The sequence below is a fragment of the Diplotaxodon limnothrissa genome, linkage group LG14 (genome assembly GCF_057381915.1).
Source record: "Diplotaxodon limnothrissa isolate DT_005_m linkage group LG14, D_limnothrissa_male_GT1.1, whole genome shotgun sequence".
In the NCBI taxonomy this organism is placed as follows: Eukaryota; Metazoa; Chordata; class Actinopteri; order Cichliformes; family Cichlidae; genus Diplotaxodon; species Diplotaxodon limnothrissa.
Genome location: NC_140609.1, coordinates 28,012,300 through 28,082,425, shown reverse-complemented (window position 1 = coordinate 28,082,425; position 70,126 = coordinate 28,012,300). Strand labels below are relative to the sequence as shown.

Here is a 70,126-nt window from a genome sequence, read left to right as displayed (position 1 = left end):
ACCTAATAGCATACATACACCTACACCATCTATGAAGTGATATTGTAACTACAACTTCTTTAGTGACATTATCATGCAATTGAAGTCATTATTCATCTTCAACTGAATGATTGGTTTTCTGTACTCATTCAAATAGGATGTAATACATGTTTCACACAATATACTTTTGTGATTCAGACCTATGAAACTAGTAATAATTAAAGATTTGTAAAGCCAAACCTCTTCCATAAGATTTATCACGCGACTGTAATGTTCAAAGACAATGACAACCCGAGCTGTGGATTTTTTCATCACATCAACAATCCTCCTGAGTTCATCTGTGTCTTTGCTCCAGGGCAAAACCTCGGTGTAGGCCAGGCAAGATTCACCCGAAAGACTCAGCTCAGACTGAAAGGATCTGGCTGCATGAAGTCCATAATCGTCATCAGTGACAAGCAGACCTACCCAAGTCCAGCCAAAGTGTTTTAGAATCTGAATCATAGCACGTACCTAAGAGTAAATGAAGAAACAAGAACAATTTTCCACATGATTATTTTTGCATCAGTTTCCAATGCACACCACAGCTTTATGGTCACAATTTAGCTTTTTCTCATACAAAAAAACTGTAACTGAAAAGTATATTGTTGCAAAGCAGGTAATTTCTTTAACCAGAATTCATTAGCTTTTCCATTTTAACTTTGTTGACAGATTTTCACCTGGAAAGCATCACTTGGGATCGTTCTAAAGAAGGATGGATACTTTTGATGGTCACTCAGGCAGGAACATGTGGCAAAATAACTCACCTGTTAAAAATAGAGACTATATGCAGTGATATCCAACATTTTTTTTAACTTTGTCATGCATTGCTTTGTACAAGTGGTTCTACATTTGCTATTAAATGAAAACAATCAAAGAAAACTGTTACATGGTCAAGCAGAAAACTTACCATAGGTACTCTGTACAAACCTAAGACGCTGGAGATGGCAATAGAAGGTGTAGAGGACGGATCACCCACAATCCCTATGACTGGAGGATTTCCAGAACATGTATCATTTAATATAATTTTCTCTTCTTGACTATTGGCTAATGATAATGCTGCACGGAATCCAATTCCAAGTTCTTGGCAGCTATCATAGAGAGTATATCCCACAGTCACATTAGGTAGCAGGTTTGAGTTTCTGTTGATTTCATCAATAGCAAAGGCCATGGTTTGTGCGAGCTTAAATCCTAGGGCATAAACACTAAGACAAGAAAAGGTTAATTATTGAAAAAATACATTTTCCTCAACATAGATATTTATCTAAGATACTTAACATGTGGCAAAATTACTTATTTTCATAGGCAAATAAAGAAACTGAATAACAATTAACAGGATATTTTGATGAACAAATATAAATTTATAATTCAAGATACATGCATTTATCCTGAACGATTTTAAACTGAAAAGTACAGTTACCTTAGGCATGAATTAAAAACCCATATTTCCATAACAATAGTTTTCATTTCTTTTTTTTCTTTTTCTATGCTGTTTTCCTGTCATACTTACCCACTGCAAGTAGGCTGTTGTGGTTGTGAAGTAAAAGACTGAATAGCAACACTTGAAAAGAAGTGGATTTGAAACAGTCCCCCTAGAACCACATCTCCAGTCTTGTACATCCCATTTAGATCAAACTGTCCCTGTAACTGACATGAGAGAGAAAACTGAGAAAAAGATATGACCGAGGTAAAGTAGCAAGACAGCAAAACAAGCAAGAGCAAATTGGTTCTCATGACAGCTTTCTGAATCACTGATCCCAGTCATTAGGTTTTATTTCTATGTCATTCTCTTTTATTGACATTTTGTGTTGTTTAATCTTGCACACCAACCATTAAGGAAGAAGGGTGAGTATGGGTGGGGCCTAAATGACTTGCCATTTGAGACATTTTGTTTTTCTATCCAGTAACTTAATTATTTACTACTGTGAGTTAATTAGTTATCAGCAAAAAAATCGCTGAAGAGTAACATTTTTGTGTTCTGTTTATTTATTTTTGTGTTTATAAGTGTCATAAAGGAAGAATGAAGCCCAAGTCACATAAAATCGTATTCAATTTATACCAAGGTTTATAACAACACTTATTGTGTTATAGCACCACTGGGGGGGGGGGGGGGGGGGGGGGTTGTCCTGCTATTGTAGTAGCTGGGGGAGTCTCTTACTGGGTGTGTGAGTATTCTGTGGCAGCCATTACATGCTGCCATTTTAACAGGCCGGCACAGGCGCCTACCCATCCTACCAAATGTATGTACAGCTGGAGTAGAGCCATGGAGCCCTGGCTTGTATGTCCTTATGTTGCTGACATCAAACAAAGATCTGTTGTTCGATTTAACTGACTGGCCTCGAGTTATCCGGCTAACCTCTGCACCACATGCCCACTGGACCTGCTAGCCGCTTCTTCCTCAGAAGACTGCTGTTACAAACTGGTGGCTGAAAAGGGACTGTTACAGGTTCATGTTCAAAAAGGCCATATTAAAATTATTCTTATTATTAAAATTGAGTTGAAACAGAAAATAAAACAATTGAGGTGTCAAAAAATCCAGTGTATGGGTAGGTAGCTGATTGCAAAGGGCAAGGGGAGACGCTAGTGGGGAAGAGTGTCCTGAGGGCAAAGCAGAATTGAGGGACAGTCCAAGGGATGGCCTAGTTCAGGGGTAGAACAGGGCAAACTTCCAAACTTTTATGGAAGTCGAGCAGTTGTTCACAATGTTCCCTCTAGTTTTTCATTTATCTGAGCGAACACACAAACTCCCTGAGCGGTCCCTTGAACCACTGTGAGCAACATTAGGCGTATGCACTGTGGTCACGCCAGCATCGAATCCATCCAAGTTACATGGTTTATTAAAATAATCAAATTACTGCATTTACATTTATGTTAGACTACTTTTAATGAACTTCTTTAGCCCACTTACAATGAAAATTTAAAAAAATCTTGTTCATAACCTGTGTAGTATGTTAACACTATTGGAAGTTAAAAATAACTTGAACTTAGCAATTAATTATATGGTTACTTCTTTAAAAAAGTAACTGAGTAATGCAAACAACAAAGTTTTTTGCAGCTGTTTACCTAAAAATGCAGCCAAGGCGTTTTTAGGTATTTCAAACTATTGACAGAACAATCAGCTGTTCTGCATCAAATTTGATGCCACACAAATTATTTATGCCACTCCAAAAATTATTTCTGTCCACTATGAGATAAAGGAGAACATCACAAGCCTGATACCTGCAGGCCTGACAACAGGAGATCTATCACTCCTGTAACACCTGTAACATTCAGCAGTGGCCTCATTGTTCTGACGCACACAAGAAAACTATTAACTACACTACACACTAACTACGGTACACAAGATTTGCACTAAACATTGCAAATCTCTCACATCTCAGAACACCGCCGTCACTCCTAAAACTTCCCCCTTTCCTAAACAACTAAATGCCATTTTGCCATATCATTTTTTGATTTTTTGGTTTTGTTTTTGCTCACAGGCATAACGCCGTTTTTACCGTTTCTTCCCACAGTAAATATAAACAACGATAGTTCTCAGAAAGAAAACCAAACATTGCATATATTTTTATCATAACTCTGGTTTTACGTGGCCTATCAACACAATTTAAAAACTGGTATAAAGTCCACACTTTTTCCATCAATTGTTCCGTCTGTCATGCTCATATCTCCAGTAGTTGTACACGTTGTCATTAACTTCACTCCATATCAGTCACACCGCTTTGCTAGCTAAAACACCGGTGTTGGCACATAAGGACGCTGTCATAGCCTGTCAACGACATTGATTAGCTGTGTATATACGAATATGAATCACATTATTGGCTGGACTATGGGATAAGGTGGCATTGTTCTAATCCCATACGGGAGCAGCCAGTCACTTACTGACTAACACAGCAAAACAAAATTGTTAAAGTATTAATTTTAATTTCAATTCAAGTTAGATTTTTTTTTTCTGTGCACAACGCAGATTTTATGTGCGCAGAGACCAAATGCTTGCAATGCACAATTGCGCACGTAAAGGGATTGAGCCGGGGGGGCAGACCAGAGCCCAGCATTGACACGCTCCATTATCTCCTCATTGAATTTCAGGTGTGGGGAGGAGGGAGAAAGGGAGGGGGAGGAGGGTGATGACCTGTCACGGGTTTGGGCGACTGGGGAAGGTCGTGGTTCCTGGTCTAAATCAGCGGTCGCCAACCGTGACAATATTTTCACGGACTGGCCTTTAAGGTGTCGCGGATGAATACAACAAAATAAAATGACAAGGCAAAAACTGTGGTATGTTGTAAATATAATAATAAATCCGAATATGCTGTGTAATTGTGTAACTTTATTGGCAGCGAAATGTGGCAACAACATTGAGAGTAACATCCTCCTCTCTGCCCCTTAATGCTCTCTGGTCACTATGGTCAATATTTCTTGTGGCAGGCTGCCAGTATTTAACCTTCTCCCTCCACAAATACTCATTGTCTTATAAAATCTAAAAGAAAATACAAATTAAAACATCCTAAAATGAAGCTCTCTGTCCCTTAAATCCTAAACAGCACTATCATAAAGCAGCTGTCTCTGCTCGCCTTTCTGTAAAAGTCCCTGCACACCACTTCTACACAACAATGTAACGTTGACAATATAAGAGAACAGTAAAGTATATGAAGTGATTTATGATTTAAATAATTTAACAAATGCTTCTTGACCATTTTGATTGTACATATTTTATTTGACGTTTCCAGTTGATTTTATAGTCTACAAAAAAATCTGGTATACTCTCTATCTCTGTTTATCATCACATTTACATCCATGCCTGTCCTAGAATTTCCAATTATCATAAATTTTGTTTTGCTTAAAATCAGTGATAATTTCTTTTATCTAACAATCATTCTAGTTGAGTCAAATTTTGTGAGGATCTCCAAAAAGTGCTGTTTATGCTCTCCATGACATAAAACGTGTCATCCAAAAATAAATTGAACTGTAATATATCTAATGCTCTACATCATTTTATACAACATCGTGAGTTTTGGGCCCAATATTTACCCATGTGCACCTTCCCAACCAATGCCTTGAGGCAACCTTTTTGTGATTTGGCGCTATATAAATAAAATTGAATTGAATCAAATTGAATTGAAGTTGATAAAAGCTCTGGCTGTGTACTTTCTTTGATCAATACAATGTTTTGTGTTTACGTGTGTAGCCAGTCTCTATTATGTGAACGACGATGTCCACTGTATGCAGGATGGTGAAGGTGGAACATCCCCCTCTGATGTATTTTTAATAAATTAAGTCAAAGCTTATGAGAATATAGAAATTTCTTGGAAGATGCAATAAACACAAGTCAGTATATGTTTATAGGAGCAATATTTAATTTCATTTTCTTCTATTTTTCAACTGTATCATGAAAAACAAAGTAGAATAAATCAAGATATCTGCACATTTGCAGTCATTTAACACCAGCACAGACATTTAAAAGGAATATTAACTTCATTTAAATATAGGATTTTTATTATTTTTTTCTGTCTGTACTACAAAGAGATAATGTGCTTTTCTTTCTTTTGAAATTAGCTGACTTTTTATGATCCAATGCCACGGGCCATAACAGCTTTCTTTGTGTTCATCTCTGGTCTCAACAGGATTAAGTAACATTTGGGTCCAAACAGTGTGATCAAAAGACCAAAACTTGAGGCAAGAATGGCAAACACCTCCACTGCATCTGCAAGTTTTCCTGGTGAGCTGATATAAGCAGGAACAAAGGCCACCCACACAGCACAGAAGATCAGCATGCTGAATGTGATGAGCTTGGCCTCATTAAAACTATCAGGGAGATTCCTCACCAGGAATGCAATTAGACAACTGAGGAAAGCCAGCATGCCAATATAGCCCAATAACACTGCAAAACCAACAGTGGACCCAACTGCACACTCATACACTATCTTGTCATTGTGGTATTGGGTGTTTTTATGTGGAGTTGGAGAGGAAGAGACAAGCCAGGTAGTGCAGATGGCTGCCTGAATAGATGTCAGAAATAGAACTGTTCCTCTCTGCTGCATAGCACCAAACCACTTCAAACTGGTTCCCCCTCCTGGCTTGGAGGCTTTGAACACAGCCAGAACAACCATGGTTTTTACTAAGATGCATGAGACACACAGCACAAAGCTGATCCCAAATGCTGCGTGTCTGAGTTGGCATGTCCACAGCCTAGGTCGCCCGATAAACAGCAATGAACACAGGAAACACAACTTAAGTGACACTAATAGCTGGAAACTAAGTTCTGAATTGTTGGCACGTACTATAGGTGTTCTGCGATAATAAATGAAGATCCCCAGAACAACAGCACATATAAATACTCCCAGCAGTGATGTTGTTGTCAAACAAATACCCAGAGGGTCAAGATAGGAGAGGAACTCTGTCTTCTTAGGAATACAGTGGTCACGCTGGGGGTTTGACCAAAAATCCTCTGGACAACTGGTGCACTCCAAGGAGTCTGATACAAAAGGGAACATTGGTGAAATGCATATTATTATTATTATTATTATTATTATTATTATTATTATTTTTCATAATAATGAAATTAAATATGTCATGCAAAAAGAAAAATACGTACTGCTCTTATTAGTAATTTTTCCTTCAGAACAAGGAACACAGTCAAAACAGCACTGGGGTTTCCCCTTCTCTCTCACCATGTGGGTACCAGGAGGACAGCTCTCACTACATACTGATTGAGGTGGCTATAGGATGAAATTAAATATTAGGCTTTACACTGATATATACTAGACATGTGGCAAAGTTAAATCTAAAAAAAACAAAACATCTAACCTTTTTGGATTCAAAGTTCCAGAAGATTTTGTCTTCAACAAGTATGAGTTCTTCACCTTTGAAAGTTGACCTTTTAACCTCACCCACATTCTGAACTTTAGTGCTTCCATCAGGGAGCCACAACCAGTTCATCACATCATAAATTGGCAATGCATCACCATTCTCATCAAATGACACTTGATCGCCAAATGGAGTGGTGAAGTTCACTCTTTCCAAGTAATAAACAAGCTTTAAAAAAAGGATGCATAACAAGTAAATTACTTTTCACAGTGCAAACAGTGGCACCCTGTAAATTATGCATGGCAGACATATTGTCACTTATTTAAACACTTTTATTTCCAGTAGCTGTTTTTCAAACCTCAGCTCTAGCTTTCCATCTGCCAGCCACACATACACAACAACGATAACAACTTCAGTCAAGACCCAGTACAGACTTAAATGCAATGGAGGCGTGATGAGCTGCTGCAGCTCTGTTGTGTCAGCCTCCCTGCAGCGGCGCCACAAATCATGCCCCGCCACATACCCCCATGTCCACCGGGTCGGGTTGAGCAGGTAAGTGAGCAGGTGGTAAAAGTGGAATGGGTAAAGACATCTGCTGGGCACTAGCTGCTCCCACCAAAGGAGTGGGTACAGGTGCGGAGTTAGGGTGTGTCTTGCCGGGTCTCACCCTGAGGACCAGTATGGTGCCAGAACAGATTGGACACCAGCCACTCACATGCGGCGAGGGACGTCAGTAAGGGCAGCGGCAGCAGTGGTAAGGACCCGATCTGAGCTGCCAGACTCTCTATCAACTGCATCCGGCAGTGGGATCTGTCCTACAGCTGTTTCAACTGCCGGTGAAACATCGCTACCTGCTCCCTCTGCGTAGACGGGAGCTTGGCCACCACAACCTGGCTGGCCCGGTCGCGGTTCCACCATGCCCCAATACTGGGTTTTGATACCACTGTAAACGATGCATAGCTGACCCGACCACATTGTCACACTTTTATTTCTAGTTTCTGTTTTTATAATACTCAGCTGCAGCTTTTCCAGCTGCCGGCTGCCACAACGACAATAACTTCAGTCAGGACCCAGTACAGACTTAAATGCAGAGGAGGCGTGATGAGCTGATGCAGCTTCGGTATGTCAGCCTTCTGGCAGCAGCACCACATACCATGCCCCGTCCCCATCCCCACCTAACCCTATATTACATCGCTAGTAATGCTTTATAAATACAAGCTTCTGATCTAAATATATTAACTGCTAATTTTTTGTGGGTGTCAGCATACCAAACTAACTCAATTGACTCAGACCCGAAGTTCTTCAAATGAAAAGTCCATCCATCCATCCATCCATCTTCATCCGCTTTATCCGAGGCCGGGTCGCGGGGGCAGCAGCCTAAGCAAAGAGGCCCAGACCTCCCTCTCCCCAGCCACCTCCTCCAGCTTATCCGGGGGAACACCAAGGTGTTCCCAGGCCAGCCGAGAGATATAATCTCTCCAGCGTGTCCTGGGTCTGCCCCGGGGCCTCCTCCCGGTGGGACATGCCTGGAACACCTCACCCAGGAGGCGCCCAGGGGGCATCCTTGTCAGATGCCCGAACCACCTCAGCTGGCTCCTTTCGATGTGGAGCAGCAGCGGCTCTACTCCGAGCCCCTCCCGGATGGCCGAACTTCTCACCCTATCTCTAAGGGAGAGGCCAGCCACCCTTCGGAGGAAGCTCATTTCTGCCGCTTGTATCCGCGATCTCATTCTTTCGGTCACTACCCACAGCTCGTGGCCATAGGTAGTGACTGAAAGAACAAATGAAAAATTTATTTACAATCACCATGTAAGATATATATCCAAAGTGTGGGGGTTGGGATATCCAGGGATCCATGGATAGGAGGGGGAAAAGGTCCATACAGAGCGTCTTAATCACACACGCCATGCACTTTTCCAGTGTCACTAGATTAAATGTCACTCCACAACTCCACAACTCCAAAACTGGGAGTATGTAAAATCCATTTAGCTCACACCAGCTTTTTAATAGTCAATATTATCACATTGTATTTAGTTCTATGTGGTAAATTCTATCCTGAAAGTAATTATAAAGGAAAGAATTTATAAACAGAATGTAAAATGATATCACACCTGCCAAGGCTCCAGTGACTGCAAAGTGGCACAGCTGTTCCCACTGAAAGGCCCTCTTCCTGGCTTGCACCGCAGCATGTCATCAAGGGAATATGCCAGTGCATAAACAGCTTTGTACACATTATACTCAGGCCGCAGGTCGGAAACGTCCAAGAATTCATTGTCCACATTTTCTAGATCTTCCTGTCCGGTACATATTGCACCTTCACCTTCCAGCAAGCTTGCTGGAGCTGGTGCAAATCTACACTGAAATGTGAATTCCCAAAACTGGTTCACCTGAAATAATTTTTTATTGTTTTTTACAAGCGATGGAAATTGTTGCAACTAGTACATTAAAAGCTTAAACTCTCACCATACTATTTCCATAGCTGTTATTGTGATGTAAGTCAGGACGTATTTGTAACAGGAATTCCCTGAGTCCTGGTATCTCGCCTCGACGAATAGCGATACCCAGTGTACCACGCAGGTATGGCATAAGCTGAGGTGTTTGGAGCACAACAGCTGCTGTCCAGGCTTCACTGGCCATCCATTGTAGGCCAGTTACATTTTGCCTCACTACCTGTGAATTAGATTACACCATATTCTATGAAAAGATATTGTAACTATAACTTGATTAGTGACATTATCATGCTATTTAAGCTATTATTCACCTTTAAATGAATTCTGCATGAACAATTTTCTGTAATCATTCAAATAATGATGTATCAAATGTTTTACACAAAACAATGATGCAGACCTTTGCAATTAATAATAATTGGATTGTTTTAAAGCCAAACCTCTTCCATAAGGTTTATCATGCGACTGTAATGTTCAAAGACAATAACAACTCGAGCTGTGGATTTTTTCATCACATCAACAATCCTCCTGAGTTCATCTGTGTCTTTGTCCCAGGGCAAAACCTCAGTGTAGGCCAGGCAACTTTCACTTAACAGACTCAGCTCAGATTGAAATGATCTTGCTGCGTGAAGTCCATAATCATCGTCACTGACAAGCAGACCTACCCAAGTCCAACTGAAATGCTTCAGAATCTGAATCATAGCACGTACCTAAGTGTAAGTGCATAGACAAGAACAATTTTCCACATGATTATTACACCTTTATGGTGGCAAATTAGCTTTGTTCATAACAAAGTAAAACTGGAACTGAAAAAACATTTTAGTATCATTGTATGCATATTGTTGCAAAGTAGGCAATTTCTTTAACCAAAACATCTTTGTCGACAACAAAAACAATTGTTGACAGATTTTCACCTGGAAAGCATCACTTGGGATCGTCCTAAAGAATGATGGGTATTTTTGACGGTTACTCAGGCAGGAACATGTGGAAAAATAACTCACCTAAAAGATACAGACTACAGATTGTACCGATATTGATGTAGAGATGTCTTAACTTTGTCATGTTACTTCAAGTGTCTTTAAATTTGCAATTAAATTAAAATAATCCAAGAAAACTGTTATATGGTTGAGCAGAAAACTTACCATAGGTACTCTGTACAAACCTAAGACGTTGGAAATGGCGATAGAATTTGTAGAAGATGAATCACCCACAATCCCTATGACAGGAGGATTTCCAACACATGTACTATTTAATATAATTTTCTCTTCTTGACCACTGGCCAGTGACAATGCTGCACGAAATCCAATTCCAAGTTCAAGACAGCTATCATACAGAGTGTACCCCAGAGTCACATTTGGTAGCAGGTTTGAGTTTCTATTGATCTCATCAATAGCAAAGGCCATGGTTTGTGCGAGCTTAAATCCTAGGGCATAAACACTAAGAGAAGAAAAATTTAACTGAAAAATATATTTTCATCAAGATACTTTACTGCAACATGTGGCAAAATTACTTATTATTAAAAAACATTATAAACAATTAAGGAAACTGAATAACAACGATTAACAAGATATTTTCATGACAAACAATATAGATGCACCAAGATGCATGCATTTATCCTGAATGATAATAAATCAGAAAGTACAGTTACTACTATTACAATCTCATATTTCCTTTGCACTAATTTTCATTTCCCTTTTCCCCCCCAGCCTTACTTACCCATTGCAAGTAGGTTGTTGTGGTTTTGAAGTAAAAGACTGAATAGCAACACTTGAAAAGAAGTGGATTTGAAACAGTCCCCCTAGAACCACATCACCAGCCTTGTACATCCCATTTAGATCAAACTGTCCCTGTAACTGACATGAGAGAGAAAACTGAGAAGAGGATATAACCAAAGAAAAGTAAGAAGATAGCAAAACAAGCAAGAGCAAACTGGTTTGTAAAGAAGAGGCCATAACAGCTTTCTGATTTCCTGAGCTCAGTCATTAGGTTTTATTTCAATGCCTTTCCTTTGTCTTTTATTGATATTTTGTGTTGTTTAATCTTGCACACCACCCATTAAGGAAGAAGGATAAGTGTGGGCGGGGCCTAAAAGACTTGAAATTGTTTTTGTATTTTTGTATCCATATGCAGTTAAGTACTACTAGAAGTCAATTAGCTATCACCCCCCCCCCCCCCAAAAAAAAAACCACACACACACACACACACACACACACACACACACACACACACACTTAAGGATTGACATCATAAAATTTTTCTTTGTGTTTTATTATTTACTTATTTTTATTCATTATTTCATTTATCGAGTGACATAAAGTAAGAATGAAGACCAAAACATTTACAGTCTTACAGCCTCTTTCTGAACATGCCTTTAACACCTCACCAAGGAGGCATCCTATTCAGATTCCTAAACCAATCAAACTGGCTTATTTCGATGTGGGTGAGAAGTAGCTCTAGGCTGAGTCCCTCTTGAATGACTATAATCCTCACCCAATCTCTAAAGGACAGCACAGCCCCCCTTTGGAGAAGACTTATTTTCACCATTTGTATCTGCAGTCTCATTCTTTTGGTCAGGTAAGGGTCACAGCATAGATTGACTTGCAAAATCAACAGGTTTGCTGTCTTTCTCCACTCTCTTCATCACCAATGGAGTGTCACCATAGCTGCAGACATGACCCCAATCTGTCTATCACTAGTGAGAGACAGGGTGAGTCCACACTCTTGAACAAGACCCCAAGATATTAAACTCCTCCACTTTTGGCAGCAACTTGTCCCTTACTTATATTGGGCACTTCAGGGTTTGTCAGCTGAAAACCATTGCCTCTAACTTGGAGTAGTTGATTCTCATTCTTTCCACTTCAAATTTTGCTGCAATGCTGACAACCATCCCAGTATGAGCTGAGACCACAACCTAATGAGGCCAACAGAACCACACCATCTGCAGAAAGTAGAAACAAAAGCCTGAAATAACCAAAGCAAGAACCTTCTTCCTGGTCCATACAAATCTGTGTCCCTGGCAAAGTCCAAACCCTATTAAGAATGAGTCTGACTTGCTGACAATATCAAACAAGCTCTCAAAGCCCTTCACCTTTTTTTTCCACTCTCCACTATCGATGGATAGTGGACAGTTAGTTGGTACCTACCAACTAACTTGGAGCTACAGCTTAGTGAAGCAACTGCAATAATGGAGGCATGGAAGATTGTTGATCAAGATCAAGATTGTTGAAATTTTGCTGGAGGTAGGGATTAAAGATCTTGTAAAGTGCCATTACTGCCAGATGCTCCCAGCAGACCCTAACTATATGCTTGGGACAGGCTTGGGAGAAAACACAGCGACAAGACTGGACACAGAAGGGAGTTGGAAGTGTACAAATTTGTCTTTTATATGCACGGAATAGTTTTCTATAGGAGATTGCTGCAAAAAGTGCAGCCTTACCTAATGTCCACCCTACTGTTACTCATTTTATATTAAGATTTAAAAATCTAGTTGGTAAAGTAAGCCAAAGTATTCAGAATGCGTTACTCTCATTGAATAACGTAACGGAATACGTTACAAAATACATTTTGGGGCATGTATTCTGTAATCTGTAGTAGAATACATTTTAAAAGTAACCTTCCCAACACTGTCTTTGACAAATGACCCAGCACACACAGCATTACAAGTTAAATGATGCAAATGTTTATTCACAGTTGATTTTTAATTCAATTTTCAATTCAATTCTGTTCAACTCAGTTAAAATCTGTTTTATTTATACAGCACCAACAAACAGTCAACTCAAGGCACTTTATATTGCAAGGTTGTCATGGTTCTGGGACATTGTAACCCAGCTTTTTGAACTTCTGATGTTTGGTTGTCTTTTTGTATTCTGGTTTATTATTTAAGATTCATTTAGTAGTTTATTCTATTTTATTGTACATTTAGACTCTCCTTGTGTCTTTATCGTGTGTCCCTTGCTGTGTGTCTGTGTTTCAGTGTGTTTGTGTCAGCCCTTGTGTCTTGTTTCCCTCTGCTGTTCCCATGTTTCCCTCCCTATGTGTCATGCCATGTTTCCCCTGAGTGTCATGTCTTCTGTGTCGCGTCGTTGTTGTGTTGTGCTTTCATGTGTACTCTCTTGTGTCCCCTTGGCTCCTGTGTCATGCAGTATATGAAGTGCTTTATGATTTAAATGATTTAACAAATACTTCTAGATACATCTGATTGCACATATTTTATTTTAAGTTTCCAGTTGATTTTGTAGTCTACAAAATAATAAAAAAATGTAATCCGGTATAGTCTCCATTTTGACGTTATTTATCATCACATTTACAAAAGATCATGAGATTTGGGCCCAATATTCACGCAGATGGAACTCTGTGGGAAAACCATTGCTCAAAAATTTTGATAATTGAACATTGGTTTGATTCAGAAGTTGTCACTTGTTTATTAAATAACTCTTTACCCAGTCAAATGCCACCTCTCTAAGCGCATACCTTTCCAGTTTATCAAAAAATATCTGTTCAAATGTGTCAAAAAAAAATTGTGTTTATGTGTGTGCCCACTCTCTCTTTATTTACATAAAATGCAATTAGGTGAAACACGATATCCACTTTATTCAAGCTGGTGAAGGGGGAAGATCCACCTCCTATGTATTTTTAATGGATTGATTCAAAGTTCATGAGGATGCAGAAATTGTTTGGATGATGTAATTGAACACTACTCAATGTAGATTCATGGGAACAATTCTTTTTTAAATTAAATAAACAAAAAAAATCAACAATCTGTATGTTTCAATTGGGGTTAAATTTCACGAGTAAGCATCAACGAGTAGGTAATTACATATTAGGAGTAAGATTAGTGTGTACTTTAGCTGCATCTAAAAAAAATAAATGAAAGTAGAATGAATCACAGTATTTGTGCATTTGCAATCATGTGACACCAGCGCCAAGATTTAAAAGAAATATAAAATTGATTTAAATACACATTTTTTTTCTGTCTGGAGAAAAACTGGAGAGAGAATTTTTTCTCTTTTCTTTCTTTTGAAATTAGTGAACTGTTTATGACTCAACGCCACGACCCATAACAGCTTTCTTTGTGTTCATCTCTGGTCTCAACAGGATTATGTAACATTTGGGTCCAAACAGTGTGATCAAGAGTCCAAAACTTGAAGCCAAGATGGCAAATACCTCCACTGCATCTGCAAGTTTTCCTGGTGAGCTGATATAAGCAGGAACAAAGGCCACCCACACAGCACAGAAGATCAGCATGCTGAATGTGATGAGCTTGGCCTCATTAAAACTGTCGGGGAGATTCCTTACCAGGAATGCAATTAGAAAACTGAGGAAGGCCAGCATGCCAATATAACCCAATAACACTGCAAAACCAACAGTGGACCCAACTGCACACTCATACACTATCTTATCATTGTGGTATTGGGTATTTTTATGTGGAGCTGGAGAGGAAGAGACAAGCCAGGTAGTGCAAATGGCTGCCTGAATAGATGTAAGAAACAGAACTGTTCCTCTCTGCTGCATAGCACCAAACCACTTCAGACTGGTTCCCCCTCCTGGCTTGGAGGCTTTGAACACAGCCAGAACAACCATGGTTTTCACCAGGATGCATGAGACACACAGCACAAAGCTGATCCCAAATGCTGCATGTCTAAGTTGGCATGTCCAAAGCCTGGGTCGTCCAATGAACAGCAGTGAACACAGGAAACACATTTTAAGTGACAGCAATAGCTGGAAACTAAGTTCTGAATTGTTGGCACGCACTATGGGTGTTCTGCGATGGTAGATGAAGATCCCTAGAACAACAGCACATACAAATGTGCCCAGTAATGAGGTTGCTGTCAAGCAAATACCCAGAGGCTCATGGTAGGAGAGAAATTCTGTCTGCTTTGGAATACAGTGGTCACGGTTGGGGTTTGACCAAAAATCCTCTGGACAACTGGTACACTCCAAGGAGTCTGATACAAAAGGGAACATTGATGAAATGCATATTATTTTTCATAATAATGAAATTAAATATATCATGCAGAAAGAATAAAACGTACCGCTCGTGTTAGTGATTTTTCCCTCAGAACAAGGGATGCAGTCAAAGCAGCATTCGGGTTCCCCCTTCCTTCTCACCATGTGGGCACCAGGAGGACAGTTCTCACTACATACTGATCGAGGTGGCTACATGAAAAAAATTACATCTTACATCTTACAATGTTATTTTACTTTTGTCACATGTACAGTATAAGTCTACAAAAACTATATATAACCTTTTTGGATTCAAAATTCCAGAATATTTTGTCTTCATCAAGTATGAGTTCTTCACCTTTGAAAGTTGACCTCTTAACCTCACCCACATTCTGAACTTCAGTGCTTCCATCAGGGAGCCACAACCAGTTCATCACATCGTAAATTGGTAATGCATCGCCATTCTCATCAAATGACACTTGATCACCAAATGAAGTGGTGAAGTTCACCCTTTCCAAGTGATAAACAAGCTGTTACAAAGGAATGTATATTAAATTCATTAATTTTGTGTGGAACTGCTACTTAATAATCAAATAAGATCTATTATACTTGTATATATGAACTCATTACATTCTGACTCGAAATCAAACAAGTCACTTCACTAAAAATTTTGTATATTTATATATGTTAATTATTATTATTAATTAATTAAAGACATTAAACATTACTTTCAGTCCTGAGTACAGAAAATTCATTTAGCTATTTTCATGCAGAGTTTTTCTCATGGCATTGTACTGAATCCTGCAGTGTAAAATTCTGTTCTGAAAGTAATTATAGAGTAAAAGAATTAGGTCATCGGTGGAGTGTAAACTGATATCACACCTGCCAAGGCTCCAGTGACTGCAGAGTGGCACAGCTGTCCCCACTGAAAGACCCTCTTCCTGGCTTGCACTGTAGCATATCATCAAGGGAATACGCCAGAGCATAAACAGCTTTGTACACATTGTACTCAGGCCGGAGGTTCGAAATTTCCAAGAATTCAGTGTCTGCATTTTCTAGATCTTCTTTTCCAGTGCATATTGCTCCACCACCTTCCAGCCAACCTGTTGGAGGTGGTGCAAATCTGCACTGAAATGTAAATTCCCAAAACTGAGTAACCTGAAATATATTTAAAACAGTTTGTCACAAATAATTAAAATATATTATGAAAATATATAATTCTTGCAAGTACACACAGTAAAGGGTTCCCTCACCATACTTCTTCCGTAGCTAGTGCTGTGGGGTAGATTGGGACGTACTTGTAACAGGAATTCCCTGAGCCCTTGTATTTCTCCTCGACGAATTGCAATACCCAGTGTACCACCCAGGTATGGCATAAGTTGAGGTATTTGTAGAACAGCAGCTGCTGTCCAGGCTTCACTGGCAATCCACTGCAACCCTATTAAATTGTGTGCCACTACCTGTGATTTGTATTACAAGAAATTTATAAAGTGAAATTGTAAGTTGTAGATTTATTAATGTCATTACAATGACAGTAAAGTAATTGCTTATCTCCTAGACTAGCGTTAGAGGATTATTTATCTGTACTTGTTCAAAGATATTATACATGATTTTTGTAACTTGTAAAAACAAAATTGTTTTAAAATCAGAACCTCTTCCATAAGATTGATCATATGACTCTCATGCGCAAAGACAATGACCACATGAGCTGTGGATTTTTTAATCACATCCACTATCCTCCTTATTTCATCTGTGTCTTTGTCCCAGGGCAAAACTTCAACATAGGCCAGGCAACCTTCACCTGACAGACTCAGCTCAGATTGAAAGGCTCTGGCTGCGTGAAGTCCATAATCATCATCACTGATCAGCAGACCTGCCCAAGTCCAGCCAAAGTGTTTTAGGATCTGAATAATAGCACGTACCTAAGTGAAAATATATTAAATTCATTTACTTATATCAGTATTTGGTCATCACCACTGACAGCAATTTAGCTATGTTCTCTATACAAGAACAAAACAGAATATAGCTGTATATACACAAAATATGATTTTAATATGTTTATGTTGTTATGTATTATGTTGTTAAATGGGAATTTTCTTCTTGAAAATCACTTTAGTCTTTCTATTTTAATTTTTCTGATATATTTTCACCTGGAAAGCATCACTTGGGATCGTCCTAAAGAAGGATGGATACTTTTGACGGTCACTCAGGCAGGAACATGTGGCAAAATAACTCACCTGTGAAAGATACAGACTGAATATTTTAGAACTACTAAAAGCCTTTGTTTTCTTTAGCTTTGTCAGTTGTTATTGCAGTGTGTTTTTAAAAGTGACATTAAATTTGCAATAAAATCTAAATAATAGAAGAACTATTACATAGATGAGTAGAAAACTTACCATTGGCACTCTGTACAAACCTAAGACAGTGGAGATAGCAATAGAACGTGTAGAGGAAGAATCACCAACAATCCCTATGACTGGAGGATTTCCAGCACATTTATTATTTAATATAATTTTCTCCTCTTGACCACTGACTAATGACAGTGCTGCACGGAATCCTATTCCAAGTTCAAGGCAGTTGTCATAAAGAGTGTATCCCAGAGTCACATTAGGTAGCAGGTTGGAGTTTCTGTTGATCTCATCAATAGCAAAGGCCATGGTTTGTGCCTGCCTAAATCCTAAGACATCAAAACTAAGAAACAAGAAAGATTACTATTAAAAATATAGCAAACTTGGAAAACATATTACAAAAATATAGATTCTGTAAATACTGACTAAATAACTTAATAGAAGTAATTATAGTAATATTTAATGAAAAAAATAAATAAAGAATATGATATGTGCATCTTTTAACATTAGTATTTTTTTAGTGTAATTTAGAGATATAAATTACATTATTCATATTTCCCTTCCATTGATTTCACTGTTTGTTTGTTTTTTGTTCTTCTTTTTTTTGTTCCCCAGATATACATCCCAGACTTACCCATGGCAAACAGACTGCTGTGACTGTGAGGTAAAAGACAGGTCCTGAATGCTTGAAAAAAAGTGGACTTGAAATAGTCCTCCTAAAATCACATCTCCAGTCTTGTGCATCCCATTCAAATGAAACTTTCCAAGTAACTGACAGGAGGAGGGAAACAGAGAAGAACATGAAGCAGAAGAAAAGGAATACACCAAAATAAGTAAGAAAAAAATAGTTAGCAAATATGACCACATGACAGCTTCCTGATTCCTGAGCCTAGTGATTAGGTTTTATTGCTTTGCTATTCCTTTTTATTTGCATGCAGTGTCGGTAATTCTTTCACACCACCCATTAGGGAAATTGAAAGAGTAGGGGCAGGGCCTAAAATACTTTTCAGTTGAGGTTGCTTTTGTATGGCAGACTTAGGCAATACTGTGAAAAAATTAGGTCTCAAAAGAACTGAGTTTACTTTTGTATGTTGTTACTATCAAGTTTTACATTTATCATCTGCTATAAAGGCACAATGAATATTCTTGTAGTTCCACCACCATGCAATATGTACATTGAGAAAGCATATATAATTCATGTACAACAATTTTCATTGTGAAAGTCTCATTGAGGTCTTATTAATTCAATTATATTCAATTATATTCAATTCAGTTCAATTTAATTCAGTTTTATTTATGTACCACCAAATCATAACAGTGATCTCAAGGTGCTTTATATTGTAAGGTAAAGACCTTATAATAATACAAAGGAAACAGTAAAAACTCCAACAATCATATGACCCCATATAACCAAGTGCTTTGGTGACATTGGGAAGGAAAAACTACCTTTTAACATGAAAAAGCCTCCAGCAGAACCAGGCTCGGGAAAGGGCAGCCATCTGTTATGACTGATTGTGGCTGGGAGACGAAGATTGGACAAAGACACACTGTGGAAGAGAGCTAGGGAGTTAATAGCAACTAATAATTAAAAGCGGAGAGCTGTATAAACACATAGCAAATAAAAAAGATGACTGAAGAAGAAGTACTCAGTGCATCCTGGGAATCCCCCAGCAGCCTACACTTATTGCAGCATAACCAACGGAGCATTCAGGGTCTTCTGGTCCAGCTCTAACTATATGCTTTATCAAAAGCATAGGCTCATTTCATAGGCTCGGGGTACAGCTGAACCTGTCTAGCCTTCAGATTTGAGACGTAACAAAGTACAAATACTTTGTTACTGTACTTAGTTTTCAGGTATCTGTATGTGGCGGAGGTGTGGTCTCTGGCTCAGCTGAAAGGACGGGTCAGTGCAGTGAGCTCAAGGGGCGGTGCCAGGGAGGCTGGAGGGACAGGTGGAGATGATTGAATGAGGTTTTTCCTTCTTATAGTGAGGTGTGTGCAGCCAGCTGAAAAGTTGGTTGTTGTGGATGCTGAACCTTGAAAGTTATGTGTGCAAAATCAATAAAAACTTGAAGAATGGTGTGTTGGGTCCTGGTACTTTACACTGTACTTTACTTGAGTAGTTTTTCTGACTACTTTTACTCCTTACATTTTTAAACAAATGTCTGTACTTTCTAATCCTTACATTTTTAAAAAAGGCTCATTACTTTTAATTTGACGCATTTCAGTCGAGTTATTTTGTCTTGATACATCAAACTGTTCTGAGCCTAAACAGTAAAACATGAATGGCACTCCCATTGTTTATCACCATAGGATGTTGCATAAAAAGAGATAATGTGCACCAAAGTCAGTTGTGAAAAGTGGGACTGTGTTCTTCTGTTTGTTTGTTTGTTTTTGCCACAATACTGGAATGACTGCAGGTGTCCATAAGTTGCAAGTTCAGCATCTAGCTAGCCCTACTGAAGAGGAGTGAGCATAAAGAGGGTTACTTTTTTAAGTGGGAGGTTATTTCAAATGCAGCATTTCTATCAGCACAACAAACATCAGCAAACACACAAACTGTGTGCAGTCTGTCTCACAGTGTGTTGCTAAAATTCCAGCTGCTGTATTTCACAGGGAAAGAAAGAGAGCTAACTTCACTCAGAGAGAGAGAAAGGATAAGAAAGAAAAAGAGAAGTTAGATTTAAAAATAAGAACTGCTCAGTGGTATTTGATAAACTGGAAATTTGAAGCATCCATGCAAGTTCTCATGTTTTTAAATCAGTTATTTGGTCTGTGTCACGGCCAGGTGGCCAGATTGCAGTGTGGACCCAAGTGCAAGACACAATAATGGAGGCAAAATAGGATTTTACACATTTTTTTCTTTACAATGACATGAATCAGTGAGCATAGGAACTGCCATGGGGAGTGTCTGTGCGTAATGGCAAGCCTCAGAGGACAAAGGCACTGAAACAGAGGAGAGGGATATTACTGACCTGAGCAATTTGGAACAAGGGAGAGCACTACTGGTGTGGACTGTGGCTTACTTGGGTTTGCACACGATTGAGTTAAGAGAAAGGGATTCTTTCCAAATGAATGTCCGGGCAAAGGCAATATCCAACCTAAGTTCCATTTTGTTAGCGGAGCCATTGGATAGGAGGACAGGCAGGCAAAGTTGGTGAGTAGTTGCAAATCCTGAGAAGTGTGGTGCAAGACTGGAAGAAAACCTTAGTTAGAGATCACCGTCCAGAGGTGAACAAGGAAGGTAAGTGTGGTATGGAAATATGGCATGACTGCATGAAACGAGAGGAGAACAAGGTAAATATAACCCAAAAACAAGGAATTACTGTGAGGCCTGCTACCACCATAAGGTACCTGACAAAATGGCAAAGAACTGGTGGGGATGCTGATCTTAAATACACCTGCTGATTATCGGTGACGAGGAACAGATGGTCGAGGCAAGTGTGGTCTCCAAAGCTCCACCCCAGAGGTGCGAACACCGTAGGTCCAGGCCAGAGTGGAAATTCTTAAACACGCACTCAGATCTGTATATGTGACATTATGTTTTTTCATATTGTGCAAACTTCTTGTAACTCAAACTGAGGTAGACTGACTGCTATTTAAAGGCTGGATGAAAATACTAAATAAAAGGATAAACTGGTTAGTTTGTTGTACCTTGATGGGTTTAAAGTAAAGAACAGTGTGTGACTGGCACACAGTGGCTGTGGTTTCATGGTGGGAGTTAGGTTACATCAAGTGTAGCAAAGATTCTAATGATTTTTAGCTGAAGATGCTTAGATTCCACCTTCATACCAGCTTTGTACCATCTAGACAAAAGACAGCATAAACCAGAGGTGTCCAACACCGGCCTCAAGGGCTGGTGTCCTGCAGGTTTTAGATGTGTCCGTGATCCAACACAGCTGATTTAAATGGCTAAATGACCTCCTCAACATGTCTTGAAAAGTCTAAAGTTTGTATCCCCATCACTGATATAATTTATCATTATGTTAATATAGCACAAGGTTCACTTATCTTTGCACAGAAATAGAAACCTACTCCAAAAAGCTAATTTTTACTTTCTTACTTTCAGTACATTTAACTGCCTGTGGTTTTTTACTTTTACTTAAGAAGTTGAATCAGTACTTCAGCTTTTACTGGAGTATTTTTAATAGAACTATTTGTACTCAGAATGGGAGCACACACCGCCTCCACCTTCATTCTGAATGTAGGTATCCCACAGGGGTGTGTCCTCAGTCCCCTCTTATACTCACTTTTCACCCATGACTGTTCTCCAATCCACACCAGTATCATCATTATAAAATTTGCTGTTGACATCACCATCATATGACTGATCGACAACAACAATGAATCAGCCTAAAGAGAAGAGGTTCAGCATCTGAAGCAATGGTCTAAAAACAACAACCTGTATCTGGACACAGCCAAGACCAAGGAGATGGTAATCAACTTCAGAAGAACAAAGCAATCTGAGCACTCTACCCTCTACATTGGTGGGGAGGAGGTAGAAAGCTTTAAGTTCCTCGGAGTCCACATCTCGGCCGACCTTACCTGGTCCACAAACATTTCCCACCAGGTAGGGAAAGCACAACAAAGGCTGTACTTTCTCAGGAAACTGCCTCAGGCCCAGTTACCCCAGAGACTGCTAGTAAACTTCTACTGCTCCACCATCGAGAGCCTTCTGACCTACTGCTGCACACTCTGGTTCAACCGCTGCACCGCGGAGGACAAGAGCAAACTGCAGCGGGTGGTGAGGGCAGCAGAGCGGGCAATTGGCACCTCACTAATCAGGGTTCATATGCCTTTTCAAGCTTTTCCAGCACCCCCCCCGCCTAAAAAAAAAAGAATGCATGTTTCAATTCGCATCACCTCAGTAAGAATGTGAAAATTAAATCATCCTAGGTAAACTTAAACACATTTGTTCCCCTTTTGTTAAGACATAGAAAAACGCACCACATAAAAATACTGCAAAAGGAAACGATCGCCTTATATACATAGTGTATTAACTCGAAATACACACAATAAATCAACTTGTCAGAGATATTCTTCTCCTGTTGAAAAAAAACCAAAAAAGAAATAAATAAGTCTTCTCATCAGATATTGATGCTTCTTTCCTGTGTGACAAGAAATTGGAGACAGATGTTTGTTTGTTTGTTTTTTAAGTTAATTCCCAATAAAACTGTTTTATTGCTAACTACATTGCTGTCTGTATTATTGCCGAAGTCCTAAATGATCACCTTTAAAGTGTTTGTGCTAATAACATCATGTACAATCAGCCAGGCATGGAGAACAGCACTGACTGGGAGAGGCTTTGAACCGATTGATTGATTGATTGATTGAATCTTTATTTTGAACATCTTGAAAAAGTACAACAAAATAGAATTAAAAGAGACAAATGAACAAAGCAAAACAAAAGGAAAACTAGCAACCACAACTCCAAATAACGTTCATGTTCAAAAAGGAGCAGGAAGAAGCATAAGCTTATTTAATCCCACCCCTTTTCCACTATCTAGTATCAATAGACTACAGAAATACCTCCTTGCAATTACATTATATGTTATGTGTAATTTTTTTTAATTTTTATATTTAATATACATATATGTTTCTATCTATCCATACATACGTATATACACACATACGCAAATATACACATTTTCAATAACCCCATTAACACCTCAAGGATACACAACCTACAAATATATATATATATACCCATACCAATATACCCGTGCACGCACACACACATGAAAATATTAGACAAGAACACCCTCACATAGTTCAATTCAACAGACTTTAAGAATGCAAAAGCATCTACTTAAAATCTATTGAATTTATCACCTGTGATACCATTATGTACAATTCTAATGTATTTTATTCATCTCCCTTAAATAAACAGGCAGCCTTAAAGTATGAAATATTCATATACAAATACACATATAAATGTGTCTACTGTCTCAGTGGCTGATAGTGCCCCACAGGCCTCAGTGTGAGCTTGAAGCCATTTATAATTGTGGCGGGGCGTGGCTTGTGGTGCCGTGCAGGGAGGGCAGACGCACCTGCATGGCATCCGCAATCATGCCCCGCCTACTTAAATACTGTAGTGGGTCCTGCGTGTGGTACATTGAGCTGGCAGCGGGAGAGCTGCAGCGCTGTGTGTATTGTGGACAGCAACCGTCAAGTATTAATAAAGAATGATTAAAATGCCACTGGGTCTGCGTGGTCATTTACAGTGGTGCCGAAACCCGGGAAGGGAGGCACGGCAGACCCAGGACTGGGCCAGCAGAGGGAGGAGCTGGTGCAAATGGTGGCCAAGCTGGCGGCCCCCAGGTTGCGACCAGCCAGGGACCAGCCTGCCGCTGCACCCATCCCCACTCCACGGGTGGGAGTGGCTTGTGCCCGGGAGGGGCCTGCACCCATTCCTGCTCCCCGGAGGAGGGATGTGGAGCAACTGCTGGGCCCACCACCAGCTCACCCACCTGCCCAGCCCGAGGTCAGCGCGGGGAGAGTGCGCGTGCCGGTGTTCGAGGAGGCGCGCGAAGGTCTGCGCGTGCCGGTGGTCGAGGAGGTGCGCGAGGGTCCGCACCTGCCCGGTGAGGAGGAGGATGAGAAGGTGGAAGAGCTGCTCGAGCCGGGAGTGGCGGCGGAGGAGGTGCCGCGTGAGGGGCTGCTTCAGCCGGGAGCGGCGGCGGCGGAGCAGTCCGAGGTCCCCGTGCCAAGGGAGCCTGCTCGGCTGGAGGGCTAGCTGTGTGACGGCCCCGCCAAGTCTGAGGGCAGCGTGCTCGCCAGACCGGCCTCATCTCCACCAGAGGCCAGCGCACCAATTGATCTTAGGTCGGCCCAGTCACCTGTGAGCCGTGACCACCTGCCACGCGACTGACCTCCGGACCAGCTTTGCCAGCGCCGCTGGAGCGGGCGACCACCTGAACTCATACCCCCCTGTCGCTGGACCTGGAGCTGGGGATGCCAACGGTCTCTCTCCCGCTCGCGGGGGGAGGGGAGTAGGTTTGGCCGGATGGCTCCCCGGCCTCAGTCGGGCGATGGGGGTATGTGGCGGGGCGTGGCTTGCGGTGCCGTGCAGTGACGGCAGACGCACCTGCATGGCATCCGCAATCATGCCCCGCCTACTTAAATACTGTAGTGGGTCCTGTGTGTGGTTGTTGTGGTTGGTACATTGAGTTGGCAGCGGGAGAGCTGCAGCTCTGTGTGTATTGTGGACAGCAACCGTCAAGTATTAATAAAGAATGATTAAAATGCCACTGGGTCTGCCGTGGTCGTTTACAATAATGTTTAAGTAGTTTAATGTGTAGGTGCTGAGGATAAACACATTTTGAATGAAAGCCGGGGAACTTTGGTAGCACAGAAACAAGTGGCTATTCTTTGTGACCATATGGATCGGTCCCTCATATTACCACTATTTCACCCAAAGGCACCAAGTTAACACTTTAAAAAAGTGCAGCAATACACACAAATATAAACAGTATTTGGTGACAACTTTGCTTTCAGCCTCTAACCCTCTGGGGTCCAGGGTATAATTGGCCGTTTTTGACTACTTTTGATTTGGCCTCTATATTTCACCTTTAAAAACTGTTTATCTTGCCAATCTCTTATTTTCTCATTTGGACATACTTTACATACATACACAATTTATCTAAATTCAGACAAAATTCCGAGTAGAAAAGTGATATTTTTGACTGTAAAAACCACAAACATGTTTACCGAATCATTTTCATAACTTGAAATGCAAATAGAAATTGTACATTTTAAAAAAATATGCACAAGTTTTGCAACAACAAAGTTATATGGTACTATTTACCTAAAAATGCAGCCAAGGCTCAGACGTTTTTTATATAACCATTTCAAACTATTTACAGAACAATCAGGTGTGCTGCATCAAATAAGAAGGCACACAAATTATTTATGCAACTCCAAAAAATAGTTTGTGTCCACTATAACACAGATGAGAACAGCGCAGGGATAAATCCTGCAGGTCTGACAGCAGGTGTGTCACTCCTGTTTTCCATGTGAGGACAGCGTTTACACTGCAATTTGCCTTTGGTGGCTTTTTTGCAGCAACTGTGACATTCACTAGTAGAACTGACACACAAAACAAAACGACTACACTACACACTAACTACACTAGAAAACACACTAACTTGAGACTCCAAACACGGTAAACTTCACAAATCTCTCACGTACCAAAACTCTCTCTCTTTCGCTCACTCACTTTCTATCGCTGGTCACTCCTAAAACTTCCCCCTCTTCCCAAACAACCAAATGCCACATGTTGCCATATCATTTTTTGATTGGTCGACATGGTACATTTTTCAACCAATAGGGAAGGAGTGTTTTTTCTTTTTCGTTTTTCACTCACAAGCAAAGCGTGTTTGCTAGCGCTCTCCCTAGAAAACGCAGTTTTTACCGTTTCTTCCCAGAGTAAATGCCACTGTTTTATTAAAAAAAAAACATCAGTTTTACGTGGCCTATCAACACAATTTAAAACCTGGTATATAGTTTGAAGTCCGCACGTTCCACCCAAGTTGAAATGGAGACTCTGGGTCCATCGACCCCAGAGGGTTAATCAGAAAGCCTTAAGTTGGCTAGTTATGTATCGGGCTAATGTTTAAAGCTTTCACTTGAGTAAATTAACTCATATTACTGCTAAGGAATGTTAGCTAAGTTCACAGCATATTCCATAATAGCGCTGCCATACTGCATCACACTCAGTGGATTTCAATCATTTCTCCAGCGAGTTTAATAGCTAGCAAAATAATAATCATAATTTTGAAAAAATAGCATGTGTAACGTACACGTACTGGAAAATTATTTATTAGGACTCACCTAGCATATGACTAGAGAGCGCAAACTCCGCCATTGTCGTTTTCCATCAAACACTCATTAAAACGGCAACCTACAGGTATGTTAGTGCACTCATCACCGACTGTCCAAGGGAGGGGCGGGGTCACATGTTGAAACAGACAGAGGCGCAAGGCACCCCAGGCGGGGAAATTTTGCTTGTACATTTTGGGACTCATTTTATTTCTCTATCTGATAAGAAAACTATTCAATCAGATAGTTATTTGTGTTGAATGAAATACAGTTACACTTTCAAGCAGTTTTAAGCACCACATCTGAAATTCAAGCACTTCAAACCTTGAAAAGACAACATTAAAATTCAAGCATTTTTAAGGATTTCAAGCACCCGTACGAACCCTGACTAATCCCCCTCAGAGACATTTAAACTGACAGACCCGTACCCCCCCCGGTAAACGCTACAGGTCTATCGAGATGAAGACAAACAGACTCAATAGAAGTCTGTCAAACATGCCCTACCTCCACCCTGATTGGAGGTGTGCCATGGGCATTACACCTTATTTATAAACTGTATATCTGTGTATACTTTAATGAAACCAACATTCCTACCTCTTTAAACTGTATTTACTGTAACACTATTTAACCCCCCTCCCCCCCTCACACACACACACACTCACACACACTCAATGTGTATGTGTGTGTATGTGTGTATGTGCGTGTGTGTATGCATGGGTGTATCCGTATGTATGCAGGTGTATGTATAAGTTGTACATACATTTCTTGTGTAAATGTAAATTTGTCTGTGTTATAGTGTAAATACTTATGCTATTGTGTACTTCACACACATGGAGAGATGCTAAACTGTAACAATGACAATAAAGAGCTACTCAATTCTATTCTATTCTATTCTTCTACTTAAGTATAGAATGTCTGTAGTTTTGCAAACTCTGCCAGCCTCCTGCGGACTTCATGCTGCCACCACTATGGCGTTATTTTTGTGCCACTATTCTGAGCGCACGTAAAAAAAAATTGAGCGCACGTAAAAAAAAATTGCAGGTGCAAGTGTTGCATTTTGAGGAGAAATTTATTTTGAGCGTACAAAAGCTGAATTTGAGTGAACAAAATTCATTGCTGCGCGCAAAAAACGTATTTCAGTGTTTGCGCTTATCCATATACACACACAATAGCACCCCCTCTCGCTCAGTTTTTTCATTTGCGCTTGCTCGCAATGTGTTGCTTGCGCTCACAACATTCTCTGCTTTGTATGCTCAACTCTCTGTACACTGTTATAAGTGTGCCACAAAACCAACCAATCACAGACTTGGTTTCAAAAATTCTGATTGGCTCTTACGGTCTCCAATCAGCTCGCTAGCTACTGCATTCCGGAAACACTGTCCGAAATGTAGCTAAATCCAGCTAAACTCCAATTTGCGGATAATATTTTTAATTATTTTATTTTAAAATATATTATTTTTTAAGACTATTGTTGGTGTAGTATAATGTAGTTGCATCATACAACCATGCCATCTGACTCATTTTTCCAAATTATATTTGAGTAGCTCTCTTTTATGTCGTCGAATACTGAACAGCAGCACGAAAACAGCATGTCCCGGCCACATGTAAGTAATATAAAATCATTTTGTACATTATTATTCGCTTGATAACTGACGTTAGCTAATTTGAAAACTATGCAAACTTGAAAAATGATGTACCTCATGTAGTTTGTTTTATGGGTTGTTTATTTTTGTCTGAGATACATCATTTCATTGTATTTTTCTAATTACTTGTCCATGTTCTTTGCTGCTTTTAACTAATTCACTGCCAGGGTTTTTGAGCATTTTTACTCATTTTTGAAGAGCCACAGAAAACTGTGTGTTATGATCATATAAACGCTGAACCTACCAAAATGAAGAACAGACTCTCTTCTTCCATCCAAAAAAAAAAAGCTTGTTTCTACCATTTTCCATTCTTTAGTAATCAGCTGTAGAAGAGAGGTGGGTTCCACCAAAAATGCCTGTTTTGACCACAAAAAGGGAGAAAACGAGCTTTTTGTGAAAAATACATTTCAAGCAGTCTGATGTTCACTGACAAGCTGCCCGAGGTTGTATTCTAGCCCCTCCCATTGGAAACGTAATTGACGTCTATAGACGTCAATGGCAGTCAACGTAAGTTTTTCAATTGACGTCTATAGACGTCAATGGCAGTGAATGAGTTAACAGGACATACTGAGACAGCAAATGATGCATAGACTCCTCTCTAAACTGGAAGCTGCTTTAAACCAACAACCACTAAATCTGGATTATTTGGAGTTCTTGACTCGTCATGAGCTTCTGTTTGAATCTTTCTCTCAGCAAATAGGCGGTCTGTCAGAGATTACCAGTGTTGGGGAGTAACGGAATACATGTACCGCCGTTACGTATTTAAAATACAAAATATGAGTAACTGTATTCTGTTACAGTTACCGTTTAAAAAGGTGGTATTCAGAATACAGTTACTTTGTTGAAATAAATGGATTACACTGCGGTACTTTCCTGTTTCATTTTGTCGCGGGTCAGGCCTGTTTGGGTTTTGTTTGACAGCTACGTTCTGTTGTTCCAGGCGGCAGCGTTACGGTTGCCATGGTTACAGGGCGACGCTCTCTCTCTCTCTCTGCGACTGTGTGTTTCCTGGGTGAGAGAGCGCCTTTTCGTTGTTGTTGTTGTTGTGCTAAGCTAACAGGCAGAATGCTACAAGCATAGCTCTAAAGAATGTAGCATCATGGGCAGTGTAGTCCGTGTTGCAGGGAGAATGGACTGCCATACACGTTATGGGTCTGTAAGCGCGAGGAGGGAGAAAAAGGGGAGTGGAAAGGTACGAGTTGTCATCGAGGAAAAACGGGAGCTGGAAGCATGTAAATATTATAATAACCACTGCAGCCAAACAGAGAGCCTGACGAGTCCAGTTGTAAGTAAGCTATTAAGACTCGACTGTGCACCGTGTTCGTGTTTTCCTCCGAAAACAATAAGTTCCGTTGGAGCAGTCTTTCAACGCCTCTCTCTGTCAAGAAAAGTTGACCCACACAACAAAGTAAAGCTATTTTTCGGCTACGAGCCGACAGGGACCCCGCCGTATTAGTCAGAGGTCCCTTTACTACAGTTCGGAGTCGCGGACGTTCAGTAATAGTAATAAATCACACAGCAATAGTACATTCACGTTGTTGTAAAAAGTATGATAATATATTAAGTAATCCAAAGTATTCAGAATACGTTACTGTCATTGAGTAACGTAACGGAATACGTTACAGAATACATTTTGGGGCATGTATTCTGTATTCTGTAATGGAATACATTTTAAAAGTAACTAGGGTTGCCAACCGTCCCTTAAAAAACGGAATCGTCCCGTATTTAGAAACAAAAGTACACGTCCCGTATTGAGCTAATAAGGGACGCACTTTGTCCCGTAATACAGTGAGAATCAAAAGTAGTCTATAAATGTTTATGGAATTAACGCTTTGTTTGAAAACATAATTCCCAGCCCCTCTCCTGCTTTGTGACCAATGAGCTGACAGCACACTTGTGACAATTCGAGTATGACAATTCAGATTACCGCTCATCTCATTGGTCGAGGAAAGGTCGCTTACGGAGAAAATACTGGAAGACAACAGATGACCACAACAAGAAGCATGGCCAACAGGGAAACAAACGCCGACACTGCGGTGCAAGTCTCGGACGACAGTACACCTAAAGCTGGGCAGACACTGTGCGATTTTTTCAGTCACGTTATTCAGCTCCTGCTCAAACTGCACGATTGACTCGCAGGGGTTAGAAGTTGGTAGGTCACGATGCAGGTCTCACACTATACCGCCCGATGCTTTGATGCGACCTGAGTGCTCACACTGTGCCTCCATAAAATGAAGGTTATAACAGAAATCGCTCTCCCTCTCTGTCTTTCACTCACACAGACACACCACCACCATCAACTTTGCTAAATTGCTAATGAAAAACATTAATCAGGCAGCTGTGATTGAGCATTTTCACGGTTGTTGTGGTCGTGATAATTTTGTGATGCCACATCGAAAAGACTCGGATGAGCTTTCCAAAGTTCTACAAGTTGTGCCTCCATCGCTTGTGTCCAGATCAGACGCCGCACAGCCGTGCTGCTCCGTCTTTTTCACCGACGTTTACGTGTTTGCACGTGAGCAGCGTGAGCGGCTGTGGTGACACCCTCACGAGCGATTGATGATCGGGAGCTGGTCGTGAGGTATTAATCGCTTCTCGTTACCCCACGTATACTACACGATGCACGATGAAGGCCAAAATCGGGCCGATCACCAAATCGGTCGCACGACTCAAAAATCGTCTCAAAATGGGCCAAAAGTCGCACAGTGTAAGCCCAGCATTAGAGCAGCAATGTTTGTTCCCCTCAGAGAAAGAAAAAAAGGCTGCAAAAGTACAGGGAGGAATGGGAAAAGGAAAACACCTGGCTGGGAAAATGCACGATAACACCTATAAAGCGCACTGCACTGTGTGCCGGCGCACTTTTTCCATAGGCATGCTCCTAAGGATGGGCACATGAAGAACATGAGGGGCGTGAAAGCTCGGGGAACCCTTAACCAATTTCTTGTCCACCAGGCCACGGCAGAAGCAGATATGGTATGTAAACACTGGTTTGTGTTTTTTTTAAACCCTCTGGTTAAGGTTAATATGGGCATGTGCAGTGAATATCAGCGCTATGTGGCCAGAAGTGTGATAATATAACTTATTTTGTGTAATAAACAACTGCAAGGATAGATGATTACAACAAATAGATGACTAATACATAAAAGTAATACATAGATGAATGATGATGATGAGTTATGTGTAATCATGGGAACAAGTGGGTTTACAAACAGGAGCAGCTGATTAGCATTAGAAAAGCTGAAATAATACCTCAACTGAAGCCAATTGTACTAAATGCACTATATGTGCACAGTTACAAGAATATTTTTCGTTCTATTGCTTTCTATTAATTTATATAATTTTAAGTTAAGCAGGACAGAGTTCTTTTAAAGAAAGATTTACTTATATTCTCAAAAGTTAAGCATGACAGGCTTCTGTTTAAGAAAGAGACCTGTTTTACTGTGTTAATGTTGTCATTTTGAGCTAAAAAATAAATGGCTAAATGATCATTTGTTTCCCATATGGTCATATCACAAAGAATATGCATCTGCTCAAATCAAATTCAAGTCAAATGGTTAAAAAATAATTTCACACACAAAAAAAAAAAGAGCTACCACACTGGGAAGGGTGAACTGGGTTGCCACGAGGTGTCCCTTATTTATTTTTCAGGGAGTTGGCAACCCTAAAAGTAACCTTCCCAACACTGGAGATTACAGAGGCTCTACAAAACGTTCATCATCTGGTTCAGTGTTAAATTAATCAGCTCTGTGGCCATTATTGAACTGGAAACAGAAGTTGATCTGGGACCTGGCCACCCCAAAATTGTACTAGAGAGAGAAAAACTCAAGAATTTGTTGGACATTCAGCTGCCAGTCAGCTGCATTGCTAAATGTCTTGGTGTTTCAAGAAGAACAATCTACAGGAGGATGCAAGAATTTGACTTGTCTGTGAGAGGAACATACAGCACAATGAATGACCAAGACCTGGACAACATCATATCGGCTATCAAAAATCAGATGCCAAATGGTTCAAGGACATTTGGTTTCTATGGGTCTCCGTGTTCAGTGGTGGAGAATGATGGCCTCCATGCATCGAGTTGATGCTGTAGGGATCTTCAAACGGATCACAGAACTAGGCTGTGTTGTGCGAAGAAGCTACTCGGTGCGAGGCCCTCTCTCCCTGGTCCACATAGACACAAATCACAAGCTAATAAGGTAAAATACCCACTTATATAGCTCTAACACAAGTTGGGCAGAAAGATGCACGTTATACTTTAAATCTGCTTTAATCAACCTTATCTGATAGGTCTTTCAGTGTATTTATAATATTTTAAAAAGCACTTGATAGAGTAATATTAAGTAAAAGGATTACAGGATGTGTAACAAAACCAGTAATATTGTTAATTGTAAATTTTCTTGAGCAATTATTTACACTTTGTATATCGATATTTTCCATGATAACAAGCCTATCAACACATAATATGTTAAGTGCTCCAGAAAACTTAAAAAAAAAATCATGACAAGAGAACTAAAGTATTTAGTCTCATTGAACTTATAAACATATAAAAATGTTGGTATTATTTTCAGCACACCTGACAAGTGTCCAGTTTAAGTCAGTGGCAAGTGTGCATACTGAAAAATGTATTTTCAATGTCTTACATGTTCTGCAAATCAAGCCTTAGTGAGATTGTTTTCCCTCTGAAACAGGTACAATGTTGTGATCTTTGGTGGAGTGGATGGCTACTCAAGGAAGGTAAAATTTTAACTGTTATGTAGAATATCCTGTCTTCCTTCTCTCACCCCAACCGGTCGCAGCAGATGGCCGCCCCTCCCTGAGCCTGGTTCTGCCGGAGGTTTCTTCCTGTTAAAAGGGAGTTTTTCCTTCCCACTGTCGCCAAAGTGCTTGCTCATAGGGGTCATATGATTGTTGGGTTTTTCTCTGTATCTATGAAGCGCCTTGAGGCGACTTTTGTTGTGATTTGGCGCTATATAAATAAAATTGAATTGAATTGAATATTTGGTAGTTTTGAAATGAGAGCTTTATTAGGTTATTTTTTATGAACATCAATTATTCAGCAAGCCAACATAGTGGACGATTAGCAATTTATTTTTCAAATTTATAATCAGTTCTTTACAAAAAAAGGTGATAAGTACTACCAATATTGATGTATAGACTACTCAAGCTTTGAATTATGGTTATGAACATAGAACCGTACCATATTCCTTGAACACTTATTATGAAACTGCATTATTAACTGAAAAACTATACATCATCTGAAACCAGATCTTTAATTTTCCATTTGTTTTTACTGCAGGTCCTGTACTTGGATGCAGCAACTAACAACAGGGCAAAAACTGCATTCTCATTTTTCCTGAGATCAGCCCAGCTTCACGGCTTGCCATCAAGGTTTTATGCCCTGATTTAATTTATATGCTAGCAACAAGTTTCATTAAAGAAAACTTTAAAAATTCCTTAAAAATGTATTTTTATCATAGGGTTAGGGCAGATCAAGGAGTAGAAAACCTGGACATTGCACATTTCATGTTTGCCACAAGAGGAACAGGGAGAGCGAGTTTCATATCAGAGGTTAGTCTTTTGATGTTTTTTATATTATTATTGACTGCATGGGTAGATTGTTGGAGCAGTTCTGATATTGATTTGAAGCATGAAATACCTGAAATCCAAATTCAAATGTATTTACAGAGTAGAACGACTTTGGCGTGATGTCTGGATTGCAGTCACTAGCAAGTACCATGATATTCTTCACTCACTCGAGGAGGATAGTAGTATCCTATAGTATTGTGTATATGTATATATACACAATACTATAGGTGTCATGAACCGAAGTTCAGCGCACAAGCTGGACCTAGAAGCAGAGCCAACACACACAGGAGTACGAGAAAATAAACTTTATTTTAACTGAAGGTGTCCCGGGAGGGTAGAAGGAAAACGCGTGAAACTAGAGAAACCAAGGGACCGGGAGATGAGTCGCGCAGGAACGCCGAAAACGGGACTGTGAGAAGGCTGCAACAGAAAAAGGAAAAGCATTATTGGGGCGCGGGGAAATAGCAGCATACGTGGGGGAAGAGTATGAGTCTTACGGTGACAGCGGGGCCGTGGGAGCCGGAGGGAGGGTCCGCGGGGGAGCTCCAGGAAAGTCGAGGTGGCGAGTACTGAAGGCGATCCAAATTCCAGACGGGCAGGAGGACAGGCAGGTGGCTCAAAAAAACACGCCGAGTTGTTATCTGAGTGCACAGGACAGAATTAGCGCTAGTTCAGACAGATGAGTTTTCACAATCGCTTTCCCACAGGTGTACGTTACCGCTGTGAGACGACTACGGACTGGCGTGGAGCAGCAGGCTGGGCTGGATCAAATAGTCCACCTGATGATCGCCTGGGATGGGGTGCAGGTGTGGAGTTAACAGCCACGCCCGTGGGCGTGGGCATCCCATCAGCTCCTCGGACGCCGGGCCGCGGACCATGACAATAGGTATATACAGCTCATCATAATGAAATCAGCATCTGGCTGTAAATAAGGAAATAAAGTAGGTTATATTTTAGATATATTGTTCATTCAAAACTAATAAATAAATACAGGATAACTACAATACAGATAAGTGGACTGTCTTTGGATCAGACTGAAGCTGCTATGTTAATACTTACTTTGAGGATTTTCCCAGGAACAAACAAACTGTGGCAAGCTTCAGGATTTACAGCCATCAGGTTCACAAGACCATACAGTTCCATGCCCTTTCGGAGCTGCTGTAGCTTTGGAATCAGTCTTGTTGTAGAGTGTAAGACAATGGCACTTAAAAAAAACAAACAAAAAAAACAAAATGAAAAACTAGTTGGGGATGGGGGGGTGGGTTAATGATCTCTCTGATTTTTTCTCTCTTACCGGATCATGCTTTCCTTACTATCCATCTTTATCTGGTTTGTGTATCCACAGTTGACAATTTCATCAGCCCACATCATCAGAGACTGTATGTCTGCTGCATCTTCAACCTGGAAATGTATAATGTGAAAGAGGAAATACAGAAGGTTAAAAGTGTTTAAAAACACCATACTCATAATATATCATGTGCCAGAGCTAAACCAGGTGCTCACTTTGCGGATGAGCAGGGAAGATTCCACATCTGCAACATCCTCCTTAGACAGACAGCTGAAATCAACCTCTCCTGAGCAGAGGAAATTGTAGCACCATTCTTTGAAAAAGGCAGGAGATGGGCCTCCTTGGGCGAGGCTGACTACAATTATTTCACCAACAGTTCTGTGTAGACAAATGATTATAATTCATTTTCAGGTAACATTTACAAAAATATCGGATGCGTATTAAATGTAATACACAAAGCTCGTATGGACTGCGGACTATAACGGACTATAAACGACCAGCTTCTTCAATGATGAATGCCGATGCTTCACTGGCTGATGAGCTGAACACGTTTTATGCTCGCTTCGACGCCGCAGCAATTAAAACAACAAACGGCTGCGCGCGCTCGGAGTGCACCAGTGAAGAAAATGCATTCGTCATCACAGAGCATGCCGTGAGGAACACCTTCAGGAGGGTGAACACCAGGAAGGCAGCAGGACCAGATACAATCCCTGGCCGGGTCCTTAGAGCCTGCGCTGATCAACTAGCACCGGTGTTCACGGAGATCTTCAACCTCTCCCTGGCCCAAGCTGTGGTTCCCACGTGCTTCAAACGGTCCATTATTGTCCCTGTTCCAAAGAAACAACAGCCCGCTTGCCACAATGACTACCGTCCAGTAGCACTGACTTCAATTGTGATGAAGTGTTTTGAAAGACTGATGAGAGATCACATCACTTCTTCACTTCCTCCCACCATCGACTCACTTCAGTTTGCTTACCGGACTAATCGTTCCACAGACGATGCCATATCTCACCTGCTCCACACATCCCTGAGTCACCTGGACACTGGCAGAGGGAATTATGTTAGGATGCTGTTCGTGGACTACAGTTCAGCATTCAACACAATAATTCCCTCTAAGCTTTTCACCAAGTTGACGGATCTAGGACTCAGCTCATCACTGTGTCAGTGGATCCTCAACTTCCTCACAGACAGACCCCAATCAGTGAGGGTAGGAAAACAAGTCTCCCCCTCCATCTCACTCAGCACTGGAGTGCCTCAGGGCTGTGTTTTAAGCCCCCTGCTGTACTCACTGTACACTTATGACTGTGTAGCTACATCCGACACCACCTCCATTGTCAAGTTTGCTGACGACACTGCTGTTGTGGGCCTGATCTCCGACAACATCGAGACGGCCTACCTGGAGGAGATTAGGAACCTGGAGACCTGGTGCCAGGAGAATAACCTCCTCCTAAACATCAGCAAGACTAAGGAGCTGATCGTGGACTTCACTACAAAGCAGGCGAGGAATTACAAACCCCTCATCATCAGTGGCACGCCAGTGGAGAGAGTGGACAGTTTCCGATACCTGGGTGTCCACATCACTCAGGACCTGTCATGGTCCTGTCACATCAACACCCTGGTTAAGAAAGCCCGTCAGCGTCTCTTCTTCCTCAGAAGACTTAGAGACTTCCATCTGCCACTGAAGGTGCTCAAGAACTTCTACTCCTGCACCTTCGAGAGCGTCCTGACGTCAAACATCTGCACCTGGTTTGGGAACAGCACCAAGCAGGACAGACGAGATCTGCAAAGGGTGGTGCATCAGAGCTCCCTGACCTGCTGTCCATCTACACCAAGCGGTGCAAGTCCAAAGCTAGGAAGATTATGATGGACCTCTCCCATCCCAACAATGGACTCTTCTCACTGTTGAGGTCTGGGAAGCGCTTCCGCTCCCTTAACCCTTTACAGCCGATCGGAGCGGGCACGCTCTGTTTTGCGTAACTATTTTTAAATCCCGGTAGCTCTGCAACCAAGTAAGCTAGCGCAATAATTTTTTTTTGCATATGAAACTGGAGGAGTTGTACTTACATCTTATGCCATCAGCTTGTCCTAGGTCACAGTTTCCTTCCACATATAGCTTTGCAAAAACTGCATAAAAATCACTTGCAGCAACAAAAACATGATATTCCAGAAACACGCTTCGCCGATCCATCAGCTGTTTGTAACACTTCCTACGTCCATCAGCGCGAACTATCACATGACCGCATGACCTGCCCGAAACCGGAAGTGACGTCATTTTGCGGAAATGTAGTTTTTTACGATCGGGGCCTTATGAGCTTGTGTTTTACTTGTTATGTGTTTTAAAAAGTTATGTTTGACTTTATGACTTTCTGTGTCGTTTCTGGGATGCTTAAGACTCATATTGCACTGCTGGAAATAGTTTATTTTGATGCATATGCTGTTATTTTGCAAATTTGCACTATAATATTTATTTTCGTTTTTCCTGCAGTATATAAAAATTGGTGTATTTCAAAAATAAAACTATGAAGACACTCAAAATAAATTTCCTGTGGTGGGAAACTAGTTTGTGTAACTTTTTTGTATTTACAGTTTTGAGGGATAAGCCTCTTAAATTTCTCTAACTAGAAATATATGTTAAAAAAACAAAAACGATTTTCAATTTTTTTGTAGTTTATTGCACTTTTTTGCAATTTATGTAATTACTATGCACCTAATGCAGACATATTATTAAAGTTTGGGCTATAATGGTTGTATTGATGTATAGCAACTTGAAATGCTCCCAAAAATGGCTCCACAGCATGTAAAAATATAATATAAGCTCTGGCGAACTTGGTTCTATGGTAGGTCTTAAAGGGTTAAGGCCAAAACAGAGAGAATGAAGAGGAGCTTCTTCCCCCAGGCTATTCGGGGCCTGAACCAGGTGTAGGACTGGACTCTCCCAAACACGTCACTATAAGACTGGACTCTCACACACGTCACCACACGCACCACCACACATTTCCTATAATCCTATAATTCCTATAATTTATAATCCTTATCTTTATAATCTCTTCTGCTATTTGCACATTCTTTACTGTAAATTCCTAAGTTAATTTGTAAATTTTTGTAGTAAATTGTAAATATTGTAAAACTTTTCTTCTGTCATTTAATGGTCGGGCATTGTACAGCTACAAGCATTTCACCCCCATGTCATACTGTGTATGGTTGTGTGTGTGTGACAAATAAAATTTGAATTTGAATTTGAATTTGAACCAACCTGAAGTTTTCAATATCAAGATCGGTCAGAGAATACTTGGGGGTTTTGCCCTTGTTCTCAGGTCCTTCAAAGAATCTGCTTTCAATACCTGAAATCATGTCTTTCATACAAAAAATATCCGCATTTTTAAGTTATCCATTATTTATTGACACTAGGACAAAACAGGTAATAGGCAACTCACCACTCAAAAACTCTTTCCTAAGTGCTCCTGTATCCTCGCCTGCCTCTCCAATGAAAACCACCCTAAGAACACTGGTGGGAGATGCAGCTTTTTTTCTCTGCCACTGGAGAATGCCTCTGTCTGGAAGGTCTTCTCTGTCCACACACAACTTAAATTCTGTTGTGGTGTCGACTTGTTGTTCAAGGCAACGCAATACATCTTCCACGCTTAACAAAAACAGGGTAGAAAACATCCTAAGTTCTCAAAGAAAAATAATCATCTTTAGATTAAAAGAGGCTACCACGCTAAACGTGATTAGAAATTATTGCAGCATGTTCTGTGAAACAACCTTTAACAATAATTTAAAGTAGTCTGATCATAAAATGTTTTATATGAAATTAAACCCCAGTTATTGTGTAAAAGATCTTACACATAATTTTAACAAATGGTTCTGCGCAATAGTGTGTATATGAACTATAATAGAGCAAAAAGTACCTGTCTGTTGTGCGTACTGAAGTTTGAGCTGGTGTCCCTGTAGTTTGGTCATTTTCTTCAGGCACCATGCATTGAAAGCTGTTGACGAGACAAAGTTAAAAAAAAAAAAAAACTACATATGTTTGCGTGGACTGTTACTGATTAACATTTTTTCATAAACGGCTGAAAAAAGATTACCTATCCCCACACAGACTCGCATGGACTGTGATCTCATCTTCAGGAAAATCCTTAGTGCATATTAGACAAATAACCTACAATTTCAAAAAAGGGGTACATGTTATGCATAGTGGGAAAAAGATCATTACCGATACAAAATTCATTGTAGTTACTATGGTTTTTAGTAATGTGCTAGGTTTACCTTGCATTTGCTTTTCACAATGCATAACTCCGATTCCTGCAGAATCAAAAAACAGTAATTGTGATACTATATTATTTAATCAAAATTGCTCATTTTGATTTCATCAAAATTGTCTCACCTCATCATCAGTCTCATCAGGAGAGAATTTTCCTTTGCACGTATTGATGTGTACTGCAAGCATCTGCAGAGGCATAACTTCATTACACTGGTAACATATCTTCTTTGGCATCTTTGAAAAGTGCTGTGAGTCGGGAGGTAGAGGAGATGTGTCTAATGTTTCCTGAAGAGGTACTATGTAAAAAGTGGATTTGCCACCTCCTGACACAGCTTTCAGTGTTTTGACAGAATATCCTTCTGTTTCAGGTGGGATTACAGTGAGCTTTCGTTGACCACCGCCACCTTTATTGACAGAAAAATAGCATAAACAATCAAGCAGCAAAAGTATCAACCAGGGGCGGAGCGTGGGGGTGGCTTACTGGGCTTAAGCCCGGGTTGTTTTGTCAGAAGCCCGGGGTCTTTTGGAGTGTAATTTTTTCATAGTTAGATGCCTGGCTGACAACTGTATAAAACAAAAAGTGCAAGCAATATTCGAAGCACATAGTGCACACTGTGGGAATTTACGACTGTGCGTGAATCCCCCTGATGTCTGTGAAGGTTCTCAGTCATCCAGGTCATCGTAGTCAAAGGAGCTTGCAAAGAAAAGCGTCTGGACTTCTTTAAGTTGCTTGAAGACGTTTCACCTCTCATCCGAGAAGCTTCTTCAGTTCTAAGGTCAAATGGTGGAGAGTCCCAGATATAAACCTAGTGGGAGTGACCCCCCACAGAGGGACAAAAGGACCCCCTGATGATCCTCTAATCGCCTGAGCCAAGGTGGGAAACTGGGCGTGGGTCCCAATCAGCCAGAGTTTCGGGTGTGTTCATTGTGAAACCTGGCCCCACAATGAACACACACAGGAGTACATGTACACTAAGTTTATTGTTAATTAATAAGAAACTCCAGATGATTCCATTCTGAGCTGAAGAAGCTCCTGATAGGTTAGTAGAGTCCATGTGAGTAAATTGGTGGCACACCTGTGGATGCATATAAGGCAAAACACAGAGCCTGTTTCTGTGACATGGGAAAATCCAGAGATGTCAACGAAAACACCAGGAACAGAACTGTGGAGCTCCATAAGTGTGGCTCAGTTTGAATACAATTTGGTGCCATTTGCAATTAAGAAATACAGATAGTTTCTCTCTTTACTCTTAAAGTTAACAAATGTGTTTTTTATATTTATCAATCTAAAAAAATAAACATTTAGTCTGATTTGATGTTACAATTAAAAAAGTGTTTGTGTTTTGATCTGAAGAGTATGTAAATATCTGGTTTTCCCCTGTATATTTGATGATTGTCAGCACAAAGAGGGAGAGAGAGGAGAATGAGGACAGAACAGAGATGAACAAGAGCAGGTGAGACACACATGTTAGTCAAATGGTTGTTTACCAAAAGTATCACCGTATCATAGGTACTCATGTATCTCGTACCTAGTGTTTCTTTTTAGGTTTGCTATTTTTCAAATTCTACATTTATTAAGTTATGCAGGCTTGTTTGCACAACAAGGCTAAATAATTATATCAACTTTTCGCAATCTAAATAGTGTACTTTGGTAGAATTAAAAAAACAAGTGTAGTGCAGGTCTATGATGATTTTTAGTGCTAGTATCATCTAGTTCTGATTCTGGTTCTGTCTTGGTTAAATCCCAAGTAGTCCTGATTTTGAACTGTTGTAGTCCTGTTTTAATTCTGGATCAGTTCTGGGTCTGGTTGAATTGGGGTTTAGTCCTCGTGTCTTGATACAGCCCTGACCTTGTTCTGCCTTGCTGCTTAATTAAAAAACTAGTTTAAGGTGTCCTGCACATGTGGTGCAAAGGTTTCTTCCAGAAGTCTAGAAATCTTAGTTAAAAACACAGTTAAGCAGAATGGAACACTAAATGGACTGTGGCATATGATTCAGGCTAAATGCGTCTGCCAATGACTGATTTTAATACTGACAACACAAACTTACCTCTGCATGGTCACCATCTTCTGGAAGAGACACTGTTTGTCTCCCCATGCCAGCTTGTAGGAGTTCAAGCTCTTCAGCTGGCAAAGGTGTGTAAGGATGTAATTTTTGATTTTTGACAGCAAATAAAAACTGAGGCCTGTGGTCTTACTGCCTGCCTTAACACACTGCTTAGTAGATGTTAAACATCACTTTTTACCACGGCTCAAGTGTGATTTGAAATATCCTGGAAATGATCTGTGTGATGAAAATGCATGAGTTTAAAAAATGCAGTGTTGCATAACATAAGGGTTATTGTTTAATAAAGTTATTAAATATGACATCAGTCCTTAATAGCACATTTTAATTTAAAAATCAATGTTGATAAATCCACAAACCAAATAACTTTAACAGAAAAGATTGCAAAAAGTTAAAAAAACCCCCCCAAAAAAACCCCACACAAAACAAGCAAAAACCTTGTCATCTCTTGCTGGATAGTCAGATTTCTAGGCTCCGGCTGCCCACTCTCTGTTGGCCTCCCTGAAGGATTTGTGGATATGTTGTTAAGCAGCAAAGACACCAGATTTCTTACTGCTGACTCAACTGCACCATTACCCTAAAAAGCATGATTAGGATACACTGCCTCAGTAAGACAACTACGCTGGTAATTACCCATAAGGCTAGCTTAAACTCTACAGCTGCATCTGTAACTACAATTTCACAGCATATTAAACAGAAAGGACAGCAAATTACAAAATTCAGAAAATTTTTTTTTTAACTCACCCGATACTGTGGTGTAGTATTATTGGAGCCATTGTTTGATTCTGCCATCTCTTCTGTTAGGTTTTGTATTGTTCATTGTCATTTATGCTTAGAAATATTTAACCATATATGCTTAGAGGTGTATAATCATTTGTAGATTGAAAGAATGTCTCATCCTAGGAGGTCTGTAACAACTCTGTGTAGCATGAAGAGGGGAATGCGTTCACTCCTCTCTAGAGTGTTCTGGCATAGATCACACACCTCCTAGGAGAGGCCGTATCTTCTCTTGCTGATATATGGTTTAGCAAACACACGTATATCTGTTTAAGTATAAGAGCCTTTTGTTCAGATGGACCCGCTAGACTCTTCACAGGGTCACATCTTGACCTCACACAAATCACACACACACACATACACAGTATTCTTTGTTCACATGTATACCTATGTAAGATGTTATATGTTAATGACCCTATGCATATTCATGTAACCACAATAAAAGGAGTGCTATGGGGGACCTGGCTGAGAGTCTGACGGAGGTCAAGTGGTGGAACGACGCTTGGCTCCAGCCAGGTCTCCCTCATGCATGAGTAAACATGAAGAACCTTGCCTACTTGTGTCTTGCTTTGCAGTGTAATTATATTGTCTTCAACGTTCCAGCGAATAGGTTCAAGCTACAGACCTATCATCTTCTTTAGCTGCAGAGTAAATCAAAAATCCCTCTATCTGCAAGAAGCGAGGCTGAGTGGACAGTGTTTCTGGTGTCCGGAAGGCAATAGCTAGCGAGCTGATTGGAGACCGTAAGAGCCAATCAGAATTTTTGAAACCAAGTCTGTGATTGGTTGGTTTTGTGGCACACTTATAACGGTGTACAGAGAGTTGAGCGTACGAAGCAGAGAATGTTGTGAAACTGAGCGAGAGGGGGTGCTATTGTGTGTATATATGGATAAGCGCAAACACTGAAATACGTTTTTTGCACGCAGCAATGAATTTTGTTCACTCAAATTCAGCTTTTGTACGCTCAAAATAAATTTCTCCTCAAAATGCAACACTTGCACCTGTTGCACCTGCAATTTTTTTTTACGTGCCCTCAATTTTTTTTTCGTGCGCTCAGAATAGTGGCACAAAAATAACGCCATACATCACCGCCATCTGCCATGGACTACCCTGTCTGCTCTGTCTCCGCCATCTAGACCATTGGGTCCTGCCTCATCCCAGCCAGAGGCCTCGGGTTTCAGGTTTCATGTTCTCACATGTCACGTTCTGTGTACCTAGTGTTTAGTGTTTAGGTTTTCCCATTTTAGTTTTTGTTAGTTTAATCTTAGTCTCTCTTTATTTTGTATTTTGTGCAGTCGAAAATAAAAGTCTTGCTTTACGGTCCAGTTCCGTCTCCATTGTCTGCATGTGGGTCCACTCTTTCTGCACTCCACCTGGTCTGCCATCCCAGACCTGACAATTAGTTTATAATTCTTAAATCTTAATCCTAAATCCTTAGTTATTTAATAATTTATATCATGAAAGATAAAGATTCCTTTATTGTAGCTGTAGTTGGGCATTGTACATTGAAATTGGAGCAGACTTTATGTTTCAGCAGAGCTCATGTTTTAGCAAATTAGTATACACACTGTAATGATGGTTAAAGGTTATTTTACTGTGTTAGAAAAAAATGGTAAATGGCCTGCATTTGTATAGCGCTTTACTCAGTCCCTAAGGACCCCAAAGCGCTTTACACTACATTCAGTCATTCACACACTGGCAATGGCAAGCTACATTGTAGCCACAGCTGCCCTGGGGTGCACTGACAGAGGCGAGGCTGCTGGACACTGGCACCACCAGGCCCTCTGACCACCACCAGTAGGCAAACGTGGGGTTAGCATCTTGCCCAAGGATATTTGACATGCAGCCAGGAGGTAGCCTGGGATCGAACCACTGACCTTTTGATTAGTGGCTGACCTGCTCTGCCACCTGAGCTACAGCCACCCCAGGTTAGGTTGGCTATCTCTGTGCACTGTTGTTGTTTCTTTAAGATACATGTTTGGTTGTGATGCAGGAAGAAGTGAGTTAGTGTGTGCGGGAAGGGGAGGGGGGGTTCTTGTTGTTGTTGTCTAAAGCTGGAGGGAGTTGAGCTATACCTATAATGAACATTACAGGCCTCTCTCATCTTTTTAAGTGGGAGAACTTGCACAATTGGTGGCTGACTAAATACGGTTTTGCCCCACTATATGTTTCTCAGTGAACATCAGTTCCAGAAAGACCAAATACCCTGGAATATAACATAACAGTATGAAACCATATTTATTGCTTTGTTCATTTAGACAATGTATTTTTTTTAGTTGCGTATAAGCTTAAATAAAAAAAAAATCTGGACGTTTTCTACTGTATATGAAAAATCTGTGTTCCATTGCGGCGAGCCATTATAGCTTTCTTTGTGTTCAACTCTGGTCTCAACAGGATTATGTAACATTTGGGTCCAAACAATGTGACCAAGAGTCCAAAACTTGAGGCCAAGATGGCAAATACCTCCACTGCATCTGCATAATTTCCTGGTGAGCTGATATAAACAGGAACAAAGGCCACCCACACAGTACAGAAGATCAGCATGCTGAATGTGATGAGTTTGGCCTCATTAAAACTATCAGGGAGATTCCTCACCAGGAATGCAATTAGAAAACTGAGGAAAGCTAGCATCCCAATATAGCCCAATAACACTGCAAAACCAACAGTTGACCCAACTGCACACTCATAAATGATTTTATCATTGTGGTATTGGGTGTTTTTATGTGGAGTTGGAGAGGAAGAAACAAGCCAGGTAGTGCAGATGGCTGCTTGAATAGCTGTAAGAAACAGAACTGTTCCTCTCTGCTGCATAGCACCAAACCACTTCAGACTGGTTCCCCCTCCTGGCTTGGAGGCTTTGAACACAGCCAGAACTACCATGGTTTTTACCAGGATGCATGAGACACACAGCACAAAGCTGATCCCAAATGCTGCATGCCTGAGTTGGCATGTCCATAGCCTAGGTCGTCCAATGAACAGCAGTGAACAAAGGAAACACAACTTGAGTGACAGCAATAGCTGAAAACTAAGTTCTGAATTGTTGGCACGTATTATAGGTGTTCTGCGATGGTAGAAAAAGATTCCTAGAACAATAACACATATAAATGTTCCCAGCAGTGAAATTGCTGTCAAGCAAATACCCAGAGGCTCATGGTAGGAGAGGAACTCTGTCTTCTTGGGAACACAGTGATCACGCTGGGGGTTTGACCAAAAATCCTCTGGACAATTGGTGCACTCCAAGGAATCTACAAAAAGGGGGAAGATGGTATCATACATACTATGTTTAATATGAATCTAATTAAATATGCAGCGGTAAAAGATAAAAACTCACTGCTCTTGTTAGTGGTTTTTCCCTCAGAACAAGGGATGCAGTCAAAACAGCATTTGGGTTCCTCCTTCTTTCTCACCATGTGGGTACCAGGAGGACAGCTCTCACTACATACCGATCGAGGTGGCTATAGGATGAAATTAAATATTACCTGCCAGAATTACATATATTATGTAATACATATATGTGCCAAAATATAAAAGTCTAAAAACCATATCTAACCTTTTTGGATTCAAAGTTCCAGAAGATTTTGTCTTCATCAAGTATGAGTTCTTCACCTTTGAAAGCAGACCTCTTAACCTCACCCACAGTTTGAATTTTAATGTTTCCATCAGGGAGCCACAACCAGTTCATCACATCATAAATTGGCACCACATCACCATTCTCATCAAATGACACTTGATCACCAAATGGAGTGGTAAAATTGACCATTTCCAAATAATAAATAAGCTGTTAAAAAGGGATTTATAATAAATAAATTATTTTTCATAGTGCAAACAGTGGCACCTGGTATTAAATAATCAAATATAACATTAAATTGGATTTATACAAACATATAAAATTATTACAATCTAACTCAAAATCAAAGATCGCACATCACTAATACTGCTGTATATGCCTACTGGTTTATGATCTCTCAGATCTAAATATATTAACCATTACTCCAGTTCAGAAGGATGAAAACATCTTTTTAGCTCATTCAAACTTTTTCATGGTTTGTCTTTCGTATTTACTCTACTGTGTGCATTCTGTTCTGAAAGTAATTATAGGGCAAAAGATCTTCTCATTTAATGGAGTGCAATTTGATATCAAACCTGCCACGGTTCCAATGTTTGCAATGTGGCACAGCTGTGGCCACGGAAAGGTCCTCTTCCTGGCTTGCACCGTAACATGTCATCAAGGGAATATGCTAAAGCATATACAGCTTTGTACACATTGTATTCTGGCCGGAGGTTGGAAATATCCAAAAACTCAGAGTCCACATGGTCCAGATCTTCCTCTCCAGTGCATAATGTACCTCTACCTTCTACCCAGCCTGTTGGAGCTGGTGCAAATCTGCACTTAAATGTGAATTCCCAAAACTGATTCACCTGAAATTTATTGAAAATTATTTTTACAAATAATAAAAATATATACATCTTGGACATATGATAAGAAAGAGTTCAGCTCTCACCATGCTATTTCCATAGCTGTTATTGTGATGTAGGTCAGGACGTATTTGTAAGAGGAATTCCCTGAGCCCTGGTATTTCTCCTCGACGAATTGCAATGCCCAGTGTTCCACCCAGATATGGCATGAGCTGAGGTGTTTGGAGCACAGTAGCTTCTGTCCAGGCTTCACTGGCCATCCACTGTAGGCCAGTTAGATTTTGCCTCACTACCTGTGCATTGTATTATACAAAATCTGTAATGTGATATTGTAGCTCAAAACTACTTTAGTGACATAATATTACAGTAGATGCAGTAGATGCTCATGATGCAAATTAATTCTACATGACTAGTTTTTACTACACATTCACACAGACATATAAAACATGTTTTGCACAGTCTAATGATTTTTATTCTTGCAACTAGTAATAATTAAATTGTTTTAAACCCAAACCTCTTCCATAAGGTTTACTATGCGACTATGATGTGCAAAGACAATGACAACTCGAGCTGAGGACATTTTCATCACATTCACAATCCTCCTGAGTTCATCCATGTCTTTGTCCCAGGGTAAAATCTCGAAGTAAGCCAGGCATCCTTCACCCGACAGACTGAGATCAGATTGCAAAGATCTGGCTGCGTGAAGTCCGTAATCATCATCACTGACAAGAAGACCTGCCCAAGTCCAGCCAAAGTGTTTTAGAATCTGAATCATAGCACGTACCTATGTAAATACAAATTAAAGGGTGAGCGCAAAGACAAACAAATCTTTCATACCAGTATTTGCAGATCAACTTCCACAGCACACAGGTAGAATTTTTTAGTTTTTTACATCATTATACATTCTGTTAAAAAACAGGTATTTTATTCCTGAAAATACTTCTGTTGTTGCATTAATAATTTAGTGACAAATGTGAAATTGTGCTCCTGACCTGGAAAGCATCACTTGGTATTGTTCTAAAGAAGGATGGATACTTTTGACGGTCAGTTAGGCAGGAACAAGTGGCAAAATAACTCACCTGTGAAAAATACACATTATGTATAAATATCCAAAGTCTGTACTCCTTTATTATTTTTATCATGTTAGCTCTATTATTAAGTGGCTTTATATTTGCTATGAAATCAAAATAATACAAGGTATCTATTACAAGATTAAGAAGACCACTTACCATGGGTACTCTGTACAAACCTAAGACGTTGGAAATGGCAATAGAATGTGTAGAGGAAGAATCACCCACAATCCCTATGACTGGAAGATTTCCAGTACATCTATTATCTAATATAATGTTTTCCTCTTGACCACTGGCTAATGACAATGCTGCACGGAATCCAATTCCAAGTGTGACACAGTTATCATAAAGAGTATATCCAAGAGTGACATTTGGCAGCAGGTTGGAGTTTCTGTTGATCTCATCAATAGCAAAGGCCATGGTTTGTGCCTGCCTAAATCCTAGTTCATAAAAACTAACAAAGAAAAATACAACAGTATACTTGGAAAACATGTTACACAAATACTGTTATAAACCACAATTAAAGGGATTTTTAATGACAAAAAAAATACAAAGAAGATGTTTCATTCCAGACAAGGCATTTTTTCAAATGTATTAATGCAGAGAGTACTAGATATAAGATGCATATCAATAATAGATTTTCGCTTTCGTTTTCACTTTTTTCCCTGACATACTTACCCATGGCAAGTAGGCTGTTGTGGCTGTGAGGTAAAAGACAGGTCAGCAACGCTTGAAAAAAAGTGGACTTGAAACAGTCCACCCAGAATGACATCTCCACTCTTGTGCATGCCATTTAGATGAAATTGTCTCTGTAACTGACAGGAGGAGGGAAACAGAGAAGAGGCTACAGCAGAAGAAAAATAGGAATACAGCAAAATGAATAAGAGCAAGTTGGTTTGTAATAATGACCACATGACAGCTTTCTGACTTTCTGAGTCTAGTCGTCAGGTTTTATTGTTTTGCCATTCCCTTTTATTGACATGCTGTGTTGACTAATCTTGCATACCACCCATAAGGGAAAAACAAGGAGCAGTGGCAGGACCTAAAGGACATGTCATTTGAGATTACGTTTGTATGCAGGTAGACCTCGATAACACTGCAAGTTAATTAGTTATCAACAAGGACTCAGCTCTTTTGTGTGTTTTTGTTTTGTTAATTTAAATTTTATATTTTTTAGTCAATATAAAGGAAGAATTAATAGTCTTGTGGTTGATCCAACATGGCAAGTAAGTAAATAAAATGTTATTTAATAGCACCTTTCAAAATAAATCTCACAAAATGCTTCACAATTAATTCCAGAACATGAAAAGAAAAGTTAACCAAATGCAAGTCTTAAAAAAGAGACCACCAAATTCAGAGATCTTCATCTTAGACAGGGACAGCCCAGAGTCTAGAGGTTTCAAAAGCTCTTTGTCCTTTAGTTTTCAGCTTCTTATGATGTCTAGCCAGCAGATCCTGCTTTAAGAGTTAGCAAATGCGGCAAGGAGACCAAGATCTTCCATTACCAGCACAAAACAAACTTCAGCTATTTCTTTATGTAAGTGGTTGGATGACAGCCTTAAAATAAGTAGGACCTTGACCAGAGACCAGTTATGTTTTAATTATAGTCAGCACATGGACACATATAGACCGAAAGAGATTTTTGGACAGAGATGTGTTAAACATCAAGCGAGCAGAAGGATGCTTTCACTGAGTCAACTAATTTAACCAGCTCAGTTTAAGAAACAGATAAAAAAAAAATGAATATAACATGTCAAACTGGAGCAGGAACAGCCAACAAAGATGCTAAAGGAAAAACATTTTTTCTTTAGCATCAAACATCACTGATTTTTTTCTGCTTATAAAGAAACAAGAATATCTTAATGTTCATTTTAACACACTGAGACAGCAGGTAGCACAGGGGTAACAATATCAGTAATTCTGTCAAGTAAGACCTTACGATTACCCTTAATCTTTGTAACAAGGTTTGAATAATAGACAGCTGTGGCATTTCTAACTGAATTGTTGAGATAAATATGTAAATAACTTTTCCTTCACAAATGCTCAACTCTTTGATAAGAACACTTTAATCAGTGAATACTGTCATTTATTCTTTTTTTGGCCTGTCCTGTCCTGCACTGTAGGAATCAGAATTACTGTCTGATGGCAAAGAAAAATGCCCAACCGATTTACTTTCCTAAGTGGATCATTACAGCTTTTTCCATACTGGTCCACTTGATTGTCATAGTTTCTTTATTATTTCTTTCTTTATTTTATTTTATTTTTTACGTTTAAGTAAAGGCCCCCAGCCCCAGATGGCAAACAGAGAACAGGGGTGTGAAGACCCCATAACTCATTCTACCTGCTCATATGTGGTGTTCCAGTGTGCTGTTCTAAAGTGCATTTAAAATATGGGAAGGGCATGGTACCAATGACTCTCTGCCAGATAGCAGCTGGTGTCAGCACGGCCCCTTCAGAGCCCTCAACGTCTACATGTATTTAAAATTGAGAAGTGGGCACCGGTACCAGAGATGAGGTGGGAGGAGGGAGGCAACTGGGGATGGGGAGAGAAGGACATGTCTACCCAGAGTTAGGACCAAGAAGCAGAGTTGCAGTCTTACACGCCTCTCTGCAGCTTCTCTCCTCCTGTCATCCCCCCAAAACTCCAGAGACTGTGTCAGTTCCCAATCGGACAATAAACAAACTTAAAACCAGCAAAAAACAACTTTAACTAACTACTACGACTTAAAAAAATCACAAAGAAAGAACAATTCACTATCCAAATCTATACCAAAGAGTAAAAAAGTGAAATTAAACATTAGGTCTCTCACTTCCAAGTCTCTGTTAGTACATGAGTTAATAATTGATCAACAAATTGATTTACTCTGCCTTACAGAAACCTTGCTACAGCAGGATGATTATGTTAGTTTAAATGAATCAACACCCCTGAGTCATACTAACTATCAGAATTCTCAAAGCACAGGCCAAGGGTCGGTGTAGCAGCAACTTTTCACACCAGCCTATTAATCAACCAAACCATGAGGTTGTTCAGAATGCTGTTGCAAGGCTTCTGACCAAGTCTTCCAGTTACTCGCATGTCATACTCCTGCTGATCCAGCTTGACATTTGGAGCTCCGCATGGACAAGCACCAACATACGTCAGAGATCTTTTACATCCATACATCCCCAGCAGGTCCCTGAGGCCATGTGATCACGGCTTGCTGGTTGTCCATCATACTAGGCTGAAAAGTGACAGAGCTTTAGTAACAGTGGCCCCCAAATTCTGGAACTCTCTGCCTTTGAGCTTGAGATCTGTGGACTCAGTGGTGTCTTTAAAAAAAAAACACTAAAAACTAGGGATGGGACTTTAACTCATTAATTGCATGTATTAATTTAAAAAAAAATGCATTAAAAAAAAGCATTTAATTGCACTTTGGATTCCAAGCAAAGGAGAACTTTTGTTAATGCACGATTTCCTTGTATACCGATTGCACTGATTTACACATCATCGCTACAAAGAATCAGAAGAAAGCGCATTACTAGGACTTATCGGAGGCAATTTTCATTTCAAAAGACTACCTGAGCAAAGCCTCGATAAAAGTGTTGTTTTGTGCAAACTGTGAAAAAAGGAGTTTGCATACCACCAAAGCACTTCAACCTTATGGTGCCATCTTAATGCAAAACATGTTGCAGTGAGCACAAAAACTGTGGGAGCTTTTAGCTCTAACACCAATCACCAAGTACCAACAAAAGGTGTCGGCATCCCAAACTTGATGAAATGACTGGCTTACGGACCAAAATTAGTAAGTCAACATCGGACAAACTTACAAATTCTCTTGCAAAATTGATTGCTCTGGACTGTAGACCACTATCAGTGGTAGAAGATAGGGGGTTAAAAAATGTCCTACAATTAGCGTCAGGTGATCCAACTTTCCAAAGACTATTTCAAGTAAAATTCAACAGCTTTATGACACTGAAAAGCAAGAACATTTCTTTCATCACAGACAGCCCTGCTACTATGGATTAACTACACAAAGAGCAAACAAGACTGGGGCAACAGAAAGAGCCACTCATACAGGATGTTTCCACATGGTGGAATTCAATGCTGGATATGGTTTCGCGTCTACTGAAGAATCAAGAGGCTGTTTTTGCTGATCACAAACTAGTCATTTTAACTCCATCAGAGCTTGTAAAACTCCACGAGCTGGCAACTGTCCTTGAGCCATGCAGGTAAATAAACTCTCTTTTAACGTATTGTTACAGTTTCTTCAAAAAGTTCTAGATTTGAAAGTTTGTAAAAATTACTTTCTTGAACTGTCTACTACAGGTTTGTGACTGAGCTTCTTAGAGGTGAGACATATGTCTCATGTTCAGAGGACCTATCCAACATGTAGCTACACTCAAACAACCAGTGGCTCAAGATAGCTACCGTGCTTGACCCACACTTTAAGGATTTAAAGTGCTTTGCAAGGGGAGAGTGAGAAGAGGTTTGGACCAGCCTTGAGGCCCTGCTGCAGGAACAGTGTAAAAATGCCAGCACAAAGGAGCCAGCAAAGACAAGGTTCTTCATCTTCTCTTCATTGTCTTCAGACTCTGATTCAGATTAGGAAGCCATGTGTAACAGGGCCCTGAGTTTGTAAAGAGCAGAAAAAAAAAAAAAAAAAAAAAAAAGAGCAGAATCCACCATCAGCGAGAAAGACTGCCTGGTGCAGTGGTGGTCCAGTCAAGCAGGGACCCACCTTCAGCTGTCTGTCCTGGCCCGCAAATATTTGATTAGTCCTGCCACTTCTGTCCCATGTGAGAAACTGTTCTCACTTGCAGGTCACATAGTAACAAAAAAAGAAAGCACCTTGAGCTCTGAAAATAAGAAAAGGCTAGTTTGTCTAAGTAACTGGCTGAAAGAGATGGACAGTAAATAAGCATGGAGGTATTGTGAGTCCAACGGGTTTGTTATTTTTTGCACTAAAAGTTTTGATGATCAAACTATTTTAGCCTAATGTACAAAATAATATTGGCTAAGGTTACTCAGAGTTTAAAGGTGAAGCAGGTCAAATAACCTTTTATTTTTCTGCCCTATTTTTAAGAAGAAAAACTGCACTTTATGTTGAATTTTTTATTATTATTATTATTTAAAAACAATACCATTTTGAAAATGTACATAAGGTACTTAAAACAGCATTTTGTGTTTAAGTCTGCCCAATTTTGGCCAGGGATATTATTTTTGTTTCTCTGTTTTGAATTGAAATGCTGTTTAAATGCTTTTCCCCCCCATAAATTAAAAGAGTTAGAGTTTACAGTATTTATTTCCATCTCTATTATTTAATTCTGTCGCCCACCCTTTTAAATAAAACAAAAAACATTTACACTTAGGGGGAAATTTTCTTGTGCGATTAAATTCGATTAATTACAAAGCCTCTAATTAATTAGATTTTTTTTTTTAATTGAGTCCCACCCCTACTAAAAACACATCTTTTTTTAAACTTGCTTTTGGTTGATTTTTGTTTTAATGTTTTAGTTTTTCTGTGAAGCACTTTGTGATTTTTATTTTGAAAACTAATATACAAATAAAATGTTACTTTACTTTACAAAGACCAAGACAGACTTTTAATTCATTTGAAAGCCTGATGCTCAGCCTTGTTCACTCTAGCTGCAAAACTCAAAATCCAGTGTTATTTGTGATCATCTATCATCCACCTGGGCTTTACACAGTTTCTCACTGATTTTTTTATCTGATTTAGTGCTCAGCTCAGATAAAATAATTATTGCGGGTGATTTTAACATCCATGTAGATGCTAAAAATGACAGCCTCAACTCAACATTTAATCTGTTGTTAGACTCAATTGGCTTTCTTAAAATATAAAAGAACCCACCTGCACTCTGGATCTTGTTTTAACATATGGGGTAGAAATGGAACATTTAACAGTGTTTCCTGAAAACCCTCTCTTGTCTGATCATTTCCTGATAACATTTAAATTTACAATAATTGATTACACAGCAGTGGGGATTAGACCTTATCACAAAAGGTGTTTTTTTCTGAAACTGCTGTAACAAAGTTTAAGAATATAATCCACCCACTGTTATCATCTTTAATGCCCTATACCAACACAGAGCAGAGCAGCTACTTGAACGCTACTCCAACAGAGGTCAATTATCTTGTTAATAATTTTGCCTGCCATATGGGACTGGATACTGTAGCTCCTGTGAAAAATAGAGCCTCAAATTCAGAACTACTTGGCTCCCTGGTATAATTCTGAAACATGTAGCTACTTTTAGTACCATTTAGTCTTTTTCTCCAATTGATCTTTCTGAGTTAACTTCAGTAATTACTTCCTCAAAACCATTCCTACAACACTGCTCAAAGACGTCCTGCCATTAATTAATGCTTCAATTTTAAATATGACCAACCTATCTCTATCCAAAGACTACAAGAACACAAGAAGAATATGGTAAGTTAAACAAAGAACTTGGTACAATGAGTAAAGATGGCCTGTTACTAACATGAGTTAGCTGACAAACTGGTGAAGAAGAGATGTAGACGCTGGTCTTAAATACTGCCTGTAGATCTACAGGGAGTGCAGAATTATTAGGCAAATGAGTATTTTGTCCACATCATCCTCTTCATGCATGTTGTCTTACTCCAAGCTGTATAGGCTCGAAAGCCTACTACCAATTAAGCATATTAGGTGATGTGCATCTCTGTAATGAGAAGGGGTGTGACATCAACACCCTATATCAGGTGTGCATAATTATTAGGCAACGTCCTTTCCTTTGGCAAAATGGGTCAAAAGAAGGACTTGACAGGCTCAGAAAAGTCAAAAATAGTGAGATATCTTGCAGAGGGATGCAGCAGTCTCAAAACTGCAAAGCTTCTGAAGCGTGATCATCGAACAATCAAGCGTTTCATTCAAAATAGTCAACAGGGTCGCAAGAAGCATGTGGAAAAACCAAGGTGCAAAATAACTGCCCATGAACTGAGAAAAGTCAAGCGTGCAGCTGCCAAGATGCCACTTGCCACCACACAGCAAATCCAGCATGTCCAAATTAACACTGTCAGATTTGATTTCAACACTATTAAAGTGTCTATATGGGTCCACACCAGAGAGTGTTAATTTAACTCTTTTTGGAGAGTTGGTACGTTAACTCTGATTTAGTGTTAAACACCAAATCTGTCTGGAGTTGATAATTTAACACTTGGTGTTAAGAGTTTATATATTAACTCTCAAAGAGTATTTTAGTTTAACTACGTAAGAGTTATCTTCTAATTCATTCTAAAAAGCGGGAATTTTACTGTTCTGAACTTCTAGAAATTTCTTTTGGAAATGAACATTTACTAAAAAGACGCAATGGTTTTTGAAAAACATTTATTCTGAACTGTGCACCACAATTTCAAAACATTTTCTGAAAGATGTAACAGTATACATGTTCTCACTTTCATTAGAATTTTGTTTATCAAAAGGTCTGACATGGTAAATGCAAATAACAGCATTCTCATCACTTATTTCTTCAATACAATATGCATGTCCTTCATCCATCCCTTTGTGGAACATCAACGCACTTCTGCTCTCCCCCATATTCCATCTTCACAAGCATATCCTGTGCGGAGATTGAATAAAAATTAGTTGACACTAATTAATGGCACAAATAATTCAGTAAACAATTGCAGCACAGTAAAAAAAAAAAGAAAAAAAAAAGGAATCCTCTTTGAGCCACTACTTGTGTAAAGTATTTTCCCAAAAGACAAAGACACAGGTAATACTGAACTAAATGTAAAACCTCAACCTTTTTAATTTTTACCTAAACCGTGTGCACAAAACTCTGGAGGGATCTATGCTAACGTAGAATCTACTGCTGTTTGCTCGTTTTTTTTAGTTTTTTTTTATGGGCGATCGTTTTCAGGCTTCAAGTAGCACCATTATACACAGTAAATTTCCCAGTGTTAAATCAGCAGTGTTAAAGTGTATTTACTCTAATAGAGTCATTATAACAACAGCTGGAGCAAAACGCCCCCCAGTGTGGGTGATGATTCCTGGAGTTAAAAGAGACAGTGTCAACGTTACTCTAGAAAGCTCCTCCCACCACAGACTGGTTTTCAAACCAAGAGGATTTTTCACGACGCCATTTTCTTCACATCAGTTGCAGGGTAAGTTGTTCATATTTACTTATTAAACCAACAATTCGACATTTTAAGCACAGGTAGCACGTTAAAATAAGGTTACATTCCTTTTGTCCATGTTTATTATATATTTCATTTTGTACCAGAAGCAAATGTGACACTATCTGTATGCTAATGTAAGGTTGTTAATTAGCTAAAAAAGTTGACTGATATCAGTGTTGGACTGTAAGGCTTGTTATCAAAATTTATTTCAGTGTGTAGTGGTGATTGTGTTGTGTTCTAGCATGTTCGAAATTCCATTAAATGAAACCCTCCATGTGTTGGGATCTATATATTAACATTAGCTAGCTAACTAGCATTTTGGCTAACCTCAGTGCGCGGGCAATTCGCTAGTTAGCGTTAAATTTTAAATTACCTAACTCAAGCATTAACTAATTAAAATTGTACACTAAATGTTACATCTTTCTTTTTTTCTTTTTTTTGATACCTAGGTACCAGATATAGAGGTCGTTTTTAGTAAGGTTATTGTCTTATTTTAACTCGGCTGTCTTCAGCGATTTTACAGTTACAGGATTACAACCAGCAGGTGTTATAAGCTTGATAAAATATCCAAAATGTCCAGGATTCAGTTTTTAATGCATTTTTTTAGTAGTTTGAATTTAAGATGACAGCGTTTGTATTTATTGTGAGTTGATGGTATTGACAAAAGTTACCCTGCTGCTTTTTCCATTTTGGTTACCAGACTGTTCAGTATGTTAAACTAAAGATGAACAAAATACTGGCTCCCTAGTGCTAAATTAGGTCAGACAAATGGTAAAAAGTAGTAGTTATTATTTTAGTTTTGTATTGAGGATTATATCTTGACACCTTGTTACACTGACATAAAAGTAACATACAGTGTAAGAAATCACATTGCAAGGCTGTTTATGGGACTGTTTTAATATTCACATTTTCTGTTTACTGTAGTTCAATGAAGAGCACTGACTATAAGAAATTACTGTCTACAGGAAGCATGCTGCTTAAAGCAAAACTCGGAGGTGTGCAGAAATTTGTTAGAGTATCTGAGCCAAGCCTTAAGGAGTTTTTGATTGCCGGTAAGAAACCAACATTGTATTAAAAAGGTGTACAAGAGGCTTTAAGTTCTTTTTGTTATTTAGTCTCTTCAAACTGCATTTTATGATTAATTGAAAATGATCTGTGTTTTGGAAGCATCTTAGTTATGAATGTATATTTAGTGGGGGGGAAAACTGCATAATGTGAGTGTCACTCCTTTTAATCTACCACTTATCAAGCATGTTAGAGGCGCTTAATAATTTAGGCTTTGTTTATCTGACTCATTTTTGAAAGAGTATCTTGAAATGATCTTCATTTTAAGCTACAAAACATTAAATGTCATGTCTTTTTGTTTACACAAACTTGTGTGCTTGTTTCCAGCATTTGCAAAGTTTGGTGCGCCAGCCGTAACAGAAGGAGTGAAAGTTTTTGATAGTTCAGGGACTGAGTTGGATGAGGATGTTTTTGAGGATATAGTAACAGATCCCTCAACCGGGGTACTAACCATCAAATATGAAACAGGTTTGTTTGAGTGATTTGTGTTTCATTGGATGTCTTTTTTTTTTTTTTTTTTGGTGTCATTATTACATTGTTTAATCAAAGAGTGTATAAAATGAGTCTATGGAGGGACCATGTAAACTGATTTGTTTTGCTCCTATTTTTAAGGTCTGGAAACATCTGTTGCAGAAGTGTCTCCTGAGCAGTTCCAGTTATCATCGCCACATTCATCAGATTCACAGGATACGGTCATCCTTTCAGACAGCCCTTTGAGGAAACGTCAGAAGCTGGATGCAGAAGCTAAGCAAGTAAGAGTTAACAGATTTCCACATTCTTCTAATAGTGTCTTTTTTGTTTGTAGTTTAAGTGTTCTGAACTGTAGTGGTTATATCAACATGTAGAATGTTTTTATTGTGTTTTCCAGTTGGTGGAATCCATTCTCACAAGCAAACCTGGTGGAGAACGTATAATAAATGAGTACAATTGGACCAAGTCCCTGGTGGATGAAACCAGAAGAAAAATGGTCAACATACTGGTAGCTGACATGACAGAAAAAAATGGGTAATTTATTTCTGGCCCTGTGATTTTTACTATCATTTTCAAATTATTTTAAATCTCTATTAATTCCAGCGAAGCTGACTAGTTCTTTTCCTTTTGATCTTGCAGTACATCACCACCACGGCAGGTAAAAGAAATGTATGCCAGAGGAATTGTAACCTTTTTCCCTTACCTCAGTGACCCGTACTCAAAAAATGGCTATGTAAGTAGCTAACAGCAATAACTGATACAACTAAAATCAAAATTTTAAATCCTGCCAAAATGTATGTCCTTATCAACTGTTCATGGTCACATAACTTACTGATAAATTAATAAACAAAATGTCTGTATATGTCACTCTCCAAGGAACATTATTATGATGGCGAGAGTGGCACTGGGTACTTGGCCTGGAGGATTAAAACCATACAGAGATGCACTGCTAAAGAGAGGCGATTAACATCTGGAGGTAACACTTATAATTCAGTGGAAACATATAATACAGTTCCAAATTGTGGTTCTGTATTAATAATGGTTATCAAATGTTATTATTAGTTTTGATAAAGTTGTATTTCATATTGTCTAGCACCAGGAGATGGATCATCGGGTGAAGACCAGTGTGGTGGACCAACTGTCAGACGAGAGTTGCAGTTTGTTACAGAGAACGTGCTGAGTGAGGATGAGTGCAAGGAAGCAATCTCTCTGATGAAACATTCAGCTGATGAAGACACAGTCAAGAAGAAGATGAAGTTGACATTTGTTTATCGACACAACATGGTCCTTGACCCCCTGCTGTCAAGCAACATACTGTCTGTGTTTCCACGTTTCAAAGATATCAAAGGCTTGGTGAATATTTTTCATTACGTTGACAATGTAAACACATTTTATTTTTTGCAGATAGCAGATATAATTCTCTGTTCTCTATCCCTGTTACAGATCGAACAGGATTTTGTACTGATGTTTGGTGAGGATGTATCAGGCAGGTTGCTGGAGAGGTGGCCAACAACATTCAAAAGAAAGATTATCCAACAAGGCAGAAAGCTTCCTTCTACCAGTGACCTGGAAGAACTCTTGCTGGCAGCTGACTCTCCTGAGGATGCCACTGAAGTTAATGCTGACATTGGTGAGCTGTTATTTCTTTAATTAGAACATTCACAGGATATATAATGTTTGTCACAGAACAGCTGTCCTTTTGTATTTTGGGTCTACTCAAACATTTTGTCAATGCAGATGCATTGAAATTTGTTATTGATGAGGATGATTCAACTTTATTATAAAACCAATTTTTTTTTTTTCAGGCTGGGACAGTGACCTCTCAGCGATTCTATTGCTATTACATTTGATTCCACCATCTGGTCAGGGTCGAAAGAGACCAGGAAAGGTGTCAGCTTCTCAAGCAGAAAGGCATCTTGTGGTCTTCAAGAAGGTTTGTTTCTTTTCTATTTTTATGGTATGAATTACCAGTTTAAGAAACACTTGATTCTTATTGCCTGTCTGTATTTGTCTTTTCAGACTGGAACAAATATCCAAGAGCACCTTGATGCCATCACTACCAGCACTCAACCCTACCTCCTGGCTGTTGGGGTGAAAAAGCATGACATCCACCAGTTCTTCATTATTCTTGACAAGAATGCCATACCATGCAAGTCTACCTCTTCACTTGGTGCTTTTGATGAACTGTTTAAAGCACATTTTGTGTTTGGCACATCTTACAACACCATGCTTCACAACATGTACACATTCATCCAAACCACTGTGTACAATATAGATGTTGGCAAAATCAAAGAAAGTCCCAGAGTTGCTGAAATAAGGACAAGGTTGCTTCGTTAGGGCTTGAAGGTTAATTCTCCATCATGAAGTGTTTTGTCTGTCAGGCTGAGTTTACTGGTTCAAACATGCTTGTTAGGCATTTACGGTTAGTCCATGGTTACTTACCCGGAAGAAATCTTCGCCTTAAATGTGCCCAGCGTGACTGTGGCTGTGTGTTTGGCACTTTTTCAGGTTTTAGAAAACATTTAAATACCAAACACCTTAACTATTTCGACCAACAGGCTGACACTGATGTTAATTTACAGCCTGATGTGGCAATTAAAGAAGTTATCACTACAGGGCAGGTGGTGTCAACTAATGTAGAAGAAACACCCACAACATCTGAAATGTTGAAAAGTTCAAATAAGAGCACTTTGGATATGTGTGCCTCTACTGTTGCACAGCTCAGGGCAGCTGGATTAAGCCAATCTACTGTGAATAGTTTTGTCTCCTCAATGGAGGAAGTGTTTTTTGAGATTCATACTCAGGCTAAAGATGCAGCTTTACAGAGCTTACCTTCACAGGACACTTCAAGTAAAAAGAAATTAGAGCAGTCATTCAAAAACTTTGAAAACCCATTCACACTGTTAAATTCAGAAGCTAAACGAAATAGGCACTTTAAACAAAAATGGGCAACTGTTGAACCTGTTGAAATGGTGCTTGGCACAAGATTTGACAGTAGAAGAAACAAGATCACAGGGACTTTTGATCAAGTCATTGTAACCGATAGGTTTGCATATGTTCCTATTTTGGAAACACTGAAAACTATCTTTCAAAACCACCATGTTGTCGACATGTTCAAGTCGAGGAATATGTCCAGAGAAGGTGTGTATGCAGACTTAATCGATGCTGCCTATGTTAAAAGATGTCCCCTATTTTCTGCAGAAAAAGATGCCTTACAAATTCAACTGTTTTATGATGACTTTGAAACTGCAAATCCCCTGGGCTCTAAAAAGGGTGTACATAAATTAGGTGCAATATACTTTACACTAAGGAATTTTCCTCCAATCTTTAATTCGTTGTTGGTCAATATTCATTTGTGTGCTCTTTTTCATGCACAAGACTCAAAGCGTTATGGCTTTAATTCAATCCTTGAGCCACTTGTCAATGATCTGAAAGTTCTTGAGACAGAGGGACTGAAACTTCCCATGTTTAAACACTTGGTTCATGGCACTGTAATCCAGGTCACTGGGGACAATCTTGGCTTGCATAGTCTGTTTGGGTTCGTGGAATCATTTGCAGCTCGATATTGTTGTCGTTTTTGTCTGCTTGAGAAGGATTGTTTTCAAAGTGTGTTCTGTGAAGATGATTCTGGTGTTGCACTAAGAACTCTTGATATGCATAAGCAGCACTGTGAAAGTGTACAAAGAGATCCTACGCTACCTCATGTATGTGGTGTGAAACGCACTTGTCTCTTGAATTCACTTAAATATTTCAACACAGCCAACAATTTTTCTGTAGATATCATGCATGACATTTTGGAGGGAGTTGCTCAGTTAGAGGTGAAACTTGTGCTGCAGTACATTCAGGAGAACTTCCTAAGTGCTGAACAACTTGCTGGTAGAATACATGCCTTTGACTATGGCTTCAATCAGCAGCGAAATCGCCCACCAAGGGTAAAGTTGTTTGATGGCAGTAATGATTTAGGACTAAATGCAATTCAATCTTGGTGCTTATTGCGTAATGTACCTTTGATGTTTGGCGATTTGGTACAGGTGGGTGATAGCTACTGGCATCTTCTACTTCTGCTTCTACAAATTGTCAATATTGTGTTTTCACCAGTGCTGTCAGAAGGTATGACCATCTACCTCAAACATTTAATTATTGATCATCATCAGCTCTTTAAGCAGTTATTTCCTACACTCAGTCTCCTACCAAAGCATCACTTCATGATACATTACCCTCGCAGTATACGAAATATTGGCCCAATTCTGCACATGTGGTGCATGCGTTACGAAGCCAAACATAACTTCTTTAAGAAGCAATTAAAAAGCTTTAAAAACATTACAATGACATTGGCCAAGAAACACCAAAGTTGTATGGCCATGTATTGGGAGTCTTTTAGCCTCGAAAGATTAGCTTTAGGACCAGGAAAGATGGTGACACTTGGAGAGCTGAAAGAAGGTCCAGAAATTGCTTTAAAATTTGGAGCTGCGTTGTCTACCAGTGTTTTTTCAGCTAAGTGGATAAAACATCATGGTACAGAGTACCGCCCTGACTTTATCATCTGTACAGAGGTAGTGTCTGAGATTCCAGTGTTTTATAAGATCAAAAGTATTGTTGTGAAAGATGACATTGCATTGCTCTGTGGAAAACTGATGGAAACCCTGTGTTTTGATGACCATTATCATGCATTTAAGGTCAGAATGCACCCCAATATGGTGCTGAAGGTGTTGAACATAAAAGAGCTGTGTTACTTCAAACCATTTGATCTTCAAATGAAGTATGGCACTTCTGATTCCTCCCTGTATGTGGTTCCATATTGTCATTTTATGCCGAACTAAATTCATTGTTTTAAAGTGTTTTATGACTGTTTTTGTGTGTGTAGTGTTTTATGTACACTACATGAGATGTTTTAATATTTTGAGCCTGACATCAAAATAAAGCCGTTAAACGTATTATCTAGTTGTGGTTTTTGCTTACTTGTTTTATATTTTAAAGCATTATTAGAAACCAGGTTTTCATGCTGGAAGAGGAAGAGTTTTAGTAACACTACTTGGTGTAAAATTAATTAAAAATTTTACTCTATGAGAGCTAATTTTTCACAAGAAAAAGTGTATGAATAACACAGTATAGAGTAACATCAACTCTCATCAGAGTTATTTGAACCCCCAGTGTTAACTTGAAATAACTCAATTCAGTGTTAGAAATCAGTGGAATTTTACTCAAATAGAGTTAATTTATCACTATGTTAGAGTAAATAATATGACACTACTAGTAGTGTTAGGTTCATTTAACACTCTGCGGTGTTACTCAGTGTTAAATTTTTACTCTATTTAGAGTTAATTTTACTCTAAAATTTTAACACTATAGAAAGAGTTGATTTAACACCAATTCCGAATGGGACCAAATAGACTCGGGACCAGTGTTAAATTTAACTCTTTAAGTGTTATTTTAACACTCCGATTTTTACTGTGTACCAACATTTCACATTCTAGACATTGTTTAGGTGTATTTGACCAAAAGTTTGACTGAAAATTCACATGCAAGCTTTTTTTCAAGGCTGCAGTATTTGCCCGCAAACAATACCTTTCAGCTAGCTAAAACAGAATATTATGCTATCAACGAGCAACATGGCTAATGCCTTTCACACAGCTTTGTCTCATCTCCAAAGAGCCACAGAAGTAAAAGCTCATAATAATAATTGAAACAATCTTTGAAAAAATGACTTACCAAGCATGGCAAACAACTCAAATATGTAGAGCAAAATGTTCTGAAACGGCTTCACTTCAGCTTCGATTGGAGCCGTGCTAGGGGCGGATTCTGTGAATTTACTCTATTGGTGTCATAGCCCCTCTAGGAGTTCAGAGTTAAGAGGTCAAGAGTTAATGTTTCCATTGTAACACCTCCAGATTTGACAGAGAAACACTAATTTTTAACACTCGATTTTAACTACTATCATTTTACACCTCAGAGTTACATTAAAAGAATGTGACTCTGCTTAGAGTAAAATTAACTTTACTTTTGCAAGAAGACTATTAACACCAAAACATTTAACACTTTTGAATTTGCTGTGCAGTTTCGCCATATTTCAGAGCTGCAACATCACTGGAGTGCCCAAAAGCACAAGGTGTGCAATACTCAGAGACATGGCCAAGGTAAGAAAGGCCGAAAGACGACCACCACTGAACAAGACACACAAGCTGAAATGTCAAGACTGGGCCAAGAAATATCTCAAGACTGGTTTTTCTAAGGTTTTATGGACTGATGAAATGAGAGTGAGTCTTGATGGGCCAGATGGATGGGCCTGTGGCTGGATTGGTAAAGGGCAGAGAGCTCCAGTCCGACTCAGACGCCAGCAAGGTGGAGGTGGAGTACTGGTTTGGGCTGGTATCAACAAAGATGAGCCTTTTCGGGTTGAGGATGGAGTCAAGCTCAACTCCCAGTCCTACTGCCAGTTTCTGGAAGACACCTTCTTCAAGCAGTGGTACAGGAAGAAGTCTGCATCCTTCAAGAAAAACATGATTTTCATGCAGGACAATGCTCCATCACACGCGTCCAAGTACTCCACAGCGTGGCTGGCAAGAAAGGGTATAAAAGAAGAAAAACTAATGACATGGCCACCTTGTTCACCTAATCTGAACCCCATTGAGAACCTGTGGTCCATCATCAAATGTGAGATTTACAAGGAGGGAAAACAGTACACCTCTCTGAACAGTGTCTGGGAGGCTGTGGTTGCTGCTGCACGCAATGTTGATGGTGAACAGATCAAAACACTGACAGAATCCATGGATGGCAGGCTTTTGAGTGTCCTTGCAAAGAAAGGTGGCTATATTGGTCGCTGATTTGTTTTTGTTTTGTTTTTGAATGTCAGAAATGTATATTTAGAATAGAATAGAATAGAATAGCCTTTATTGTCATTGTACAGAGTACAACGAAATTGGAGTGCCACTCCCTTGGTGCAAGTTTCAATAATAAATATAAATGTAAAATATAAAAAGTACAAAAAAAAACAATCGTAAGTACTCAAACAATAGTATGTACAATATATACAGGATAGCAGCATTAATATAATGACAGTATGAATAGCAGCATAATATAATGACAGTGACGGTATGGAATAGGTTCAATTGTTTTTGTGCTTATTTACTACGGTGATAGCTCTGGGAAAGAAGCTATCCCTGAATCTGTTTGTCCTGGTTTTATGTGACCTGTACCGTCGGCCTGACGGTAATAGTTCAAACAGTTGGTTGCTGGGGTGAGAGTGGTCCTTTGTTACATCCTGGGAGGCTGTGGGAGTGTGTGGGCGTGGTGTTGTCTTCTCTCTCTCCTCCTCCTTCGTTCTGGCCCCTCCCCTTGTCTCTCTCTGCCCATGCCCTCTCCTTTAGGTCACACCTGCTGCTCATCTGCTCTCGTTACAACCAATTACCCTCAGGGGTGATATAAGCTGGAGAAGAGCAGTGTGGAAGAGGAAGGAGAGGTTTCTGGTGGTTTTCCTCTGTGCTGGTCAGAGTGGGCTACTGACTTAGGTGTGGAACAGCCTGCTGCGTGTGACCAGCCTTCTGGTGTGTGGCTCTGGTGTGTGAGTAGTGCTTAACTGAGCAGTGATTGCCCATGAGTGATGGCGGCCTTCATTAGTTTGTGTGGCCTGCCTGGATATTGTTTGTTAGCAGCGTTGCTGTCTCTTTCTGTTGAAGCCTTATTGTTGCTTTCTTTGTTGAGTGGTCATTACCACTTTGGGTTGACCTCCCTGATTTCTTATTAAAAAGCAGCGGTGCTGTCTCCTTTTGTTGTTGCCATTTGTAATTATTGAGGTGTTTGCCTACAATAAAGATCTCTTTTATATTAAATACCTCTGCCTGGCGTTCTTTTCATTCCACCTGGATCTAACTGTTACTGTCCCCCACCCTCATCGCCTAGCATTTAAGAGGGGACGTAACAAAGTGGGGGCTCGTCCGGGATCGGAATGAAAGGAATTGGGTTGATTACAAGTGCGTACAGGTGTTTGTGTGTTGTGTGAAGGTCATTTGGCAACTGCTGCTCTCCCCGGCTAGCACAGGGGAGTGTCTAGCTGAGCATTTGCTCTTCCTTCGGACACTCGTTTTTTTGTTTTGCCTTTTTTATTTTCGGAGCAAACCCGGGTGGGGATTAATTCTCTGTTGGGGGTAGGCTTGTCGGTGCCTTTTGGCACTTGATGATTCGCCTTTAAAGTGGCCTCGAGCCTGGTACGCTCCAGAAGCTAGGACAGGCTAGATTCTGAGCAGGCAGGACTGGGGGGAGTGTGGGCTTTTCAATTAATGGTTGACTTTTTGACACAACACATTTCTCTTTCGCCTGTGTGTAGTTCTGTAGTGAAGGCGTTGTGTGTGTGTGTGTGTGTGTGTGTGTGTGTGTGTGTGTGTGTGTGTGTGGCCTTTTAGTGGTTTGCTTGTGTTTTGGCAGGCCATTTTGGGTTTTCATGGCCACTTTTGATATTGCTGGGTTTACAGCAGAGCCGTCGCTTGCCCTGCTAGATGTTTGTAGGAAGAGGGATCTGCATGAGCTGGCTACACATTACGGGATCAGTGTCTCCACTGGTCTACGCAAAGCCGAGCTGAAAGCCGCTCTGGTGTCCGGGTTGTTGGAGAAGAGGGTGGTTGTAATGCAAGAACCTCCGAGCACACCCGGTCCGGCTGGACCAAGTGCGGCGCCTCCCGTTCGAGGCCAGGTTGTAGAACCAGCAGTGTCCACACCTATGGACCAGGGGTTGCCCGAGGGGGGGGCCTATGACGCTGCCCGGTTTTGATCCACTCTCCATCCAGTCATCAGAGGGTTCTAAGCAGGATGCTAGGCTCAAAGTCCATCTAGCTCGCCTCCAGCTGGAGAAGGAGCAGAGCGAGAGAGAGTTCCAGCTGAAGAGGGAGATAGAGCTTAGGCGTTTGGACGCAGAACTGGCTAGGGCTAGAGAGGTTGAGCTGATGAAAGTGGAGGCGGAAACGAAGGTCAAGCTGCGACAGCTGGAACTCCAGCAGGTCTCCACCCCTCCTGTGGTGGCTTCGCTGTCACATACAGACGTTCAGTTTGATGTAGGAAGGAATAGTCGTCTGGTCCCTGCATTTCGTGACACTGAGGTGGAGATTTATTTTGAATCGTTTGAGCGGATAGCGACAGCCTTGCGTTGGCCGCGGGATGTGTGGGCCATCCTGCTACAGTGCAAGCTGGTGGGCAAGGCGCAGGAAGTTTGTTCCTCGTTGTCCGCTGAATGCAGCTTGGACTACGACAAACTGAAAAGTGCAATCCTGTTAGCCTATGAACTAGTTCCCGAGGCTTACAGGCAGCGATTTCGGGGGCTGAAAAAGGTGCAGGGTCAATCCTTCCTGGATTTCGCAAGAGAAAAGAGTATCCTCTTTGATCGGTGGTGTATGGCCTGTAAAGCTGCAGACCTAGCTTCAGTACGGGAATTGATTCTCATTGAGGAGTTCAAAAATTGCATCACCGAGCGGATGGCGGTATATCTGAATGAGCAGAAGGTCTCTACGTTGCAGCAGACCGCGACCCTGGCTGACGAGTTCGCACTCGTCCATAAAACCAGTGTTGTTAAGCATGAGCGACGCGACATACTAGCAAAGGCTAGTGGTGAGCAAGACACAAGGAGAGAGGTGCCTGTGCCTCGTCCCAGGTCAGACCGGAAATGTTTCTATTGTTTTAAATCCGGCCATTTAATAGCGGATTGCGAGGCCTACAGGCAAAGACAGCCAGTTTCAACACCACGTAAACCAAAAGGGATAGGGCTGATTAAAAACGCTTCTTCTGGTAGTAGACCACTTAGCACTGAAACGCCTGACGAATGTTTTAAACCCTTCATTTTCAAAGGAGCGGTGTCACTCTCTGGTAAGCCTGGAGATGGGCGTAATGTGACCATTCTACGTGACACAGGTGGTTCACAGTCCCTCATACTGGCTAGCGCCCTTGCCTTTGATGAAAAGACCGCCAGCGGCACTGATGTTATTGTTAGAGGCGTTGGAATGACTTATGTGCCAGCCACCCTCCATCGAATTTGGGTGCAGAGTGACCTGATAAGCGGTGTTTTTCCTGTAGCTGTGTGTCCTTGTTTCCCGATTGATGGTGTAGACTTCATAATGGGCAATGACATTGCAGGCGGGAAGGTTTATCCTACCCCAGAGGTCATAACGACCCCTGACCCAAGCCCCTTGCCAGATGCTTTAAACCGGCAGCACCCGGATGTATTTCCTGTAGGTGTTCTTACCCGGTCACAGGCCCATCGGCGGGGAGAAGTGGTTGACTTGTCAGGGTCAGTGGTCGGCTCTATGCTGGAGATGGATGTGATGCCCTCGGAGCAGGAGGTGGGTCCTGATGCCAAGGAACTGGCTCAAGAAGTGGCTGAGCCTGCTCCTGAACTCGCAGCCCCCCCTCTCCTCACACGGGAGGCCCTTATTATCGCTCAGAAAGAAGACCCGTCGTTAACCAAATGTTTTGCTGCCGTAGATGAGAGTGATCATCCGACAGGAGACAGGAAGCAGACGTTTGTTGTTTTTGATGGATTGCTAATGCGCAGGTGGACTTCAAAGCCAGGGGAGGACTGGAGTGTAGTCCAACAGATAGTGGTCCCGGCTAGTTTACGTCAGCACGTGCTACAGTTAGCCCATGACCATTCATGGTGAGGACATTTGGGGATAACTAAAACATATGACCGTATTCTGCAGCACTTCTTCTGGCCGGCAATGAAGACAGATGTTGCGAAGTACTGTAATACTTGTCATACGTGTCAACTGGTGGGCAAACCAAATCAAACTGTGCCCCCCGCCCCACTATGTCCAATACCAGCTGTTGGTGAGCCATTCGAGCATGTTTTGGTCGATTGTGTTGGTCCGTTGCCAAGAACACGAGCAGGCAATCAGTTTTTGTTGACCATAATGTGTTTGTCCACGCGGTTCCCCGAAGCAATTCCTCTGCGGAGGGTCACCACTGCAAACATTACTAAGGCGCTAATCAAATTTTTCACCACCTTTGGTCTTCCAAAAACAGTGCAAACAGACCAGGGAACTAACTTCTTATCTCGAGCATTCAAACAGACTTTAGCTTCCCTGGGCGTCTCTCATTCTGTGTCTAGTGCTTATCACCCAGAGTCGCAGGGTGCACTTGAGCGTTGGCACCAAACACTTAAGGCTATGCTAAAAAAGTACTGCCATGACACGGGCAGAAGCTGGGATGAGGGTGTCCCCTTTGTACTGTTCGCAATACGCAATGTTAAGCAGGAGTCCTTAGGGTTCAGCCCAGCTACACTTGTGTTTGGCCGCGAGGTGCGGGGTCCGCTAAAGGTGTTGAAAGAGAGGTTCCTTAGTGGGGGTGCTCCAAAAACTAACGTGGCAGATTTTGTAAAGACATGTAAGGATCGTTGGCAACGTGCTACCTCATTAGCTAAAGAGGCCCTGTGTACTGCCCAGGCGTGCATGAAGACGTGGCATGACAGAAAGGCTGTGAAAAGGCATTTTCAGGCTGGGGACAAGGTTTTAGTGTTGCTACCGGTGCCTGGTTCTGCTCTTACGGCCCGTTTCGCGGGACCGTACGTCATAGTGAGGAAAGTGTCTGAGACAGATTATGTTCTCAGTACCCCAGAGCGCAGGAGGAAAACACGCCTGTGCCACATCAACATGTTAAAACCCTACCATGATAGGGAAACCCATGAGACTGTTGCCAGTGCGGCAACCTCCAGCTCTGTCTCCGCCACCGTGCTGAGTGTAGAGGCCAGTGCTGACGACGATCTGCATATACTTTCTGAGGGACAACAGTGTGGACGGTTGGCGAATTCAACTTACTTAGCCGAAGTAACGGCCCACCTGTCTCATCTGTCCCCTTCACAATGCGAAGATGTGCTTAATCTACTGCACTCCTACCCCTCTCTCTTTGGTGATGTGCCCTCGCGTACTAATGTTTGTGAACATGATATCGATGTTGGGGACGCAACCCCAATCAAACAGCACGCGTACCGCTGCCCTATGGGAAAGCGCGAGGTGATGAGGAAGGAGGTCAGTTATCTAGCGGAGAATGGTTTGGCGAAACCGAGTCACAGCCCTTGGAGCTCTCCATGTTTACTTACGCCCAAGTCTGATGGCACCCCACGTTTCTGCACCGACTACCGTAGGGTAAATGCAGTGACTGTCGCCGATTCTTTTCCACTTCCTCGTATGGAGGACTGCATTGACAACATAGGTCCTGCCACATTTATTTCCAAACTGGACCTTCTTAAAGGATATTGGCAGGTGCCTTTGACCCCCAGAGCCTCTGACATTTCTGCATTTGTCACACCCGACCATTTCATGCAGTACACCGTGATGGCGTTTGGCATGAAAAACGCTCCGGCCACATTTCAGCGGTTGATGCAGCTGGTTGTAGGAGACGTGCCTCAATGTAATGTGTACTTGGATGATGTGGTGATATACAGTGGGGCAAAAAAGTATTTAGTCAGCCACCGATTGTGCAAGTTCCCCCACTTAAAATGATGACAGAGGTCAGTAATTTGCACCAGAGGTACACTTCAACTGTGAGAGACAGAATGTGAAAAAAAAATCCATGAATTCACATGGTAGGATTTGTAAAGAATTTATTCGTAAATCAGGGTGGAAAATAAGTATTTGGTCACCTCAAACAAGGAAAATCTCTGGCTCTCACAGGCCTGTAACGTCTTCTGTAAGAAGCTTTTCTGTCCCCCACTCGTTACCTGTATGAATGGCACCTGTTTGAACTCATCATCTGTATAAAAGACACCTGTCCACAGCCTCAAACAGTCAGACTCCAAACTCCGCCATGGCCAAGACCAAAGAGCTTTCGAAGGACACCAGGAAAAGTATTGTAGACCTGCACCAGACTGGGAAGAGTGAATCTACAATAGGCAAGCAGCTTGGTGTGAAAAAATCAACTGTGGGAGCAATCATCAGAAAATGGAAGACATACAAGACCACTGATAATCTCCCTCGATCTGGGGCTCCACGCAAGATCTGATCCCG

The 70,126-nt window shown here is 40.5% G+C and overlaps 6 protein-coding genes and 1 pseudogene across 7 annotated transcripts in view; 2 read left to right on the top strand and 5 right to left on the bottom strand.

Annotated features, from left to right (window-relative positions):
- Positions 1–1,635, bottom strand: part of LOC146619048 (extracellular calcium-sensing receptor-like) — a 3,993-nt gene extending 2,358 nt beyond the window's left edge. The window contains exons 1-4 of the mRNA XM_085370179.1: positions 1,526–1,635; positions 926–1,220; positions 696–782; positions 220–489 (exon numbers count right to left, since the gene is read on the bottom strand). Coding sequence (XP_085226305.1) covers positions 220–489; positions 696–782; positions 926–1,220; positions 1,526–1,635 — 762 coding nt within the window. The remainder of the gene's footprint in view (positions 1–219; positions 490–695; positions 783–925; positions 1,221–1,525) is intronic.
- Positions 1,636–5,573: 3,938 nt separating this feature from the next.
- On the bottom strand, positions 5,574–11,089 carry LOC146619047 (extracellular calcium-sensing receptor-like). Its single transcript, XM_085370177.1, has 9 exons — positions 10,980–11,089; positions 10,406–10,700; positions 10,178–10,264; positions 9,704–9,973; positions 9,280–9,486; positions 8,928–9,203; positions 6,817–7,044; positions 6,605–6,728; positions 5,574–6,484 (listed from the first exon to the last, which is right to left on the bottom strand). Exons 1-9 carry the CDS (start codon positions 11,087–11,089, stop codon positions 5,574–5,576), a joined length of 2,508 nt encoding a protein of 835 aa, XP_085226303.1.
- A 3,208-nt stretch (positions 11,090–14,297) lies between these two features.
- LOC146619046 (extracellular calcium-sensing receptor-like) lies at positions 14,298–18,376 on the bottom strand. Its single transcript, XM_085370176.1, has 9 exons — positions 18,189–18,376; positions 17,603–17,897; positions 17,357–17,443; positions 16,859–17,128; positions 16,460–16,666; positions 16,089–16,364; positions 15,509–15,736; positions 15,296–15,419; positions 14,298–15,208 (listed from the first exon to the last, which is right to left on the bottom strand). Exons 1-9 carry the CDS (start codon positions 18,296–18,298, stop codon positions 14,298–14,300), a joined length of 2,508 nt encoding a protein of 835 aa, XP_085226302.1. The 5' UTR covers positions 18,299–18,376.
- Positions 18,377–26,833: 8,457 nt separating this feature from the next.
- Positions 26,834–33,793, top strand: LOC146619045 (uncharacterized; annotated as a pseudogene).
- A 538-nt stretch (positions 33,794–34,331) lies between these two features.
- On the bottom strand, positions 34,332–41,264 carry LOC146619044 (uncharacterized). Its single transcript, XM_085370175.1, has 14 exons — positions 41,199–41,264; positions 41,051–41,086; positions 40,226–40,262; positions 39,273–39,553; positions 39,155–39,190; positions 38,974–39,047; positions 38,797–38,874; positions 38,323–38,528; positions 38,142–38,241; positions 35,104–35,266; positions 34,895–35,001; positions 34,660–34,804; positions 34,495–34,522; positions 34,332–34,390 (listed from the first exon to the last, which is right to left on the bottom strand). Exons 1-14 carry the CDS (start codon positions 41,244–41,246, stop codon positions 34,332–34,334), a joined length of 1,398 nt encoding a protein of 465 aa, XP_085226301.1. The 5' UTR covers positions 41,247–41,264.
- A 3,042-nt stretch (positions 41,265–44,306) lies between these two features.
- On the bottom strand, positions 44,307–48,264 carry LOC146619043 (extracellular calcium-sensing receptor-like). The gene is made up of 9 exons (XM_085370174.1): positions 48,155–48,264; positions 47,636–47,930; positions 47,399–47,485; positions 46,921–47,190; positions 46,493–46,699; positions 46,134–46,409; positions 45,541–45,768; positions 45,322–45,445; positions 44,307–45,235 (listed from the first exon to the last, which is right to left on the bottom strand). The coding sequence occupies exons 1-9, from the start codon at positions 48,262–48,264 to the stop codon at positions 44,307–44,309; spliced, it is 2,526 nt and encodes an 841-aa protein (XP_085226300.1).
- An 8,274-nt stretch (positions 48,265–56,538) lies between these two features.
- LOC146619042 (uncharacterized) lies at positions 56,539–59,483 on the top strand. 2 transcript variants are annotated; one of them, XM_085370081.1, is made up of 10 exons: positions 56,539–56,662; positions 57,003–57,143; positions 57,288–57,427; positions 57,544–57,680; positions 57,786–57,884; positions 58,004–58,122; positions 58,240–58,499; positions 58,590–58,776; positions 58,952–59,079; positions 59,166–59,483. In XM_085370081.1, exons 1-10 carry the CDS (start codon positions 56,539–56,541, stop codon positions 59,481–59,483), a joined length of 1,653 nt encoding a protein of 550 aa, XP_085226207.1. The 2 variants fall into 2 exon arrangements, with proteins under 2 accessions (XP_085226207.1, XP_085226208.1); XM_085370082.1 differs by having other exon boundaries at positions 56,576–56,662; positions 57,786–57,879; positions 58,023–58,122.
- The last annotated feature ends 10,643 nt before the right edge of the window (positions 59,484–70,126 follow it).

Excerpts from the sequence above, each read along its gene's own strand:
- LOC146619046 (XM_085370176.1), bottom strand. The coding sequence starts at position 18,298 with ATGCACAAGACTGGAGATGTGATTTTAGGAGGACTATTTCAAGTCCAC. Across the intron at positions 17,898-18,188 it reads CAGCAGTCTGTTTGCCATGG|TTTTGATGTCTTAGGATTTA; the intron begins GTAAGTCTGGGA and ends CTTGTTTCTTAG. Across the intron at positions 15,420-15,508 it reads GGAATTTTGAATCCAAAAAG|CCACCTCGATCAGTATGTAG; the intron begins GTTATATATAGT and ends TTTTTCATGTAG.
- LOC146619042 (XM_085370081.1), top strand. The coding sequence starts at position 56,539 with ATGAAGAGCACTGACTATAAGAAATTACTGTCTACAGGAAGCATGCTG. Across the intron at positions 57,681-57,785 it reads GACATGACAGAAAAAAATGG|TACATCACCACCACGGCAGG; the intron begins GTAATTTATTTC and ends TTGATCTTGCAG. Across the intron at positions 59,080-59,165 it reads ATCTTGTGGTCTTCAAGAAG|ACTGGAACAAATATCCAAGA; the intron begins GTTTGTTTCTTT and ends TTGTCTTTTCAG.
- LOC146619044 (XM_085370175.1), bottom strand. The coding sequence starts at position 41,246 with ATGGGGAGACAAACAGTGTCTCTTCCAGAAGATGGTGACCATGCAGAG. Across the intron at positions 40,263-41,050 it reads AAGAAACCTTTGCACCACAT|AAACAGGCTCTGTGTTTTGC; the intron begins GTGCAGGACACC and ends CCCATGTCACAG. Across the intron at positions 35,267-38,141 it reads CTTGATATTGAAAACTTCAG|AACTGTTGGTGAAATAATTG; the intron begins GTTGGTTCAAAT and ends TTGTCTACACAG.
- LOC146619043 (XM_085370174.1), bottom strand. The coding sequence starts at position 48,264 with ATGCACAAGAGTGGAGATGTCATTCTGGGTGGACTGTTTCAAGTCCAC. Across the intron at positions 46,700-46,920 it reads TAGTAAACCTTATGGAAGAG|GTAGTGAGGCAAAATCTAAC; the intron begins GTTTGGGTTTAA and ends TACAATGCACAG. Across the intron at positions 46,410-46,492 it reads ACAGCTATGGAAATAGCATG|GTGAATCAGTTTTGGGAATT; the intron begins GTGAGAGCTGAA and ends AATAAATTTCAG.
- LOC146619047 (XM_085370177.1), bottom strand. The coding sequence starts at position 11,089 with ATGTACAAGGCTGGTGATGTGGTTCTAGGGGGACTGTTTCAAATCCAC. Across the intron at positions 9,204-9,279 it reads ACAGCTATGGAAATAGTATG|GTGAACCAGTTTTGGGAATT; the intron begins GTGAGAGTTTAA and ends AAATTATTTCAG. Across the intron at positions 6,485-6,604 it reads AAAAATTACTAATAAGAGCA|ACTCCTTGGAGTGCACCAGT; the intron begins GTACGTATTTTT and ends CTTTTGTATCAG.